Source organism: Adiantum capillus-veneris, chromosome 5, assembly GCF_014529385.1.
Source record: "Adiantum capillus-veneris isolate H3 chromosome 5, ASM1452938v2, whole genome shotgun sequence".
Classification (NCBI taxonomy): domain Eukaryota; kingdom Viridiplantae; phylum Streptophyta; class Polypodiopsida; order Polypodiales; family Pteridaceae; genus Adiantum; species Adiantum capillus-veneris.
The window spans coordinates 21525666-21597754 of NC_140935.1; the positions used below are offsets into that span (position 1 = coordinate 21525666).

A 72089-nucleotide genomic window follows, 5' to 3' on the forward strand; every position below is an offset into this window, starting at 1 on the left:
TGACCTGATTGTCGATGGCCATGTGGTCTTTGCTGTCATTTGGCTTCATCTCTTGCACTGCTTGTAACTTTGTCGAACCACAACAAGAACTATGATCCATTAGAGCGGACATCTATCATCATAACCGTTCATCTTTTGAGACCCTTTGATTACTTTTATGTCTGCTCTTCTTCATTGGGGACTTCTTTGTTCCTGTGCAATCATGTTGTTAGTGTTGTCTTCAACTTTGTCATTGTAGGCCATTCTTCGACTCGCCATTGAGGAGAAGTATGCTATGCTCTGAAATTGGTGCTCCAATTCATTTGTCAATTGATTTGAGTAGCATTTCCTTATTGTTGATGTAGAAGGAATATGTACAAGAGGATGGTGATAGGTGTCTTTAGATTAGGGTCTAAAACCTGGATGGCCAAAGGAAAAAAACCCGGTGGGAAAAATTGCCTTTGGTATACGCTCTTATTGGAGTTGAGCAGTTGAACGTGAAGTACATGTTCATGAAAGGTGAGTGCTTGGGTGAAACACGGAAAGAGTGCCTGATGCAAGTGCCAATTATGGGACACTCTATATGCATATGAGAAATTTGTCAACAAAAGCATGAAATGTGAAAGAAGGAGATGATGGGTGTTTCGAGGAATAAATGTGGCACATGTGACATCAAAAGATGTCTCAATAGCTTCCACCTTTCCAAGAAGGGTTTTCGATGTAGAAGTTTCTCCACTCGTATCTCACTGTGCTCAGTACGTGAGTGTCTTTTGGACCTTCTCCTTCACTTCACCAGACTTAAGTACTTAGACTTCGACACTTTTGCTCACCTATACCAGCATGAGCGACACAACGTAAATATGCTCAACTCTTCCAGCTTGAGCAGTACCTAGAATAGCTAAGACACTTAGAACACAGAGAATATTACTTGAATCTTTGGGACTAACACCTCACTCATTTTGTGGCTTAGCTACTCAACTCTGACTTGTATAACTTGTCGGTTGCATATTGACACTACTTTGTGACAAGTTCTTCGGCTGTTGTAGTGGCTGCTGAGACATACTTCGTGAAGTTTCATCGTTTTCCTGTACCTTCTTCTCTTTGTAGTCCTCAAGCCTCTCGTCAGTCTTTTCTTCATGTGGATTATGGATTTTTTTATTTTTTTCTTAATAATAAACAAAGAAAATCTTAAAACAACTCAACAAAAGAAAAATCATTCAAATAGAAATCTAAATGCTATGTACACTATACACATGTCCCTAGGGGCTCATATATGGATTTTGTCCCCATACGCCTCTGTAACACCACTAAGAGGGCATATACTCTAAATTTCGTCAAAAATTATCACAATAAAACGCAAAAATTCAATGCATCTCACAAAACATTGCCCTCTAATAGTCATAATGTTAGATCCGCATTCAGAATGCCTCCCCCCTTCCTATTTGGAGTCATCCTTTACGACAGGGTATCGCAAAGGGTATGTGTTGTGCTTGGGCAATTAAAAGTTGTGCCTATGCAGGCCTTGTAATGTAGCCCTATTATGCATACACAATCAATGCATGGAAAAGATTTATGTTGTGCAAGATGTGGGTATAAGCAATTTTCTTATTGGCATTTGTTGGCGAGGCTTCCTATTCTAAGCAATGTAATGGTCTTTGAAGCTCCTGTATCGTTGCTTGATTGAAGCGACTTGCTCTCTTCTAACTGTACTGTAATCGTAGGAAGAATTGTAAGAATTCAAGCGGCGATGCACTGACAGCAGTTTTGTTGTTCTTCTTTGGGACCCATTTCTTTGTGATTATTGGCTGTTTTGTTGCTGACTCTCATTTGGGAATCCATACTTGCCCGTGCTTTGTTTGTGTTTGAAGAGACTTCTTTGTGATCCACCTTTTTGTTGTGTGAGTCGACAATGGTATTTGCTTCAGCCCTTGTACGCTTGGTTGGGGACGGGATTTAGGCTTTGAAAGTTGATACTATGGTTGTTTTGGAATCCAAATGAATTCCTGACTTTTTTGTGCTTGAATCAACTTCTTTGGAACCCAAACCTGAGTTGTGAAAGCTTGCGACTTTGTGATATTTTTACCCGTTCGTGCACGCTTTCCTTGTTTTTGTTTTGGTGTTGGATCTTGTGATTTGTCATTAGAGATCTTTGTCTTCTTGATCCATATGTGTTTTTGGCCGATCTGGCTTTTTGGTATCCAGATTTGTCGAGCTTTTTGGCTTTGACTTGTTGTCCTATTCTTTTGACCTGTCATGGTTGTTGCTGAAGGGGTTGGTGATAGTGATGGCTTGAGTTGATGATAGGGGATGTAGTAAGATTCATCACTATCGCTACTATCCTCAGCAAGGTTGACTTCTTGTACTTTCCCTTGATTTTTTGGCTGGTAGTGGAAAGTTACTGTCTGTTTGCTCGTGGGTGGTAGTTTCTTGGAGGACTTTTCTAGCCCATTGATTAGAGCATTGTTAGCTCATTGCTCTGGTTGTATTCCTCCTAGATGAGTCTTTGCATCCTTATTAGTAGCCATGTATGAGGATGCTTGTAGTGGCTGTGTTTTCATCGAGGACTTTGGAATCCACTTTTGATGCACTTTACTTGTGTAGCGATGACATTGATTCCCGGGTCGTTGATCTTCTGAAAGCTCGAAGTGTTCTACAGAGTCATAGAACTCGTCGTCTTCTTCATATTTTGATTCTCCACATTTCTTTGTTTGCTCCTTATTTCGAGAGATTATTGATGTCTGGTTCTCTTCGTTTTTCTGGATTACACTCACTGCAAAATAAGGAACGACATCATACCCATTTTCATCACAAAACTTTGTTGTGGGAGCATCCTTCACGACGCACACGTCCAGAGTAGCCAAGATGTGTTCCCATCCAAAAGGCTCTAACTCTTCTTCAAGAAATGGTTCTGGGATATAGTCCATATCCTCTATAACCCGCTCTAGGATACATTCCTCACGTTTCAAGCTACCACATTGTGAAGCTCCACACATCCACAGGTCTTTAGGCTTTCCTAACCAAGCTGGAAGTTCTGATCCTGCTACTGTGGCGGAATCAAACTTCTCAACCGGTGTTCTCGGCATATCCCTATAGCTATGGTCACTCAAGTTTACCTTTGTTATGGTTTCCATATGTCTCAGGTATATATGGTCATAACCCCAATCTTGGACCATTTTCAATTGTCGCATGAATGGTCTTCCCAGAATGATGTCATAGTTGTTCTTCTTGCCAAAGTCAACAACAACAAAAGTGTGTTCATATTCAATGCCACAAGAAGTAACAAGTACTTTTTCTAACAGTCCTAGGGGCTTTTCCTTGTGTCCGTTTGCAAGCTGCAGGGTCATTCGTGTAGATATCAAGGCAGGACGTCCCCATTTTTTCCAAACCTCTTTGGTTGCAATGGCCACACCAGCTCCACTGTCAAGGATTGCCATGGTTTTTACATTATTGAATTCCATAGGAAGGGTGGTGTTTCCATCTTCTCCCTCATAATACTCGCCTACCTTGTTTAATGGCACTGGCCTAGTATTTAGTTGAGGCATTTCAAGCTCTTTGATGCCTTCCTCGATTCGAGTCATTGGGGTTTTTACACCAAATTTCTCTAGACATTTACCCACATTAGCCCACATGTTTGGTCTTATTCTGAGCAACTCGGCTAACATTATTGTACAGGTGACTGGGTAGATAGAATATCTACTAGCCCCTTTGAATCGATGGCCTTGTTGGGAGACAGTCTCTGTGATGGGACTGCAACCACATTTGACTTGGTCTCGTACTCTCCCATGTAGGACGGTAGTGTTCTTAGCGAATGGGGTTGACTATCTATAGATTGTACATATCCTTTGTCGCCCCAACACGATTGCATGTCTAGATTCTTTTGAGATCCAGTCTCAAATTCCTCTATTGGTGGTAGAAACACCTCGTTCATCACGAGTCTTGTCTACTCGTCTTCTTAGGTCATCGACTTCATTGGCCTCTCTGACTTGTTTCCACAATTCATCAAGACCATCTATCTCTTTACAATCCTCAGGTAGAGCTTGGTGAAATCCCTCGGAAGAGTTATCAGTGGTATTCAGTACTATCCTTGGTTCTAATGCTGGGTCTTTGAGGTTTGGTCTGTGCTCATGAATAGAATCTGGCTCTTTTAGTTCCTGGTTTGGTGGGATTACTTGTGTAGGCATGACATGGATCACATCCTCAGGTTTTGCAACTAGTGGTTCTAGTAAAGCTTGGGCTGTTTGAATCATTTTATGGCACATTTCAAATCTTTGCTTTTCTAGTTCCGCATCGGGATATGTCATCCACATGTGTTCTTGGGTTTGGTTGTTTTTGAGCCTCACATCATAGGCTTTCAAGAGGGTATCTAATGTCTCATTAACCTTCTCTGCCAACACAGATCCTCCTGAACTAGCATTTCTCGGTTTCTCATCGGTGGATGGTTCTTCTAAAGGTTTAACCATCTGTGTAAGAGAAGGTGCCTCCTTTTCCTCATGTTGTTTTATCTTCTCCTCAGCTTCGGTAAGCTTCTCAGCTAGGGATTTTTGCTCTCGTTTCCTGCGTGCTTTCATCCTAGTCTTTCTAGCTTTCCAACTATTTCATTTGATCTTGGATTTTTGACTAGGTGCGTCTGTCTTTGGTCCATCATCTGTCTTTGGATTCTCATCAGCTTTCTTTTGAGCTTGTGCTCTCGTAACCACTTGAACTGGTACGAAATTTTCATTTTCTGAGCTACTAGGTAGCTGAAAAATCCCTGATACATTTGTCGTGATTTTCCTGATTTGGTTTGGTTTTTTCGGGCAATCGGGGATCAAGTGAGTGATGCCACACTCAAGACAATAGGCATTTACTTCAGTGATCTCCGTATGAGGACATTGTTTGACCAAGTGGTTGTCACGACTTTTGTGACACTCTGTCTCTGGTTGAGGAGATTCTTTTAGCATTTCCTCTTGGCTATAAGCAAGACCTAGATAAGCCGCTATTTGCAATGAATCGCAATGTCTTTTTGTCCATTTCATACCTTCTTTCTTTTGACTGAAACCCAGGAGGTGGAGGTTGTACCGGCCTCACCACTCCATGTGTTTCTCTCACATTTTGTTGCTCCGAAGGGTAGTACCCACTTTGGTTGCTATACCACATTGTAGCTGGTACTGGCGTTGGTTTATTTGTTGCTTCCATCATTGGCATGTATCTCATGTTTACCTGCATTCTAGCACTTGGCAGCGGCGGTTGTTGTCCTAAGACAAGCTGTGGCCTTAAAACTCCTACTGGTCCTGGCGCATTCCCCGTAATGTATCTAGGTGGAGTAGGTGCTTCTGGAACAGGTTGTACATACCTCTCCCTAGCATTTTCCATGCTATAATAGCACTCTTCCCCCGTATGGCTCGTCCATTTTATCTCAATTTCACACCACTTCGGCTCTCCCGAATCAGACCTTACAAGAGGAATCAACCTCTTGACCAAGTCGTCGATAAGCTTTTCTTGATCAATAGGTGCCGTTGGCTTGGCAATGGACTCACTTATCTGTGAAACACTTTTCTGAGAGGATGTGTCATCTCCTTGACTCTTTAAGTCCTTTTCTTTGTATGCCTCACAGTTATCCACTAGATAAAGAGCTTCTTTGATCAACTCGTTTAGCGTCATCCTCCTCATCATATGCAGATCCTTCTGAAGGCCCTCATCTCTCATTCCCTGGATAAAGATCAACATCAGTCGTGCTTGCGTAGGTAATTCCGCTCTCGGACAAAGCTTAACATATCTCTTGAGCCGTAATGATGCTTTGCGTACTGATTCATTCTCTTTCTGTTTGAATCTATGGATTTGCGAGACCATGTTGTGAGCAATGCCTTTTGGCGAGAATTCTTCAATAAACTCCTCAAACAGCTCATCTAGGGTCTCAAAATCCCATATTTCCACCGAGTCGAACCATGTAGCTGCATCATCTTCTAGAGTCAATCCAAATCCCGCAAACTGTGTCGCAAAATTTGAAACTTCCTCTGCTCTAATCACTCTTATAAAAGCCGTTACGTGATCTCTCGGATCTTTATCTCCGGAGTATTTTCTATTTACCCATTTTTGGACTTGGGATGGTCTAACTCGTCGATTGTCTACAAGTCTAACCAGAGACTCTCCCAATCCTTCTCTCGTTATCGCTCTTGAAGGGAATCCTGGTGGCTCTGTTCTTGGAACTCCTATAGGAATTCTCGTGTTTGGTGGAGGCATTTGTGGTCCTTCATTGAACAAATATCCACCTCTTTCTAGTACAGTCTGTGGATTTGTGCTTTCTACAACTCTGTATTCTCGTCCATACTTGTCGACAACTATAGATCTCCATTGACAGTCGACTCCATATGTGTAAACATATAAGAGCTTGTAATCTGTTATCTCTTCTAGGTATGGATCTGAGCACCTATAAAGATTGACCTCATTGTCGTCAATGTATCTATATAGTCCTTCACTCTCATGATCAATCATCCAAACCCTCTCAACAAGATGGGTCTTTATCAATTGCAAGTTTGGAAGATCCATTGTGGGAGGATATTCCTCTATCGTCGGGATCTCCAAGCTTGTGTAAGCTGCATTTGAATCTAGGGTAGACATGATTTCTGGGCTTCAAAGATTTGGCTTGGTTCAAGTAGACTTAGTCCACTGTGTTCAAGTGCTTTGGTTAGGGAAAAATCAAAACTATGTCCAAAACCGCAACCGTTTCGTCACAATTCTCGCAAATTGTCTCTTTTAGACACCCCTAACTTGCGGATGAATTTTGAGGCCTTAAACGATGTTTTTTTCAAAGTTGAACTAAATGGTTGCCATTGGCTTACATTTAGTTCAAGTTTTGCTCTAAGATCTGTTGAGCCGCTCTCAGGCTACGTTTTGATATAAAAACTTTTCCGATCCGATACCGTTTATGAAAGTTATGGCCAAAACAATGAAATGCACTTTAGACTGGTCAAAATGAGTCCAAATTCAATTTTAAAAGAAGATTTGGGATCTCTGTGACACTGTGAACACTTCTGTATGGTCAAAATTACAGTTGGACCGTAAAACTGGCCTAGAGACATCCTACACGTAGTATGTTTATATGCTCAGAATTTAACAAAATTTGGTCCAGAGATTCCCTTTGAGTCCAGCAACACAATGGTATGCTCAGAATTTCATTTGGACCTAAAAATGGCCTTGAGACATCCTACGCGTAGGATGCGTTTTTGCTCAGAATGACTTGAAATTTTCACCCCAGCTTCTCCTTGATGTGCTGATCACAGTGGTGTGCTCATAAGTTGGTTTGAAGTCCTAAATCAAGCTGAAGACATCCTACGCGTAGGATGTCTTTTTGCTCTGTTTCAGCTCAAACTTGCACTGTAGATTCCCCTTGATGTGCTAAACTCACAACTATTTTTAGTTTTTGATTCTGACACCTATAGGTTGGTCAAATGATCAAGAATCTGTTCCAAAAGCCTGATGTCTGTTCTGATGAATTCCTGAGTCAAATCAACTCCACTAAATTTGTCTAGGAGGCTTGCCTAAGGCTATACAATAGCATGGTATGGTCACAGGAGAATTTTGGTCTCAGAATCATGCAATAGATATCCTATGCGTAGGATGTCTTTTTGCTCAGAATTGCCCCAAATTTGAACCGCAAACTCTCCTTAAGGTGCCAATCACTGTGGTATGCTCAAAATTAAGTTTGGAGTGAAAAATCACACATATGACATCCTACGTGTAGGATGTCTTTTTGGCCTGTTTGACCCCAGACTTGACCCAAAGCTTCCCCTTGATGTCAGCAACCCAGTGGTATGCTCAGATTTGAGTTTGGATGTCAAAAGACCCCAAAACTAGCTATTCTTGCCCTTTTCAGTCAAAAATGCTAAAGTCTGTTCAATCTTCCTTTCACTGACCCAAATGAGATGAAATTTATCACATGCACTCAATACAACATTTAGAACATGCCTTTGGAGTCATCCTATGGTTTGGTCTCAAAAATTATGCCTTGGCACAGTTTGGATAGGATGTCTGGCAATTTTCGTCTTTTGGTCTTGATTTGTCAAAATTTGGTCAAATTTCCACTTTCCAGGTGAAAATAGGGTAAAGCCTACCTTCTAAACACACTAGTCAACTCAGAATTTCAAAATTTTCACCAGATCACCCTGTAGACATCCTACGCGTAGTATGTCTTCTGCTGATTTTTTGAGATTGAAGTGTCCCTGATGCTTCCTAATGCTCTCAGAAAGTGCAAGTATGCTTTACAATTGCAAAAACATGCAAAAATCACTCAATTAAGCCTTTGCTGAAATTTACGTTTTCTGACTCTACCTTTTGGCTTTTGGTCAACAAAAATAGGGAAAATCACCCAAGTCAATATGTTACTAGGGTAAAACCTAGCCTCTGAATCCACTACTGCAGTCAGAAATTTCAAATTTGGTCTCCAGAACCCCCTTGAGACATCCTACGCGTAGGATGTCTATGTTTACAGAATTGCAGGTTTTCTTCACAGAACCCTTGCAAATGCTCTTTTATATGCACAGCATCAGTCAGTCATGCACAAATATCCACAAAAGCTTGTTTAATGCATTTTTACCCTCAAAAGCACACTTTTTCGTGATTTCAAATGCAATCAAGCACTTTAGCAAATAATTCAATGCTGAATAGCTCTAGATCAGAATCGGATCACTTACCTAAAGCTACTCCTACAAATCATATGGGGTTTTGCATCTATGAGTAGAAAAACGCTTCACTGCCACACACGGACTAGTAAATGCTTTTATCACCTCACAAATCACTCGACCACCAACAACTACTCTAATCCACAGATCCTAACTAAACCTATCTAGTCTTGCAGACCCTCGGCAAGACACACGCTTCCTGGCTATCCACTTGATCACGGAATATCCTCTTCCGGATCCACTTAAGAAAAACGCTTTCTTTAGCCAAAACTAAATCAAGCAACCATCACACGAGTGTTAGTAGGAAACCTACTTAGGTCCTTGTGTCCCTGGCAGCGGCGCCAATGTTGGACGGGAGCGACTCACACACCCATGAAGTGCATGCAAACACTACCTAGATCAACATAATGTCAATCGAGGACACAGATGACACGATAAGCACACGGAGGAAATCTCTTTAGCTTGTTAGGCTGAGATCATCCTACACATACAACACTCAGGAAGGCCAACTAAACCACAATCAAGAACCTCACTGCTCTCAACTACACCATCTAGCCACATACACACATACGGAAGGTAACTCACCAAATCATGCCAGATTCGTACGAAACTTAAGGAACACCATCCCCTCACTAGGATACACCTGTCCCTACGCTTCTACACTCAAAACCCTCACTCAAAACCCATCTGCGGAAAACGCGTAGGATGACAGAGCAGAATTTTGAAAGTGCCCGAAACTGAAATTGATGAGTACCTATGCGTAGCTTATGTCGCCACGATTCTATAGACTACTAGCACGCAGAAAACAGACATCGTTTGATACACTTACGGCCAGAAATAGCTCGTAGATGCGTCGGCGTGTTCGCTTCGTCTTGCGTGGAATGCTTGGCGTTGTCGCGTAGCTCTCCTCGAGCCTACAACAATGGTGCAGTCGGATCTCCAATTTGTTGAGCGAGCCGGGCGTAGCGAGAGGATGAAGCTCACGATCGCTCTCTTTCTCTCTCACACACAGTAGACGGCAACGCTAAAGTTTGATTATGATTAAAAAGTCTTCTTACAAAATGACCTAGGTACCTTATATACTAAGGCTACCTTAGGTTTAACCAAAAATGGGGTTGAAAGGGTCAAATGGATTTGTATTTACAATCTGGAAGTGCCATTGCACCCCGGCTTCTGAAACTAGAATAACTACTCATTACAAATGACGTTTATAGCCATAATCCGCAGCATTTCATAACTCGCAAAAGATAAGACTTTGGTACGAAACTTGAGTTATGTTGTGTTGTTGACCCAGCGGTCAACACTTGGAGAGTCAGTTCATGCAGCTTCCGCGGAAGCCACATTTGGATGGAGTACGACGCACACTTCGGTATGTGCAAGGGACTCTTGACTACGCATTGTTCTATGCAGCAGATGTGCCATTAGCATTGTATGGGTATACAGATGCAGATTGGGCAGGTAGCATTGTTGATAGGAGATCTACGAGTGGCTTCATGTTCTCTTTTGGGAGTGCTGCTATTACTTGGAGCAGCAAAAAGCAGCCTACGGTTGCTTTATCGAGCACGGAGGCCGAGTACAGAGGTGCAGCAGTTGCACGAGGTAGCTTGGCTACGCACATTACTTGAGGACTTGGGAGTGCAGGTGGACCAGTAGATTGTCATCCATTGTGACAACCTCAGCAGCATGCAGTTGGCTAGGAACCCAGTGTTCCATGCCAGGACCAAGCACATAGAGGTCCATTACCACTACGTTCCAGAGCGAGTGTTGGCAGGCGACATCGACTTGGTCTACGTCAGCACAGAGGAGCAGATAGCGGATATCTTTACCAAGGACCTCAGAGCTGAGAAGCTTCGACATTTCTGGACTATGCTTGGACTCTGCGACAGAGCTCGAGGGGGAGTGTTGAGATGTCGAGCTCTACATCTTGAGCTGGCATCCACTACGGGTCTTGGCCGCTTATGGCATTTACTCACTGACGCGTTAGGTGACCGACACGGAGGATCTCTGCGAGTGATTCTACAGCTGGACTACACTTATAGTGCCAGCCTAGTACGCTTCTAGCGAGTTCACACTTAGTGACCACATATGTGCTACTTTTCAGTTTTAGAACTTAGTCATTTTGTACTCTCTTTTCTGTGTGAAGAAGAAGAAGCTTTCCATCTCTGTGTGCTTTTGTGCTTGTCTTGTGTAGCTCTCTTGCATCCTCTTTCTTTACAATCCTGTAGGTATCTCTAGGCTTACGTGATATAAAGACGTTTTCACCAATGCTTGTCTCTCATGTGGTTCAGTTGGTTGAGTGTAGTTGACTACTACTCTACTATCATTCAAAAGATGTGGTTTTTGTCCTAGCATATATTGCAGTCTCTCAATGCCTGGCACAATCCTATTTTGACCCATTGGAAATCTTGGAGGTGTCAATTGATGCCTTGCTTGAGGTCCGTACATGGTTCTGGTTATAACAGCACTCACTCATCTCGTGGATTGGTCAAATATGTTGTCACCAATGCTTGGATCTCATGTGGTTCAGCTTATTGAGTGTAGTTGACTACTACTCTACTATCATTCAAAAGATGTGGTTTTTGTCCTAGCATATATTGCCGTCTCTCAATGCCTGGCACAATCCTATTTTGACCCATTGGAAATCTTGGAGGTGGCAATTGATGCCTTGCTTGAGGTCCGTACATGGTTTTGGTTATAATAGCACTCACTCATCTCGTGGATTGGTCCATTTATGCTCTATGGCACATCATTTGTATTCTGTGTTGACTAATGTTGGTTTCGGATATCTATTACATGAGTAGGATGGTCTCTCCCATACCTATCACACTTTGTCATTTGTGTCTGTCTCATGTTTATGTTTTGTCCAGAGTCTAGGATCGATTGTCATGCTACTTCTTCTCCTAGCTCATCTAGATTGGGCATTGGTTGAGGTTGAGCAACTTGTATCATGTTGGTTTCACTAGAATACGAGGAGATATTGCTTGTCATAGTTTTTGCATCCTTTGTAGTCTCACCATAAGCTTTACAATTGTCCACAAGGTACAAAATTTTGTGACTTACTCAAAGGTGGTACATCGTTTTAAGTGTAGATCTTTTTTGAGAGTTCCATTTTTTCAGTAAAGATAACTGACAATATTTCCTCTTGCAGTAACTCTTGTGTGGGACATCTATCAAGGTATTGTTTGAATCAAAGAATTGCTTCCTTCACATATTCCTTGTCCTTTTTCTTGAAAGCATAGATCTGTGACACTGTATTGTGCTTGATCCCCCTACTAGAGAGCTCCTTTGAAAATTCTTACATGAGTTGTTTAACATTTGAAAAAGCCTCTTTGTTCACTTGTGTGGGACATCTCTCAAGGTATTGTTTGAATCAAAGAACTGCTTCCTTCACATTTTCATTGTCCTTTTTCTTGAAAGCATAGATTTGTGACACTGTATTGTGCTTGATCCCCCTACTAGAGAACTCGTTTGAAATTCTTACAGGAGTTCTTTAAAATTTGAAAAAGCCTCTTTGTTCAATTGTTGGACCAAGTCAATGCTATCCCTTCCAAGGTTAAACCAAATCCCTCATATTGTGTATGAAAATCCGATACTTGTTTAGTCCTTAAACACTTGTTTAAATAGTGACACATGTGTGTATGGATCCCCTAACCCATTTGTACTTTGTCTTGAAACATTTGGCCACTTGAAATGGTCTCATTTTCCATGGTTCAGTCACCAATCTAACCAATTTGGGGTCTCTTGCAAAGACATCTCTTGCTCTCTCTTCTCGCCTTGGAGAAATTTTGGTGGAATCCACTTTGATATATGCTCTGGCATCATCTTTGGAAATCTATGTCCAAATTGTGGTCCTAATGACCCCATAACTTTAGTCTCTAAAACATGAGTATATTCAAAAGACTTGCTAAATCCCGTTCTTCCCATAGATTGAGTCTCAACTCCTTGTGGTTTGGTCTCAAAGATCTCTGGTGCACTCACACTCGACTGAAAGTACATTGAGATTGGAGTACCTTTGTATGTATATCTTTTTAGGTCAATTGGATCAACGAGTTTGTACTCTGATCCATACTTATCTACCATCAAAACTTGCACTCCTTGGGTATCCATATACGTGAATGCATAGAGGTCCTTATGGTCTATCAGCTCTCTAGCATTGGATTCTACACACTTGTAGAAGTTATGTTGATCCCCATTTGTAAACCTATACAAGACCTCATACACATAATCCTTTATAACTTTCATGGATTCATTGGTTGTTTTGATGATTCTTATGCTGGGTTTGTTGATCAGTGGTGGATGATTCTCCTCTAGGTCTTCATCAATTTTTGCTCTCGTATATTCAAGCACACGCATTTGAGTTGAGGTGAATAATGTCTAGTGTGGTTCTCAATGAATTTTATAATCATGTGGAAAGGGTCCATGAGCCATGCCTTGAGGTGTGGTGTTGTATGTTTGATACGTCTCCATGTTTTGTCTCAATCCCACTATGAAAGGTGTTGCAACATTTCTTGCGGTTTGTATATCTTTAAGTCAGGTAGAAAAACTTGGTAGTGGATGATTTGTCATGGTTAATGTTACTATATACATGTGGTAGTGATGTGTGTGAACACACTAGGACTGTCGGGGCATTTTTCCCTCTTTATGAGGTTTTCCCCCCCGAGCATTGTATATATGCCCATCACTCTAGGGCTATCTATCTTTCCATTGCATACTTAGTAACACACTCTCTATTGTGTTCCTTGAGCTTCCTTTGTCTTCTCCAAGCTGTGTGCATTTCTCTGCAACCCTAATTCCAACAATTGGTATCAGAGCAGGTTACGTCCTCCCGAGATTAGTCGCCAGCTGCTCCAGGACATTCCTGCTCACTTTCTCCGATTACAGTGAGGTTTGGCGAGCGTTCGCAGGTCGACAAATAATTCGGGCTCAGATTTTTGATTCGGGCTCATTTCGGCCTCCGTTTCCACAACAGGCAGGTTTGCACAGGCAATTTCGTCATTTTGTGCAGAATTTCAGTCAGTGCCGTTTCCTGCATAATAGGTGCCTTACAGTCTTCCACGGTTTGTGCTACATAACACGTGTTGTTCCTCCATTTCTCCTATTTTCGGGCAGTTTTCACATCAAGTGCAACATTTACCATGGCTGACAACAACACATATGTCTTCAAGATTTTGCTGCTGAGGATAGGTTGGATGGGGAAAATTACCCTATGTGGGCTTATATGATGCAACCACGTTCTTGTGTCAAAGGGCATCTGGAATATTGTGCAGGGCATTGATGTATGTCCTGGTTCTGAGTACGTAGGCGATGTTGAGGATGTTGCAGGTCTTGCTACAAGGATTGCTGCTATTAGAGTTGTTTTGCCAACGGTAGAACAAGCTCGTTGGGATGTAAAGGATGCGCATGCTCATGCATTGATTGCATTGTCTGTGAAGCGCACCATTGTTCTTCACATCCGTTCAACAAAATATGCAAAACAGGCTTGGGATATTTTGGCTGGTCTTTATGCAAGTCGCAATGAGGCTAAAATTGCTTTGCTTCGTAAAGAGCTGGAGTCAAAGATTTTCATAAGGAAGATGATATGGACACTTTTCTTGTTGGTGTCAAGGATATCAATGAGCAACTTATTTCTGCAGGTGAAGTCATTTTAGACAGTTCCCTTTTGCAGACTGTTCTTGATGCCTTACCAGATTCTTACCAGACTTTTGCTAGTACTTGGAGACTGATGACGCAAGGAAATCCAGAAGTTGTCAAGTTTGATGCATTATGCACATTGCTGTTGTAAGAGTCACTTTCCAGAAAAAACAGGACTAGATAGTGTGCAGTTGAACAGGATTTTATTGCTTGTCAAAGAAAGGGTGGTAACAGCAATGCAGCCAGTTCTTATGGTTCTGTTGCGAGTGGCAAAACTTCTGTTCCTAATGCTTTTGCTGATAGCACTTCGTCTAGCAATTCTGGTGATAAGGGCAAAAAGAAGATGCGTTGCTATTATTGTAAAGCTAATGATCACTTGATCAAGCAGTGTCCTAAGTTGAAGACCAAAGAGGCTAAGAAGAAAGAGGGTGGTTCCACTACAAATGTTGGTTCCACTACAAATGCAGCCATTGTTGAGTCTTCTGTGAAAGGAGACTGTGATGCTAATGTCGATGCAGAATGGGCTTTTAGTGCAGAGTGCACTTACAATCCTGCTCCATGATGCATGCTTGTCAGTTGCTGTGGATTCACATGTGTGGTATTTTGACAGTGGTGCTACAAAGCACATTACCTCACATCATGAATTGTTCACCTCTTTCGAGTCTGTCCCTCATGGGAATTCAATCACTTGTGCCAACAATGCCTCTTATCCGGTTCAGGGAGTTGGAAAGATTGTGCTTACTGCTGAAAATGGCAGTTCCTACACACTTGCTGATGCACTTTATGTACCTGGGATCAAGAAGAATCTCTTCGTTGTATCTGCACTTGCTAGACTTGGACATGTAGTCAAATTTGTGGATGACAGATGTACATTTCATGATCTCAGTTTTGGTGATGAAATTGTCATCTGGCCTTTTGTGCCATGGGCTGTATAAGCTTACTTTGTATGACAAGTGTGGATAAAATTTTGCAAATGCTGTTACAGATTCAAGGGCTATTTCAGATGCAAAACTTTGGCATGCACGTTTTGGTCATTTGAATTTTGCTACTTTGCTGCGTATGCAGAAATTTGATATGGTTGCTTCTTTGCCGCCTCTTGAAGCACCTATCAAACATGTTTGTGAAGGTTGTATTTTGGGTAAGATGCAGCGTTCTAAGTTTCCAAATGATGGTTCAGTTCGCGCAACATGCAGGTTGTAGCTTGTGCATAGTGATGTTTGTGGGCCCATGCAAACTCCGTCCTTGGGCAATTACCTGTACTTCGTGACTTTCATTGATGATTACTCCAGGCATGCATGGGCATTTCCGCTTAAACCGAAGTCCGAAGTTTTTATGTGCTTCAAACAATTTCTGGCTATGGCTGAAATGTCTCGAAATGTACTATGGGCACCCTTCGTTCCGATCGAGGGGGGGAGTATATGTCTCATGAATTCAATGCATTTCTGGCTAGTCATGGGATAAAACACCAATGTACAGTTCCTTATACACCTCAGCAAAATGGTGTTGCTGAGAGGAAAAACATGTTACTTACGGAAATGGCACAATGTATGGTCAAAATTCAAGCTTTGCCGCATTCCTTTTGGCTTGAGGCCACCATGTGTGCCACTTATGTATTAAACATGTGTCCTACGAAAGCTTTGCAGTCTATTACTCCATATGAATCATGGCATAATAGAAAGCCTTCTATTGAGCACATGCGTGTTTTTGGCTGTTTGGAATATGCTTTGGTGCCACAAACACAGCGCAGAAAATTGGATGATAAGGTTGTCAAATGTATTTTTGTTGGTTATAGTGTTGAAAGCAAAGGTTACAGGTTATATCATCCACAAACATAGCGTATTTTGGTTTCACGGGATGTAGTGTTTGTGGAAGATTCTGGTCAGCCCTTACTGTCATGTACTAGAGATAGTAATGTAAGATCACAGGACATTTATGACACTTTGTTGCTTTTCAGTGGTGGAAATCCAATGAGGCAAACGTACAGCCTATGGGGGTTTCTGAAAATGTTACAGATCAGCCTATTACTGATGCAGATGTACATGATGTACTTGATGAGGAAAGGGCTGAAAATGAGCAGGCTAGAGGTATGCCAAAATGGCTGGTGCACACTTTGCGTGACAGTAAATTGGATGCACCTTTGTCTAGTCATTTTCGTTCAGGCTCTTGCCATGCATCTTATGCATCAGATTGTTATGCTTTGGCTGTGTCTAGCTTACCTGATGTTGAGGAGCCTCTGTCTTTTGATGAAGCACAGAATTTAAAAAATTGGATGGCTGCCATGCAATCAGAATACGATGCACTTCTAGAAAATGACACATGGACTTTATGTGATTTGCCTCCTGTCAAAAAGGCCATTGGTACGAAGTGGGTTTACAAGTTGAAACACAAGCCAGATGGTGAGATCGATCGCCATAAGGCTCGACTTGTTGCAAAGGGTTATGCATAACAAAAATGCATAGATTATGAAGAGAATTTTTCTCCCACTTGTCGTATGACTACTGTGCGTTTTCTATGTGCATTGGCAGCTCATTTTGGTTGGGATGTACATCAATCAGACATTGTTACTGCTTTCTTGAATGGTGACATATTTGAGGTTTTGTCAAGAAACAACAAGAGAACAAAGTGTGCAAATGTAAGAAGGCTTTGTATGGGTTGAAGCAATCTCCTCGTGCTTGGTATGAGAAAGCTCACACTCATTTGGTTAAACGAGGCTTTCGTAACAGTCCAATAGAAAGCACATTGTATGTAAAGCGTGAGGGTGATGTACTTTTCATTGTGGTTCTTTATGTCGATTATTTGCTGATCACTGGACCAAGTGAGAGACATATTGCTGAATCTAAGACTGATTTGAATGCTACTTTCAAGATGAAAGATTTGGGGTTGTTGTATCATTATTTGGGCATACAGTTTAAGCAGTGTGATGGTGGTATTGCCTTGTGTCAGAAAAGTTACATAGAGACATTGCTATGTAAGTTTGGACTTGAGGATTGCAAACCTATTGCCACTCCCATGGAAACAGGTTTGAAGTTGAATCTACATGATGCTGGCGATCCTGCTGATGTCACTCTTTACCAAACTGTTGTTGCCTGCCTCATTTATGTATGCAACACGAGGCCGGATATTCAGTTTGCAGTCTCACAGGTCAATAGATTTATGCATAGCCCAGGGTCTAAGCATTGGCAGGCTGTCAAGAGGATTTTCCACTACCTTAGTGGCACTTTACATCTTGGCTTGTTTTATCCCAAGGGGGGGATCATTGCTGCCAGACTTACATGCTTTTTCGGACTCATATTAGGCTGGTTGTTTTGACATGCGAGTGTCCACAAGTGGTTTTTGTTTCATGCTTCGCAGTTCATGTATATCATGGTTGAGCAAGAAGCAACCTACTGTGGCCACTTCAAGTTGTGAGGCTGAGTACATGGCAGTCTTCATAGCTATGGTTGAGTGTGTATGGCTCAGACGCGTTATGGATGATTTGGGTGTTGGACAAGACACTGCCAACACTATCTACACTAACAGTCGGAGCGCATTGGCAGCTGCGAGGAACTCAGTTTTTCATGCTCGCACAAAACAAATTGAGGTGCATTATCACTATGTCAGGGAGAGGCTCTCAACAAGAGAGATCAACTTGGCTTATGTGCCAACACAGGACAACCTTGCAGATCGTTTCACAAAGGCATTGTCTCGTGAGAAGCTTGAAGCTTTGGGCTTACTCCCCTTTGTGGGCTTATAGATATGCCAGCTCTCGTTCACCACATCACTCCATGGGGGATTTGTTACCATATACATATGGTAGTGATGTGTGTGTGCGTTTCTCTGCAACCCTAATCTGAACAGTTAAGTCTCACTCAACACTCTCAAGATATTCTTTGACAATCTCACCTTGACTTAGTGCAATTTATCCCTTTTTTCCCTGGTTAGTAGGTCTCTCAATAGCCAGGTCTTTGTGACCCTTTGGTCTATGGAAACTATTTTTGGATACCCTAAAGTTTGGAATTAGGAGACCTATCAAATTTGGATTCTATTGCTCACAAGATATTATCTTGGATTTATAAAAATAAATCAGAGCATTTTTGGTGAGTTGCACTTGAAACAACACTCAAAACATTATCAAGACAAGGACACAAGTAGTTTTGCTTGTGTCTTGGTCTCCAGAGGGTATTTTTAGCTCAAACTTGAGATATAAGATGTAATGATCAAGTATATCTACAGGCTCTTCAAGTCAGATACCCCCACTATGAAGAGGTACATGGATCGTGATCCATGTCCCTATCAAATTTTGACAGTAGCTATACAAGATTATCTATAGGCTCTATACCAACTTTTACTAATTTTTGAGGTTGGGGAACATGGATTGGAATCCATGTTCCACAACATCTGAACATGATCTTTGGAGCGCTTGTTACACTGTGTCTACAACCTATATCTCAAATCTTTTTGAATTTGAGATTGTTTTGACATGTCAAATGCCAAACCCTAGGTCAGATGTACAATTTTCAGCATATCTTCTATTTTAATGCTTTTTGACCCAACTTTTGTTCCTTTTTTTTTTCGAAAATTGGACTTGGGGATATGTTTCTTTGTATATGCACTACATTTTGGAAAAATTACAAGTCAAGCTGTCACCATGGGATCGTGATCCATGTTTGGAGGCCAAATTTGATGAAACTTCACCCAAAGCTTGTCCTTGGTATGTTGATACCAGCTATATACATTTTTTGTGACTTGGACTAGTTTTGGTCAGTCAAAAGTGAAATCCTAGATGTGTTTTACCAATTTTTGTCTATCTTCTATTCTAGACCCTTTTGGTCAGTTTTCTCAACTCTTTTTGCAAATTTGACCTTAGAAATATATTTCTATATGTCTCTGCTACTCACTGTTTAGATGAGGTAAATGGATTGGAATCCATGTTCCACCTTTTGACATGGAACTTTGTGAGCTTGTTGTCTTTGCTATCTGAGGGATATTCCAAAAATCTTTTTGGATTTGGATAAGGAAAAGTAGAAAACTCCAAATTTCTGCCGAATAGATTTGTCACAATTTCCTTCTTTCGAGTGTGTTTTTTACTCTCAATTTGACCTTAAACTTTGGTTTCAATTGCTTGAAGTCAGTGTTTATTAGTTGGTCTCATTTTTGTGCTAGTTGTTTCTGAAGAACATGGATCATGATCCATGTTCTACCATAGAACCTGCTAAAAATTTTGAGATTTAGTTTTGAAGGGTTTTTTGAGATCCACCCTTTTTTGGTTTTAGGTCAACTTTCATGTCTCCATCAAATTTTCAAAATGCTAGTCTTTTTGGCTTGATCTTTTCAACTCAATTTGATGGTGATGGTTTCTACTTATGCTATGTCTATATACTCGAAAAGAAACTTGAAACAAAAATGAACAAAATAATGTAAATAAAAGTCATAACAAAAAATAAGAAGAATGAAATACTTTTGGCTTCTCACTCACAACTCTCTTTACCCTTCAAGGATAGATCTTGCCAGTCCCTCAACTCTAGACTCTATCATGCACTAAACCCTTGTCTAGCTGCTTTGCTGCAAATGTGAATGGAATAAAAAGACTAATCTTTGGACAACAAAACTCAAAATATGCACTAGGTCACTCACCCTAAGGATTATTCTCCAACAATGAGCCAATGTTAGAGAGTTGCCACGACGGACGTCTATAGCATAGCTATCTGGCACTAACATACTCATGTCAATACTCAAAAAAGTGACTAGGATGGGGCACGAAGACTCTTTAAGGGTGTTAACCTCAAGAAATGAAACTAACAAAAAAATGTATTAGTCTCTATAAGCAAATCGCCAACTCACTGATCAGAAAATTCTGCATATGTCCTTTCTCACCGCTCTAGGTCTATATTGTCTATATGGTTGTGTGAGAAAATACCGCAAACTTTGATGACCGACCTTGATCACAAAGTCTACTCCTAGAAGATAATGCTTGCAGGTAGATATCTCAGCTCGTGATATGCAACAACACCAACCGCCTTTGCACCCAATCACAGCCTCGTCATCGACAACCTCTACTTCTAATCTACAACAAATTTAAGCTCACAACCTATACACATGAACAAAGCCTCATTCACAGCTTCTGCTTGCGTCTTTTGCTGGTGCATAAAACTCCCACAGAAAGCGCAAATCCTACAGTAGGAAACGCCCACGATTGTGTTAAGTTGGGAAGGAAGGAAGGAAGGAAGGAAGCGGGGGGGGGGGGGGGAAGAGAGAGAGAGAGAGAGAGAGAGAGAGAGAGAGAGAGAGAGAGAGAGACGTGACTCTCTTTTTCTTCTTCTTTGTCGGTGGAAAATCATGTGCATGTCAATCTGCAAGCATAGCTTTCATTTTCGAAACTCTTGAGTTTTCAATTTTGAGTTCGTCCAACTCTCAACCTTTACTCTCTACCACCTTATAAAAGGATGTTTTCTTTTTCATAATCTTGCCGTAAATTTCAATATTTTGTTCATGATCAATTTTTCATCATTGCCTTAGTTCGCTTCTTTCTCTAATGAGTGATTAGTACCCCATTTAACCAATGAAAAATCTCCTTTCCATGATTTAGTCTTGTCTTAGCAATGAGTATTTCTGTATGCTCCAACCACTCAGAAAATTGTGCATGTTTAAAAATAACCTCCCCTTTCGAACCATATATGGTAGGCAAGGAACCGCCATGTGTTTGAAGGAGATCTTGACGTGGCAAGCTTCTCAAAGATTACACAAGAAAGCAAAGTGGTGATTTGTACGCTCGGACGCAAGCAAGGCTCAAATGATTGGTCTAGGGTTACCCATGCCTTGTTGTCAACCTGCGATAAGTAAAGCCTAGAAATATAATGCACCTACTTGTTAAGCCGATGATAATAAGCCTCGATGAGAGGTGGTTGACATCCACCTTGTAATCCTCAGCACCTCAAGGCTAGGCCTGAGCTTGAGGTCGTTTTGTAATTTTATGTTGTGCTTAATACAATTCACTCACAAGTTGTGAGTTTTGAAAAAAAAAAAAACCCCTTTCTCATTGGCAAAGAGAGGAGGCATAACGACAACCTGGCATGCCGCGTGGTCTCTACGTGGACAACCAGGTTCGAATCGAAGTTGGCCGAAGAGTTGAAAGGTGATGGAATTAGGCGTTGAAAGGGTAATTTGCGTTTGAATCAGGCGACGCTTGATCTCTCTCTCTCTCTCTCTCTCTCCCCTCTCTCTCTCTCTCTCTCTCTCTCTCTCTCTCTCTCTCCGCATACGTTAACGCTTCGTTGAAGTGCAGAAGGATCGGCATGGAGAAGAAAGTTGATGAGAAACCATGGGGCAGATTCCAATCCACCTACATGCGCGAGGCAAGGGCTCTCTCTCTCTCTCTCTCTCTCTCTCTCTCTCTCTCTCTCTCTCTCTGGATAGGTCTCTTGGTATTATTTTTGGGATTTTTGCATTCTGCTGCACAGCTATAGCTGCGGAGGAGCCGGGATTCGAACTCCTCACTCACTCACATTAACCAATTAGCCCCACGGTATTTCTGACCAAACTGTCTCTATGGCTAGATTCTGAGCCTCCAATGGAGCTTAACTCCAAGGTTGATTCCTTTCTGTTTTCCAAAAATACTTTCACAAGAAGATTTAGGAAAACAGAGTCTTTCTCAATGTTTTTCATACAATGCATAACATCATGGGCTTCTGCTCAAGAGGCACCGCATACCTAGCTAGGTACGATTGGGGGCAAAGGAACCCCCCCCCCCCCCCCCCCCCCCCCCCCCCCCGGTGGTCCCCTGCCCCCAATCGTACCTAGCTAAGTATGCGGCACCTCCCTCACAGAAGCTCATGATGTTGAGGTAATTAAGTCACAATGTGGGAAATATTATCATGATGTTGAGCTAAGTCACAATGTGGGAAATTTTGTTTATAATGGCTTACGGACGAATGCTTGAAACATTAATCGACTCTAGTCCAAAAAGCACTATAAAATTTGGAATATCAGATATTATCACCTTTGTTAAGCCATGCTGTGGAAAGCGTTTAGAGAAATAGAAGTTCAGCTTGATGGTTTTCTTGCAGGGCATAAAACATTCTTGTTATCTTGTTGAAGCTAAGATAAGCTATCACACGAAGATTTAGAAATTTGCTCATGTAGCAAAACAGAGTCTTTCTCAATGTTTTTCATACAATGCATAACATATTGGGCTTCTGCTCGAGAGGCACCTCATACCTAGCTAGGTATGCGGCACCTGAAGCTCATGATGTTGAGGTAAGTCACAATGTGGGAAATATTGTGAGAATTTGTCCAAAAGTTATTGTGTATGACTTCTGTTCAGATGAGTGCTCCTCTCAAGAAGGAGGACTACACATGTGCAACTAGGCATGGAGTAAGGGATGGACAAGCTAAAGCCAAATCGGATGTAACCACGAGATTTAAGTTCCCCACTGGTGTATCTGCCTATGAGTAAGCTTCACTATAAAATCACCTTTTCTTTTTTACCGTCATTTTTTCTATGTGTGTTTAAGCTGCAAAATTAAACATGGAAGGACTCGATAGTATTAAACTACAATTGATAGCTGCCGCACTTTTGACAAAGCGACTATGACACATGTATGTACTTGCATGCCTTTACTAATGAATGTATGCACAACTACATCAAAATGCACACATGCATGAGTTCGAAGGGTCAAAATAGTCACTCTGGATGACACAAATCGAGCAAACATGACGAAAATTTGAGAAAATATTGTCCTTTCTCTTCGCACTCTCTAATCTTCGTAAATTTTATCCTTCTAGCAACCTCTTCTTTGTTTACTTTAAGGTTTTAAAGGAGAACCATTACTTTCCATATGGCATACATAGTACATGCCACTGCATGAAGTGCTTGCCAAGGGGAGCGTCTTTGACTAGCATCACTATGTGGACGAAGCACCGCCCCAACTTAAATGCTATTATTATTAGCTAGTATAGCGCGTAATGCTACTCTAAGGGAATGTTGATGTGCTAGGATAACCTATCTACCACACTTGGGTAGAAAGGTCATTCTAGTTTTTTTCTTTGTACACACAGGCGCGCACACACACACACACGTCCCCAGAGAAGTTTTAGAGAGAGAGAGAGAGAGAGAGAGAGAGAGAGAGAGAGATTATGAGTGCAAAATTTGAGATCAACAAATCCCATTAAAAATTGATGACAAATGGTGTCCCTTCCAAAATTCTTAGATCCTAAAGGTTTTAAGCTTATTTTCACTTGTGCCTATTCTTTGAATGAAAAAAATGTTAAGCTTTCAAAGACAAGATAACTTCTCTTTTGGTGGGCATAGGTCTTCATGTCTTGAACCTTCAAGAAAAAAGGGGGGGCAAAACTTTCGCAAACATAGACATTCTTCTATATTGAGTTCAATCTTCCTTCAACAGGATAGGATAGTCAGAGAAGTTTGCTAAACAGTGCCTCTCCTGCATATGTATCTGCGTGCTTGCGTGCACTACACACATACATAATGACCTTGTGGTCTTGTATTTCAACATAAAGAGTTTTGCAGTGGTAAATGTACACATTATTGTTTGTATAGAATCGAGTATGGTCATGGAAAACCACCAGCACTTGAAGATTATGGAGATAGCAAGCAACCATCCAATGATCATAGCGTTGCATGCGCCTCGCTTGCAGGCTATAATACCACTTATCATGATCAAAGTTTTGTTCTTCAACACCAGAATGTAAGCAAGCATGCTTTTAAGATCATCAACACTTTGGAGTATATCACTTTCTATGCTTCAACAAAAAATTAGAAAATTGGGCATTAGTTTAACAAGTTAAAGCATGGGTCTTTGATTGAGTTTTCCATTGTGTGTGGTAGGAACCAGAGGAGAAGAGATATAGAAAAGATGATGAGAAACTTAACCATAAAGCTCACGAGGATGTGTCCAAGGAACAATCTCGGTACAATACTTTTGCGAATTTCGAAAGAAAATTCTCCATCATCTACTAAGACGAAACACAGAGTTTTGATGCTTCTTTAGGCACATATTTGGCCCATGGAATCACACCGGAACGAATGCCGAGGATATATTCATTCAAAGGGATAGAGTAAAGAGGTAAGATGATGGAGAACGTTTATAAAAGGCATTTCTAAGAAATTGGAAAGAGCCATTTTTGCACCACCTTTTTATGATGTTTGGGTGTTTAATAGGGCTCAAAAGGGCACATACTATCTCCCAGGATATATGGGTCATGAACCAATGCACAATCCACCCTCAACTACAGCCTTCGATAGACGAAGTCCAGAGAAGGAAAAGATGCTTTTGTATGACCTTGACCAGTATTCAAGAGAATTATGGCCACACTATAAAGGTCATAAACCGCAGGTAAAACTACATTCTTCATACAGACGTTGTCAGAAAGATGGGAAACTAGGTACAAATTGAGGAGTTTGAGGTACTAATAGTACTATCAAACAAAAGCTTTCATTCTTAGTTTGTTTTTCCTATAGACATAACATATTGAGAAGATAACCAAGCTATTTGCATTCTTCAAAAACTAGCATAATGTGATAAGTTTTCTTGTTTCTCCATGTCATGGGTGACGACCACGGGTCTATACCTTGCACTTTCCTTCAAGGGTGAATCTGGGATTATCCTTGATTCATCTAGGTATATATATATATATATATATATATATATGTGTGTGTGTGTGTGTGTGTGTGTGTGTGTGTTTGACAAAATCATGGGGGAATTCACTAGTGATAATAATGGGATGCAGCCTGTGTGTATCCACAAATGCCCCCTGATTACCCCTATATACAAGACTTTGCTTTATAAAACACACCTTTTATCTCTTATAAATCCCCCCTCCCTTAACACTCACATGTTATGATACGGCAACCCTCGATGAATCCCCCAAGGCCAAAGTGTAAAGACTCCTTCTATGATACTCTGTATAGATGCTTTAGAAACTAGCATACTTGTGTGTCCCATTAATTTTCCACAATAAGATGCAATTTGTGGTTTAAGTACGCATGTATGCCATTACTATGTATGTCTTTTCGTTGCATGCGACCAAGATAAGGAATCCTTCACTCTCTCTCTCTCTCTCTCTCTCTCTCTCTCTCTCTCTCTCTCTCTCTCTCTCTCTCTCTCTCTCTCTCTCTCTCTCTCTCTATTCTTGAATGCTTTGCACCATTTCTATTGTATGATTGCTCATGCTATTGAACACATACTCTCATTTGTAAGACTCTAGAGATAATGCTTCAAAGATGCTGAAATTGAAGCATGCCAAGATATTGTAGGCACTTGTAAATGTGAAGAATACCCCTTCACCAACAAAGCAGACTACTTACGGCTATACCAACTCTATGATGCAAAGACAACAAGACTGGGAAAGTGCCCATCGTCTTACAAAACCAAGAATTCCAAATCCACAAGTAAGTTATCATTTTGAGCATATATATATATGTGTGTGTGTGTGTGTGTGTGTGTATATATATATATATATATATATATATATATATATATATACAAAAATAGGTGGCGCATCATCACTCGCCTTAAAGAGAGAAATCTACAAATTACAAGGATTTTGTTTGTTTTGGATCATGGCATATATCTCTATAAACTAATCAATGTTTAGGAAAAATCATGTCTTTAGAACCTACTAATCAGTGCATATATAGACTAATCAATGTTTTGGATCATGTTAAACGTATATATAAAACTAATAATTATTGGCATGAACATAGGTGGCATAATAGGCATAACATCACCCCTTCAAAGAGGAAAATATATAATATAATTGATATATAATATATAATATATATAAAAATTTGTTACTTTAAAATAACAAATGTCTCTATAAAACAACAAATATTTACAAAAAAAAAAAAAAGAGGAGGAACAAAGCCCTTTTTGTTTGTTTTGGATAATGCCAATATATGTCTCTTTAAGATAATGAATATTTGCATATAATAGAAAAGAGGAGGAGTTTTGGATAATGGCGTGCATTTCTTTAAAATAATGAGTATTTGCGCATAACAGAAAAGAGGAGGAACAAAGACGTTTTTCACACAAGGAACTTCAGGCACCACATCTGCAAATGGAGTGGTAAGTCTATCAATCTTTGTTTACTCTACATATTTGTGTGCATGCATTGTGTAACCGTGTTCGAGGAAACCAACCTTTTGTGCATTTTTTTTGTCGACGAAATTCCAAGATCTTGGCTAGACTACAAGGTTGTCTTTGGTAAAACTAGCATGTTTTGACAAGCCAAAAGGATGTGAATTCTCTCCTTTTTCCATTTGTTGGATTTATGTTTTTTGTGTTATTTCTATTGAAAATTTCTATTTTTCATTTTGTGCAGTTGATGGCTGAAAAGTACTATTCCTTTGTCCGACCTCTTGAAGGAACATTGGTTTCTTTTGCTGCAGACAAAGCATTAGCCTCAAGATACTTGGAATGACTTTTAATGGATCCTCTACTTGATGGATGTAGTGCAGTTTCAAAGTTAAATTGAGAAATTTATTTCCATTTCAATGCTCTTTCAACGGCAAAAAGTGAGCATCTCTTCATCAATCACAAGAAGATTTAGAAATTTTCTCAAGTAGGAAAACGGAGTCTGTTACAATGTTTTTCATACAATGCACAACATCATGAGCTTCTGCTCGAGAGACACCGCATACCTAGCTAGGTACGATTGGGGGGGTAGGGGATGGCCGGCCCCCATGTAGGAAAACGGGGTCTGCTACAATGTTTTTCATACAATGCACAACATCATGAGCTTCTGCTCGAGAGGCACCGCATACCTAGCTAGGTACGATTGGGGGCAGGGGATCGCCGGCCCCCATGTAGGAAAACGGAGTCTGTTACAATGTTTTTCATACAATGCAGAACATCATGAGCTTCTGCTTGAGAGGCACCGCATACCTAGCTAGGTACGATTGGGGGCAGGGGACCGCTGGGCCCCCCCTCCGGGCCAGCGATCCCCTGCCCCCCATCGTACCTAGCTAGGTATGCGGTGCCTCCCTCACCGAAGCTCATGATGTTGAGGTAAAGTCACAATGTGGGAATTATTGCGAGAATTTGTCCAAAACTTCTTGTGAATGCGGCATAAGAGAAACTAGGTTGTAAGCTTAAAAACTCTTTTAATTTTGGGGTTTCCTAGAAAATTTCCCAGTTTTAGATGAAACAAGACGCTCCTAAAAGTATGACAAAAAGGCTAACGTATCCTTTTTTTTTGGTGTGTGTGTGTGTGTGTGTGGAAACTCCCACATTATCTGGGAAGGTAGAAAAACAAGAAAGATACAAGTAAGCTGATGCAAAGACATTTGCCATGGGAGCAAAGAGACAATCTTTTTTTTATCAAACTAGTGCTTGTGGACGATTTAGGAAGAGTGATAAGGTGTTGTAGGAGGTCGAGAGTAACCGCTAGAGTGGCTTCAACGATGACTTTGCACATCTGAGTCTCGAAGTACGACTACTCTTGCGAGTGTCCAACGTCAACAGCTCCCCAAGGGGGTAGAAGAGGATGGATTTTTGCTCCAATGGATCTACCCCCGTGTCCATTAGCTCATGAGATTTTCTTTTTGACATGTTTTGAGGTGTTGGCTGATAGATAGTATTCTTCTCCTCCCAATTTCCCAAGGAAAGTGGGTGGGTATCCTCATTTGTTCCATCCTCATTTGTCCCCATCGTCTTGCTTACTACCTCTGTAGATATGTTTAAACATTCATCCGGGGGACTCCTTAAGATCTCTTTCAGCTCGCCTCCACATACTTTTCACCACTGGCTTGTTGACAATCCCAACAGTTTCGAGCATAATGCCCAATTCAAAAACATTCACAAACGCTAGTTCTTTACAAAAGGCTCCAAAACTTCTCATGTTTAGGTCTACAAGCTTTGGAATGGGCACATCCATGCTCCAGAGAATGCATACCTTGATGTCTAAACCTAGTCTCATTCATTGCAGCTTGGGCATATAAACGAGCAGCCGACCCAACTTGGTGGCAATGGATTGAACGTGATCATGCAGCAAGATTGGGAGACTTTTAGAGGTGACCCACACCGTACACGAGCACATAATCTCTTCATCAGGCCATAACTCCAGGGTCCGCGACATGACGGGACATGACATGCGAAAGATGAAGCACCCCAAACTTCTCTTATGACTAGATCTTCAACTGCTTGCTTCGAGGCACACACAACAACATAGAATCTCTTTGCCTACTATTATAAAGTGTTGCACTTCAGACTTTATCCTTATTATGGAACATTGCAGAGCTGCCCAATCTCAGAGGCCTTGGGTGGTCATTTTCTTGCCCATGAAATAGAGCATGAAAGACTTTGCACAAGCCTTCAAACTTTGGAGAGCTTCAGTAGAATAGATGGAGAGAATTTTTATAACAAAAGGAGAACAAGAATACATCCGATGATACCACTTGCTTTGCCTGTTATAAACAACAACATTATTTCCCTTCAAAAAGAGCTCATTACCTTCTATCAGGAGGACTAACATTAGTGGTTATTACGAGCATTGCCTACCCCTTAGGACTAAAGAACACGGGGTCTTAAATGACCCCCTAACCATGGGATCCACGGAGGAGAAGTGCACGTAAAAAAATAGAGACGTGCGATGCCGTCAGGCTTTTGAAAAGTAAACTCAGACAAGCAGATAGTAAACTCAGACAAGCATTACTATATGTGAACACACCTATTTTTCAACGAAATGTTTATGCGTGTTGGGTTAGGGCATTGGGATGCCACAACACTCGTCTGAGTTTGAATCTATAACTGAGCATCCATTGCCAATTTTTTGATCACCGTGAGATATCCTCGAGATCCCCGCCCTCAACCATCTGCCATCGATCCCATGGCTGGGGGCTCATTTAAGACCCCGTGCCATTTAGTCACGCGGTTGCCTACCGCCAAGTCAATAACCCAATGAAGAAAATGACTCCAAAAGAATTCCGTAAAGCTTTATGGATTTTTTTTTTGAAAAAAAAAAAGGATTCTATAAAGCTATCAAGTAATTTTTTTATGGAGCCAATTTGAAAAGATTTATGCTCATTGCCCAACCATAAAGAAGAGATAGACAAGCACGAGTCTAACAACCTTTGTTATTCAAGAACTAATATTCCATCTTTTTCTCATCACATCCAGCACAGAAAACCATTTTTAGGCATTTCAAATTTGTTTTAATCTTTTTGGCATTTCAAATTGTTTTAATCTTTTTGGCATTTCAAATTGTTTTAATCTTTTTCATTTTTAAAGGACTCCAATTGCATAGTATGTGCTTTATTTTTGAGACGTTGATAAACAACTTCTGACATGTACATAGTAGTGTGTACATGCATGTGCGTTTGTACATATAAATGTAAATACATGCATTTTTGGAAGCTTTGCCAACTTGATATTAGGTTTGAAATATGGTAGACAATGTACACATCGTAAATAGTCATGTTTGCATGTCGATAATCGCACACATGTACATACTTGGACATGATGTTGAAGCCGTGGATGTGTTGCCAATTGGCTTCTTTTGGATCAGTGGTGTGATTTCAAGCTTTTTGAATGTGAATAATACAAGTGAGAAGTGTGGGGATGCTCATCTCACCTCAAAAGTTTGACACGTGTGATAATTGTCTATTTGCGGCTTTTGGTATACACTCATGCATGAATTGCCTTAAAAGTGATCAAAAATAAAAATTTGGTATGCGACCATGAATATTGAGTATTAAAAAGCATACCTACAAATTTTTGAGACATTTGGAGTCCATTTGGCATTTTTCCCACAAAAAAATGCATGTCAGGGATCAAAACTAGCAAAAAATGTCCCTAAAGCGGATCTAAATAATGTGAAAATGTTTATTTTTTCCACATCACTCATGGTGGCATGAGTTTTTAAACTGGGGGATGCTTTCTTGACCAAATATCAGCACTTTCTCCTCTTTATGTGGAAGGAGTAAAGTTTCTATAGGCGATCCTGTGCAATCCCGACTTGTTAAGTTCTTGTTAATGAGTGCGTGGAGTGAATTTGGGTTTCTTCTCTTAAGTTTTGCCCTTGGGAGAGTATATGGAATGAGGTTTCCATGGATTTGTGCATGCAAGAATTTGAGGGAAGAAGGTACGGCTTTCTGCAAGACAATCTGATCCTATATCATAACAACAATATGCATGCAAGTAGTAGTGCAGATGAGCAAGCCGTAGAGATATCCCTACTCACTCTTAGTGCAAAAAAAGTGGAGGGCCAAGAGCCCCCCATTGTCTGCATACCGTGCGGACGATGGGAGGGCTCTTGGCCCTCCTATTTTTTTAACCAAAAGTTAAATGTTTTTATTTTTCTAAATTCTGTTTTCCCATTGTGCCACCGATGCTTTTGCTCCTCCATGGGTCTACTCGCTTCGTTGTCATCATATTTCTCTCTCACTCTATCAAAGAATCATGACTATCCTAGCACAGCATGGGAGACATCCAATACAACTATTTATAGAGGTGGACGATGCTTTTTAGTGACCGATGCAATACTTTCTTGGACAACACCCAATTCCAAGAATCCTCAAAAATTGATGATGATGATGATTTTAGTTTTTAACTTTACTTCATTTTTATTTTTATTCTGTACCTAGATATTGTATTAGATCCACCAAGATTGTATCAATTTGGTCTCATAGGTCATTCTGGCCTTTTGAATACATTTAATATAACATTTCATCTCTCTCTCTCTCTCTCTCTCTCTCTCTCTCTCTCTCTCTCTCTCTCTCTCTCTCTCTCTCTCTCTCTCTCTCTCTGCGTGCAAAAGAAGGGCATGCCCAAGAGCCCTTCCATCATCCGCCTGCACATGGATGATGGGAGGGCTTTTGGCCCTTACCTTTTTTCAACATAAAGCAAGTGTAAAATTTTGGCCTTTCAAACCTTGTAGAGATATTGGCGGGTGGGTGGGGGGAGAGAGAGAGAGAGAGAGAGAGTAGAGACTTTTTGGATTTTTATCAAAAAAAAGGGGGGAGCTAGAGTCCCCCCATCATCCGCGTGCATGTGGATGATGGGGAGGCTCTGGCTCCCCCCCTTTTTCTCTGATGCAAAAGCTCCATTGAGACCCATTGGAAGGTATGAGTCCATATTTTGTAAAACAAAAAAGAATTCACAAGCTCTATTGAGGTCCGGTAGGAAAGTATAAATCCCAAATTTTGGGGAAAAAATTGGGGACAGAAGCCACCTGATCATCTACGTGCACACGGATGATCAAGGAGCTCCCGTCCCTATTGCTTTCTTAAAATCTTTGGATATTCTTATTGTTTACGTACCCAAAAATAGTTTTTGAAGATACTTAAATCTATATGTTAAAACTTTGTTAAGTTAGCTAATTTACTAATTCTTTTTGTCAAAACTAGCTAGTCAAAACAAATTGTGAAGACATTTTGATTTCTCATTTATGTATTAATTAAGAGACTCTATCTACATTCAAATATAGTGTGACCTATATTGTCCGCACAAGAGGGGGTGGTATGGGGTTTGTGTAGGGTCTTGCTCCGTACACAAGTAAAAAAAGTGTGATGAAGGTCAAAAGCACAAGAACTAAAGCTGAATGCTAGCGGTAAATCGTCAAAAGCACAAGAAGTTCTTACAAGGCTTTCTATCTGGAACGTCTTCACTTGGAACATGTTGATTGCAAGATTCACATGGCTATGGCAAGGTGTTACCATATACATGTGGTAGTGATGTGTGTGAACACACTAGGACCGCCGGGGCATTTTTTCCCTCTTTAGGAGGTTTTTTCCCCCGTGCATTGTATATACGCCCATCACTCTAGGGCTATCTATCTTTCCATTGCACACTAAGTAACACACTCTCTATTGTGTGCCTTGAGCTTCCTTCGTCTTCTCCAAGCTGTGTGTGTTTCTCTGCAAACCCTAATTCCAACAATTGGTATCAGAGCAGGTCACATCCTCCCTGGCTTAGTCGCCAGCTGCTCCTGCACACGCCTGCTCACTTTCTCCGATTTCAGTGAGCTTTGGTGAGCGTTCGCAGAATTTTGATTTGGTCTCATTTCGGCCTCTGTTTCCACTACAGGCAGTACTGCACAGGCTATTTCGTCATTTTGTGCAGAATTTTTGTCAGTGCCGTTTTCTGCATAACAGGTGCCTTATAGTCTTCTACGGTTTGTGCTATATAGCACAGGTTGTTCCCGCTCCGTTTCTCCTATTTTCGGGCAGTTTTCACATCAGGTGCAACATTTACCATGGCTGACAACAACAACACAGATGTGTTCAAGATGTTTGCTGCTGAGGACAGGTTGGATGGGGACAACTAGTCTATGTGGGCTTATATGATGCAACATGTTCTTGTGTCAAAAGGTGTCTGGAACATTGTGCAGGGCATTGATGTACGTCCTGGTTCTGAGGATGTAGGCGATGTTGAGGATGTTGCAGGTCTTGCTGCAAGGATTGCAGCTGTTAGAGTTGTTTTGCCTACGGCAGAACAAGCTCGTTGGGATGTTAAGGATGCGCAGGCTCATGCATTGATTGCGTTGTCTGTGAAGCGCACCATTATTCCTCACATCCGTTCAGCAAAATCTGCAAAACAGGCTTGGGATATTCTAGCAGGTCTTCATGCAAGCCGCAATGAGGCTAAAATTGCTTTGCTGCGTAAAAAGCTGGAGTCGAAGATTATGCATGAGGAAGATGATATGGACACTTTCCTTGCTAGTGTCAAGGATATCAATGAGCAGCTTATTTCTGCAGGTGAAGTCATTTCAGACAGTTCCCTTGTGCAGAGTGTTCTTGATGCCTTACCAGATTCCTACCAGACTTTTGCTAGTACTTGGAGACTGATGACGCAAGGAAATCTTGAAGTTGTCAAATTTGATGCATTATGCACATTGCTATTGCAAGAGTCACTTTCTAGAAAAAACAGGACTAGGCAGCGTGCAGTTGAACAGGCTTTTATTTCTTCTCAAAGAAAGGGTGGTAACAGTAATGCAGCCACTTCTTATGGTTCTGCTGCGAGTGACAAAAATTCTGTTCCTAATGCTTCTGGTGGCAGCACTTCGTCTGGCAATTCTGGTGATAAGGGCAAAAAGAAGATGCGTTGCCATTATTGTAAAGCCAATGATCACTTGATCAAGTCGTGTCCTAAGTTGAAGGCCAAAGAGACTAAGAAGAAAGAGGGTGGTTCCACTGTAAATGCTGGTTCCACTACAAATGCAGCCATTGTTGAGTCTTCTATGAAAGGAGACTGTGATGCTGATGTTGATGCAGAATGGGCTTTTAGCGCAGAGTGCACTTACAATCCTGTTGTCCATGATGCATGCTTGTCAGTTGCTGCAGATTCACATGTGTGGTATTTCGACAGTGGTGCTACAAAGCACATGACCTCACATCGTGAATTGTTTACCTCTGTCAAGTCAGTCCCTCATGGGAATTCAGTCACTTGTGCCAACAACGCCTCTTATTCAGTTCAGGGAGTTGGAAAGATTGTGCTCACTGCTGCTAATGGCAGTTCCTTCACACTTGTTGATGCACTTTATGTACCTGGGATCAAGAAGAATCTCTTGTCTGTATCCGCACTTGCTAGACTTGGACTTGTAGTCAAATTTATGGATGACAAATGTACAGTTCATGATCTCAGTTTTGGTGATGAAATTGTTGCATCTGGGCTTTTGTGCCGTGGGCTGTATAAGCTCACTTTGTATGACAAGTGTGGACAAGATTTTGCAAATGTTGTTGCAGATTCAAGGGCTATTTCAGATGCAAAACTTTGGCATGCACGTTTTGGTCATCTGAATTTTGTCAGTTTGCTGCGTTTGCAGAAATCTAATATGGTTGCTTCTTTGCCACCTCTTTAAGCACCTGTCAAACATGTTTGTGAAGGCTGTATTCTAAGTAAAATGCAGCATTCTAAGTTTCCAAAGGATGGTTCAGTTAGGGCCACATGCAGGTTGCAGCTTGTGCATAGTGATGTTTGTGGGCCCATGCAAACTCTGTCCTTGGGAAACTACCTGTACTTCGTGACTTTTATTGATGATTACTCCAGGCATGCATGGGTATTTCCGCTTAAAGCGAAGTCCAAAGGTTTTATGTGCTTCAAACAATTTCTGGCTATGGCTGAAAATGTCTCAAAATGTACTATGGGCACCCTCCGTTCCGATCGAGGGGGGGAGTATATGTCTCATGAATTTAATGCATTTTTGGCTAGTCGTGGGATAAAACACCAATGTACAGTGCCTTATACACCTCAGCAAAATGGTGTTGCTGAGAGGAAAAACAGGTCACTAACGGAAATGGCACGATGTATGGTCAAAAGTCAAGCTTTGCCGCATTCTTTTTGGCTTGAGGCCATCATGTGTTCCACTTATGTACTTAATAGGTGTCCTACGAAAGCTTTGCAGTCTATTACTCCATATGAAGCATGGCATGATAGAAAGCTTCTATTGAGCGCATGCGTGTTTCTGGCTGTTTGGCATATGCTTTGGTGACACAAGTGCAGCACAGAAAATTGGATGATAAGGCTGTCAAATGTATTTTTGTTGGTTATAGTGCTGAAAGAAAAGGTTACAGGTTGTATCATCCACAAACAAAACGTATTCTGGTTTCTCGGGATGTAGTGTTTGTGGAAGATTCTGTTCAGCCCTTGTTGTCATGTACTAGAGACAGTAATGTAAGCTCACAGGATATTTATGACACTTTGTTGCCTCTTTTCAGTGGTGGAAATACGAATGTAAGTTCCAATGAGGCAAATGTACAACCTATGGGGGTTTCTGAAAATGTTTTAGAACAGACTATTACTGATGCAAATGTACATGATGTACTTGATGAGGAAAGGGCTGAAAATGAGCAGGCTAGAGGTATGCCAAAATGGCTGGTGCACACTTTGCGTGACAGTAAATTGGATGCACCTTTGTCTAGTCGTACTCGTTCAGGCTCTTGCCATGCATCTTATGCATCAGATTGTTATGCTTTGGCTGTGTCTAGTTTACATGATGTTGAGGAGCCTCTTTCTTTTGATGAAGCACAGAATTTAGAAAATTGGATGGCTGCCATGCAATCAGAATATGATGCACTTATAGAGAATGACACCTGGACTTTATGTGAATTGCCTCCTGTCAAAAAGGCCATTGGTACGAAGTGGGTTTACAAGTTGAAACGCAAGCCGGATGGTGAGATCGATCGCCATAAGGCTCGACTTGTTGCAAAGGGTTATGCACAACAAAAAGGCATAGATTATGAAGAGACTTTTGCTCCCACTTGTCGTATGAATACTGTGCGTTTTCTATGTGCATTGGCAGCTCATTTTGGTTGGGATGTACATCAATCAGACATTGTTACTGCTTTCTTGAATGGTGACGTATTTGATGAAGTTTATGTAACGCAGCCTCGCGGTTTTGTCATAAAAGGACAAGAGGACAAAGTGTGCAGATGTAAGAAGGCTTTGTATGGGTTGAAGCAATCTCCTCGTGCTTGGTATGAGAAAGCTGACACTCATTTGGTTAAACAAGGCTTTTGTAACAGTCCAACAGAAATCATATTGTATGTAAAGCGTGAGGATGATGTATTTCTCATTGTGGTTCTTTATGTTGATGATTTGCTGATCACTGGACCAAATGAGAGACATATTGCTGAATTTAAGGCTGATTTGAATGCTACTTTCAAGATGAAAGATTTGGGGCTGTTGCATCATTACTTGGGTATACAGTTTAAGCAGTGTGATGGTGGTATTGCCTTGTGTCAGAAAAGTTATATAGAGACATTGCTATGTAAGTTTGGACTTGAGGATTGCAAACCTATTGCCACTCCCATGGAAACATGTTTGAAGTTGAGTCTACATGATGCTGGCGATCCTGCTGATGTCACTCTTTACCAAACTGCTGTTGGCTGCCTCATTTATGTATGCAACACGAGGCCGGATATTCAGTTTGCAGTCTCACACGTCAGCAGATTTATGCATAGCCCAGGGTCTAAGCATTGGCAGGATGTCAAGAGGATTTTCCGCTACCTTAGTGGCACTTTGCATCTTGGCATGTTTTATCCCAAGGGGGGATCATTGCCGCCAGACTTACATGCTTTTTCGGACTCAGATTGGGCTGGTTGTTTTGACACGCGAGTGTCCACAAGTGGTTTTTGTTTCATGCTTGGCAGTTCATGTATATCATGGTTGAGCAAGAAGCAACCTACTGTGGCCACTTCGAGTTGTGAGGCTGAGTACAGGGCAGTCCTCACAGCTATGGTTGAGTGTGTATGGCTCAGATGCCTTATGGCTGATTTGGGTGTTGGACAGGACACTGCCAACACTATCTACACTGACAGTCAGAGCGCATTGGCAGTTGCGAGGAACCCAGTTTTTCATGCTCGCACAAAGCACATTGAGGTGCATTACCACTATGTCAGGGAGAGGCTCTCAGCAGGAGAGATCAGCTTGGCTTATGTGCCAACACAGGACAACCTTGCAGATCTTTTCACAAAGGCACTGTCTCGTGAGAAGCTTGAAGCTTTCCGCAAAGCTTTGGGCTTACTCCCCTTTGTGGACTGATCCTGTCCTTAGAGCATGGCACTTCCCTTTACTCATGTGCCAGCTCTCGTTCACCGCATCACTCCAGGGGGGATTTGTTACCATATACATGTGGTAGTGATGTGTGTGAACACACTAGGACCGCCGGGGCATTTTTTCCCTCTTTAGGAGGTTTTTTCCCCCGTGCATTGTATATACGCCCATCACTGTAGGGCTATTTATCTTTCCATTGCACACTAAGTAACACACTCTCTATTGTGTGCCTTGAGCTTCCTTCGTCTTCTCCAAGCTGTGTGTGTTTCTCTGCAACCCTAATTCCAACACAAGGAAGCTTTGGGCTATGCTTGGCATGGCTGTTTTAACCGGATGCAAAGGTATTCCCTTACTCCTAATGCTTTCGTATCCTACACCCTCTTCTCATGTCTCTCGGACGAGTTTCATCAATGGTGTGGACACTAACTTGCATTAGCAACCCGTTCACAAGAAATCGGGGAGGTGGGAGCACCCTTATAGTTTATGCACCCACAAACGAGTGGGGTCATCCTACTCCCTTTTCTTTTTTACTTGGTTGGCATATTAATCAATTCTTATCATCACTTGTTTGGCCTACCAATATGGAACTATAGGTTCAAAATATTTTTGAGGCAAGAGCCATGTGAGGATGAGGACCCTCTCCTGTTTTACTTAGTTTTCTGTCAAGTGCGTCAAAAATTTGTTGGAATTAGGGTTGCAGAGAAACGCACACAGCTTGGAGAAGACGAAGGAAGCTCAAGCACACAATAGAGAGTGTATTACTTAGTGTGCAATGGAAAGATAGATAGCCCTGGAGAGAGAGCGAAGTCAGGATCAGGACCTGGTCTCACCTCATCGTGAGTCAACTACTAGTTGCACGTGCTATGGCGAAAGCAGTGATTTTATCAACCAGCCTGTAGCTAGCGGCGAGCGCATGAATGCTAACAAACAGCGAGGCTACATGCGAGAGACCGAGTGAAAGAGAGACAGTGACGTCTAGATTATCATTTTTCAAGAGAAAATCTTGAATCAAACCTCTTTGTAGCTGCCCACGCCGGCGTGGACTACTATAGAGAGAGAGAGAGAGAGAGAGAGAGAGAGAGAGAGAGAGAGAGAGAGAGAGAGAGAGAGAGAGAAGAAGAAGAAGAAGGGAGTGTTAAGGTCGTAGGAAACTATCTTAAATCAAAACTCTTTGTAGCTGCCCGTGCCAGCGTGGACTGCTAGAGAGAGAGAGATCTAGCCTAAAAGTTTTAGTGTAAAAAAAAACCAGGTCCAGTGTTGAATTTACGATTAGCAAAAAATGTAGAAATATACACAAGTTTAGGCTTCAACTTTTGACCTAAAAAACCAAGAGAATTTCAAGTTTGACCTGATTTTCTTATGTTGGGGAAAATGTATTTTTCTAGCCCTGATCTTATTATGGGGTAGGGAATGGTCACTTGCTGACCATTCCTCGAAATCCGTGCTACTGCATGGCAAACGATGGAGGTCGGGAGCCGTGTGGGAGCGTGGATTTCTGGGTGAATGGTTATCAAGTGACCATTCCCAATCGTCAAGGTCCAGGTGAGGGGGGCCATGATCGCAGATTCTACACGCTGATTTGTCAGCTACACAACAATCCCGCTATTCATAAGCTTTTATGTATTCTGCATTCTAACATGTCAACACCATAGTAGCTCTGCCATTGCTGTTAGCTGTTGCTTAGATATTCTCTATGATGATTTGACAGAGTCTCACCTGTTGTGTGGTTACTCAAATTCCATGCACTGACTTGTCAACAATCTGGCGGCGCTGCCCTTTCTGAACGTTGAGTTGTCTCAGATCCAACAATGCATTATTGACTTTCCTCTCAGGAATGTACAGTAGATGAGCGGCCTAGATTGGCTGCCCCCGACCGTGGACCTTGACGGATAGGTCCTCGCTTAAAGTGTGCATTGTGGGGCTTCTATTCCAAATTTCCAATGTATGGACTATTGAAATTTCAATGGGTCACAAGAGGAGTGAGTCTTGAGAGAAGAGAAGGATGTTGACAACAATTGAAACTTCAAAAATCCAAACCCTTTCCATGATTGGCATTCAAGGGTTTCCAGTGAACTCGGCTACCTAAAACAGGCACCCTCATTGTTTTGAGGTTTACCTGTACGATGTTACTTAATAGTGATTCGGGAGTTCATATTGAATGTTGTATCTTTATTGCCAAGGATTCCTTCCCAGGGGATAAGAAATGGGTCTGAGATATTCACAAAGTGCAGGGGTTTCCCTAGTTACTTCTCTTCTTCCAATTCCGACAGTTCAGAAGACAGGCCGGAAGTGGAGTCCTCCTATCATCAGGGCCGGCAAAACACTAGAAAAGGCTCAACTCCGTCAAAATATTTATCTTTTCCTCCTCCTCCATCATCTTCGGGGCACCGTTATGGGAAGAGGAGTTTGGAGGGGACACTCGTGAAATCAAGGATGACAACTCCACTCCAGAAGGGGACAAGTCCAGGCGTGAGTTAGGTTTTAACGACATGGTGGACCCCTTCTATAGGGGACCAAAACTGGAGAAAGACAATCCTTCTGAATGTAAAGGGAATGGTCAGGATACTTGGTCGGGCGAAAATGAGCCTGGAGAAAAGGAAGGACTAGGAGGGGTTTCCTAGCTTTGCCCCTTCCTGCTTCCCAAAAAAGAGAATGGCAAGTATGAACCCGAGGATGAGAAAAGGAGCAGCAGTAGGTATTGGAAATGTATTTAGTCCTTTGATAAGCCCTCTTGCATGATATCTATGATTATACAAACAATTATTCGGTTCTATTACTCCAGGCTTCGCCTTAACAAAATCTATTGCCTAGTTTTCTATGACGATGACCTTTTTGATATTATTTGTATCTCAAGGAAATCCACTTTTGATAAATATAGACAACTAACGGTTACTTCAGGGTGGAATTCGCTTTGGTCACCCCCCAACTAGGTAACATAATGTTAATGTGTTAGACTCACAGTCCTAGAATGATGGTTCGACTCAATCCCCATCTCTTTAAAAGTACGCCCACTGTGGCATGATGATACATGACAAGGGATCCTAGCTTAGAATGCAATGGATGTATGTGGGTGTGTCCCCATCTACCTACTCCTTTTGCTAGGGATTTGGACACGCAAGGAGAAGGGTCTGTTGCTAGCCCTTATTGACATAGAGCTACTGCCTTGGCAAGAGTTGTTGTCTTCGCTTTGTCAACCAGATAAAAATGTAAAGGAGAAAATATTGAATATAATAAAATTTGATCCTCACTCAAAAACTTGCAAGGGGCATAGTGGGTATATGCGCACACACACACAAACACACACACAAAGAGATGGCACACAACTAGGATTGAGGTGGATGTGCTAGTGGTAGAAATTGTAACTAAAACATGTAGGCTACCCTCATTCTAAAACATGTAGGCTACCCTCATTCTGCTTTTTTGAACAAGCCCAACAAGATTGCATGGTGACAATTCGTGTTCCATACCATGTGACCTCTTGGGCTTGAAAGTTTATGAGGGTAACTAAAATTGTAGGCTACCCTCATTCTGCTTTGTTGAACAAGCCCAACAAGTAGAAATTGTAACTAAAACATGTAGGCTACCCTCATTCTGCTTTGTTGAACAAGCCCAACAAGATTGCATGGTGACAATTCGTGTTCCATACCATGTGACTTCTTGGGCTTGAAAGTTTATGAGGGCCCTTACTCTAGTAAGCTTGTCCCTTGTGTTCTAAATAGGTCTTGCTTCTATGAGCTGCATTATACACACTCATCCCTTTGTCACTGCATTTTGACACAAGAAATATCAGCCACATTAATACTAAAGAGAAGTTCCTAATGGTACATAAGTTGAATACTTTGTCTCCTTTGCATGTGCTACGACTGCGTATTTTCAACTTAATATCCACCACCTCCATCTATGCTTAGATAGAGTGTAAGAACTAAATAAAAACACATATGTGAATGATTATTGAAATACGTAGAAGTACCTTGACTAGTTTGGGATTTTTGATATAGTAAATTGCTAGTTTTTGCTCGGTTTAGTTATCGCTCGAAAAAACTTGCTCGGGATTGGGGATTCCTCAAAGACTCTATGCATGATTACAAACATCTTTTGTGAAGGCTCATAGAGTTTGAATCACAAAATAGACCATAAACTTGATAAAAATTGAAATCTGTATTGATTGTTGAGACATTGAGTTTGACTTGATGAATCTTATTTAAATTTGAAACTTGACTTAGAGGCTTAAAACATGTCATAAAAGGACTGACCAATGAAAAAATTGCAAAAAATTGTTCATCTTATCATTTTACGTCAAAAGTAAATAATCATTTTTTTTTTTGGCTCAAAATGGATCAAGGTTGATACCAAAGATTTTAGGCATGATTACAAACATCTTTTGTGAAGGCTCATAGAGTTTGGATCACAAAATAGACCAAAAACTTGATAAAAGCTAAAATCTGTACTGATTGTTAAGAAATTGAGTTTGACTTGATGAATCTTATTCAAATTCTATGAAACTTGACTCAGAGGCTTCAAACATGTCACAAAAAGACTAAGTATTGAAAAAAGTGCAAAAAATGCTCATTTTAGGTCAAAAGTAAATAATTGCATTTTTTGCTTTTGGCTCAAAATGCATCAAGGTTGATACCAAAGACTCTATGCATGATTACAAATGTCTTTTGTGAAGGCTCATAGAGTTTGGATCACAAAACATATCAAAAACTTGGTAAAAACTAAAATCTGTAGTGATTCTCGAGAAATTGAGTTTGACTTGATAAATCTTGTTCAAATTAGGTGAAACTTGACTCAAAGGCTTAGTTTAGGGTGAGGAACATGTGTGTATGCTCAGGTGACCAAAAATATGACAAAGTTTACCAGAAGTAAATAATCACGATTATTTACTTTTGTCGAATTTTCAAACTTTTTTGGCCAACCAAGCATACCACAAGTTCTATCGTGTTGTATTGAGCACTCACATCAAATTTGCTAAAATCTGGACCTGTAAAGTGAAAATTGTGGCCAATTTTATAAAGGTAGTCTGCAGACACAAAATTGTTGACAAACTGAGTAGGATTTATCCAAACTTGGTGAAACTTTTCTAGGGAGCTTAAATTGAGTTGCTTTATCTGTTTCTATCAACATCTTGAAAACTTTTTACAAAAAAATCCAGAATTATTATTTACAACTGCTCCAGATTTGAGATCTTTTGCACAACTGAGTATACCACAAGGTCAAGCACATCAAGTAGTCTACTCATATTAAGTTTGGTGAAATTTGGATCGCAAAAGTGAGACTTAAGCCAGATTCTTGAAAACTAAGTCTACGGACACTAAACAGATGATAACTTGGACAAATCTTGTTCAAATTCAGTGAAACTTGTCCAGAGATTATAAAAATATGTTTATATGGAAAAACAAGCCTTAAAAGTGAGAAAAATAAATAATCAATTATTTACTTTTGAGCCCCAAAGACAAGATTTTGGACTTGTTTGAGCTTGTACAGCATTAGAACAACAAAATACAAGGTCACCGGTCAAGTTTGGGTTCCATCAGATCAAAATTATTACATGATAACTCAGTTTCCAGGTTGCAAATTAGTCCTTTAGCTCTTTACAATGATAGAATTTGGAAATCTCAAATGTTGACTCACATAGCCCAGATTTGGAAGTTGGAACACAGTGCAGTCAAATCACATAGAAGAACTTGAAGGATTGCACAATCCAAAAATCAGCAAGTGCAAGCTAGTGCATTGTAGACTCGGTCAAGAATCAGATGAACAGGGGTACAAAATCACATTGGATTACAGATTAGGCTATTCAAAGCCCAAATTTTCATCATTTCAAAGCCTGCAATCAATTCTGACACTTTCAAGCTAGAGTTAGTCAACTCTTGTGAGTCCGAGCAGTAAACTGTAAAAGTGATTTGACAAAAGAAGTCTTATCAAACTTGAGCAAGAGTAATTTTGCTAATCAACTGTTATAGAATTGACATTTTATTATTTATTGCAGCTGACAGGTGGAAAAGGCTTGACAGAGCTAGGCTATTGCAAAGGATATCATATTTTATGTACATTTTATTATTCAAGTGCTCCTTATGAGCTTTAGCCATTCATGACCGGCCGGCCAGTTTGTAACCAATTTGACCATTCAAGAAATCTATATAACAAATACGTGCAAGAGGGAAATGGTCACTCTTGCACGGGGGGAGATTGCACCCAGTGCTTGTGTTGTTCTTCTCTCCTCTTCTCTCTTCTCTCTCGACGTGCCGACGTAGTACTCCGCTCTAGGAGGTGCGCCAGCACGTGCGCTGTCTTGCTCTTTGTCTCTCCCTGTTCGTGTACAACTTGGATTATGCGTTGTGTGATTCGAGGTATGTAGATTTTTTTGTTTCATGGCTTGTAGTACATTGTTTTTTCTATTTTGCAGGGCTTGCGACGTTTCCGTCTGTAGCATCAACACCAGGATTTTCTAAGAGATACTTCTTACAAACCAAGACAACATGGAGTCAAATCGAGCCGAGAGTTCAAATGCATGAGAACCAAAGCTAACCAGTAGCTGTAGAAACACATGCACAATTGCAACATAGCGAATTTTACAGCTATATGGCTACATTAAAGATAAGGTTTTGTATATAAATCCGGAAGGCCATAGGTATCTTATGAGTGGCAAAGCAGCATAGGAGACACGATCCTATAGATTAGAGTAAAGCCAGATTCAAAGAACTCCCAGATGTTCATAGACTTTAGTGGAGCTAGGTATTGCAAGCTCAAAGACAAGGTGCAGATAGAAGTGCAAAAGATGGATCCAAGTGGTTATCCAGAAAACCTGCACGAGCCCACAAAGCATCCATTTAGTGCATACGCAATCAGGATTGTTGTACATGGATAACATTGGTCAGATCTATAGTCGAGAACCATAAAGGGAAGATCCAAAATTCAACCAATAGAGGACAATCTAATTGGAGAACCAAGCCAAAGATGATACAAAGGTCAAGATGGAGCAGTCTAGAGCTTGCTGCTCAGTGTTCTAAAAGAAGCCAATCTAATTGGAGAACTAAGCCAAAGATGGTACAAAGGTCAAGATGGAGCAGTCTAGAGCCTGATACTCAGTGCTCTAAAAGAAGAAGTTGACAACTTGGCAAGCACAAAAATAAAAGCTCCTCTGCAAGAGCTTGACATGGCAGAGCCAATTGAAATACCACCAGTCATGGAATATTGCTCAGATTGGGAAAAAAGGTGGACATTTTTCTAAAGATTGTTCAAGAAATCTAGACAGTAGGGACACATAAATTGCCAAGCAAGGTACATAGCAATTTGGACATGCGGATCTCGATGTAAGTGCATTTAACTTGTCACTTTTAATGCAAGTAGATGATTTTGCATTACTGTTAGAAGCACCAGTAAAAGCACTACAAGTTCAAAATCAGCATAAAGATGCACAGACACCTGAAAAGATTAAAATTGATTCTTTCAACAACAAACTCCTATGTGAATTTGGTTGAGGTGTCCAAATATCATTGAATGTTGAAAAAACTGTTAGGTTAATCCTTTTTGTACAATTGCCCTTTTTGGTCTACATAGTGTGCAATCATTCATGAGTCTAAGGGACACATCAAACAGAATTCTGTTAGAATTTTATGGCACCCATAATTCCTATGCACACTATGTAGACCAAAAAGGGCAATTGTACAAAAAGGATTAACCAGTGTTTGAACGACCCACATCCCAACTCATAGAAGTGCGTCCAGTGATAAAGTATGGTTCATTTCAGAGGATAGAAACTAGTATAGCTCATCCTCTCTAGAGTTAAAGGATATTAACCGAGTGAACCCAGAAATCTGTTCAGAGCCACACTCTCCTCGATAAAAAATCAAGCGTCAATGTTGTGACCAAATGAGCATATACTTTGACCAAAACAGTCATAGATATAGATGAGAGTCTAAGATCTATGATGACTTGGGTCCTGAAACCATAGAAGCTCATATCATAGTAGACCCATGGGATAGACAATATCAGGGCAAAGATAATACTATCTACATCTTGACTTGGGGAATAATTTGTCATGTGTCATGGCGATACCTAGGAAACTATACAGAAAGTTTACTGATACCAAATATCAACACTGCTGCTCAAAGTGTGCCTTCACAATACCAAAAGGTGAGACTAAACCAGAATCAAACAATTTTTAGATCTCACAATGGAGCAAGTGATAGTAACTACCCTAGGAAGAGGGGAGCTGCAAATCCATCAAGCGTAGCTCTAGTACCAGAAAATGCTACACCAATTAGAAGCCCAAGAACTTCTAGCTAGTAAACCCCTTCAAAGAAAAAACCATTGGAAGATCATATGGTTGTTGGAATTTTTCCTTTGACTCAAATCCGATCAAAATCTGCAGAAAAATTCTTTTACGAAGATCATTAGGGACAAAAGTTTCAGTTGATTTTTACAAGTCAAAGCCGAAAGCCGACAAATCCCATATTGTTCGAGCAAGTGCATGCGACCAAACTCACATATGCATATGGAGATGCAGATGGCAATGAATACCAGCAAGTTCATGACCTTGTACAAGCCCCTACGAATGTTAAACTTGAAGTCAAAAACTATCTGCAAATGATGAAAAGCCTCAAGCTGCCAGAATAGGTGACAAAAAAGTCAAAGTCAATGGAAGATAAAACCCAAAAAACTACACAAAGGTCACCGCCAAAATCTCCTTCAAAGAGACAGATACTTCCAAAAAGTACAGTGAATCTTCTAAAATCAAAGGTTACTCAGATGCCGGCTCGTAATGCTCAATAGTTGCAAGAAAAAGCTGCAGTATCATAGTCATACGAGTCAACATCAATGAAAGCAGGTGATCAAGACAAAGCCAATGTAGAAAAAGCTCAATCCAAGGATACTGCCACAACAAAAACAATCAATACAGAAAGAAATTCTGAGAAGATCAAGTAAAACATCACAAGTGAGAATGAAGTAAAGCTGTTAAGTGAAGTATAGCTAGATTTTTAGTTAGACAAGAACCTCATGTCTTTTTGCACTTGGAAAAAATGTGGCCAACCACAACTGGAAGATGCTCCTAAATTTGTGAGAATATATGGAAACAAACGAGCAAAATGTTAGGGAATCATCTCCACCGCCATTCACGTAGGTCCATAGATCATCACGCCCAGTTCCATGTAATGACAAAAAAGGATATACCAGACGACATCATAGCGGGAATGCCAATGTCCCACAAGATGTTAGATTCAAAGTTCAAACATGACAGAGTCATCACATGCAACAAAGAATGAAGACCAAGATTGATCACCTTCAAACAACAGCACAAAGTCCTCAAGAACAGTTAAAATGGAGACTGATATCAAAGTAGATCTTATTGAAGATGATTCATCTCCATCAAATAGAATTTTAGAAGAGCTTAAATCAAGTCAGGTAATAGAAAGTGTAGATCAAATAGAGCAAAGGGAAACCATGAAAGCTATTGAGCAGAGAATGCCACCAAAGCAAGAAGTTAAGAAGAACAGGGGTGCAGACAACCAACAATCTTTCGGAAGTCCACAAATCCAGACATTTCCAGCTAAATCAGCTGATAAAAGTTAAATTGGAAAACAGAGTCTCAAGACACCCTCCATAGAGACACAATTAGATCAAGATGAGACCATGGCAAAACTATGACAAAAGATCTTCAATAGAACCAAAAATGAGAATAGCTATAATCCTCAATAATACAATTGGAGCAAGTCTCAGATTCAATGCTCTACTCGATAAAGAAGCAAAGTGCAATATGGTTGCAGACAACATCCTTAGCATTATAGAGATTACTTAGGGAAATCCAGATAATAGAGAAATCATGGGTAAGGCTACAAGCCAAAAATAAATGGTTGCTACTCTTAGCATCCAATAGCATGAAGAGCAAGTAAAGTTTCAGGTGAAGCCTTCAAAGGAAATGCTTCCAGATGTCATCCTTGGACACCAGTGGTTAGACCAACATAAGGCCTACAAAGAAGTTATACTGCTAATACTCTCTTTTCCAAGAGGTAGTCCATGGGCCGCAACATTTAGAGGTAACGTTAATGCTGGATTCAAAGTTGCAAGTCACAAGAATTAAAGAAAAATCTTGTAGACAAAGATAAAGCTAAAGTGGAACTTCCACCGACTAGTAAAGAAGATGTGAAAGCATATGCTGCTATATCAAAGAACGCTCATGGATCAGATACTTCTAGCAAGTCACGCTTTCAAAACTTCAAGTCAATTTCTGACCCAACTGAAACCTCTAAGGAGACAGACACGTAGAAAAGCAAAGGTATTTCAGTCAAAGTACTCAAGAAATCAAAAGATAGCCAATCAAGTGTTTGTTTCGAGCAGTTGAATCACAGTCAATGATCCGGTTTGGATTAATTTAAAGACGTGAACTCAACACAAAAAACAAAAACATGGGATGGATAGCATCACAATGAAGCTTAAAAGAACAAGAATACTATAGAGGTAATAGACATATATGGGTACCAAAACCGCAGGTTAGAGCATATGAAGTACCGTCAAGTCCCTCCCAAGAAATAAGGCCCACAAGGTATCAACCTTGACAATATCCTAGGATACCTAAGAAGCAGGTATACAACAGAACAACATCGAAAGATGCTGAAGTCTACCACAACTCTCAAGAGGATATAGAATAGAGACAAATTTCAAAGGATCTTCCTCTTAGACAAGGATTCTACACAGGTTATACAAATATTTGGCTACCAGTCAATGACAAGCCAACTGCAACTACACCAGACTTGCATCAAGATCTCAAGAACTCAACAAAACCTAGAGTGAAGCAGAGTCAACAAAGGAGATACAAAGGTCTCCAATGCTCCCAGTCAAAATCCAAATGCCGACAGTGAACAAAGGCCTACAAAAACATCAAAGACTCCTATCAACACGCCTAATTGGAGAATCAAATAGATAATGGAGTCTTCACAGTCAAAGCAAGACAACCCAACCAACGTGAATGCAGATTTAAAGAAGATAAAATAGGTATGGAAAAAAAAACCTTCAATGCCAACTTGGTCCTTCACTAATCCTCTTTTTGAGGATTCAAGCTTACTTTTACCTGAAGAAACGTTTGTAGTAAGTACAAGAATGTAAAAAAGTCACCAGGGTGCAAAAAGGACTCTTTGGCATAGTCAAAGTCGGCAGGCTGCTAACCCATAAAATGAGCAAAGCATTAGTTCCAAAGCTTCAAGTCATAATAAAATATGAGCTAAGAGTCGTACTTATCAAACTTACTCTCAATCTAGAAAGAGTTGAGAATATCTAAGTTGTATCGCTCATGCTAGATGAGATTAGCATAAGAGTCGAAGTCTATTAAGTTACAATTGGGGGAGTGTTGTAGAGTCCAACACTCATGCACAATGCACAATAAGATGAGAGGACATATCCTTGACAATGAAAACCATCCTTAAAGGGGTGCAAGCTTGCAAAGCCATGTCATATGCTTTTATAGCTACACCATCTTTTTGAAGAACCCCTCAAAACCTTTCTTGCACAACATATTGTTTCCCATGCATTTCTATGTATGTATATAGCATGTCCCACTATTGGACATATGCATTAGACACTCTTTTTTGCTTCCACCTAAGCACCTTGAGTGGACTATAATAGGAAAACCAAGGTTCCATCATGCTACTCTCTCATATTTTCTTTAATTCCATATCTATCAACAAATAATCCCTTGAGTACTTTATTAATATCTCCATGCTAATAAGTACTCCAATAATGCACGTATCCCAAAGACACTTTTTTTCCACTTAGTTTTTCTTCCTTTGGTCATCCAGGTATTAGAACCAAATCTAGAACCTCATCATTCCACTTTCCTTGCACATACTTTTCATAAATAAACAGTAGCCTCATCATTATGCTATTACAAGGGACAAATGTAACATCATCTCTCACATCAAACAACTTTAAAACAATGAAGATGTTGCAGAAAACTGAACCTCTTCAACAAATTCAATGACAAATGAAGACAATCAGTCCATAAACAACTAATCAAAACCTTCCATTGCCTCCACGGACACTTCTCAACAATGCCCGATGACAAGCACTAAAATCAGAAGGGGGAAACGTTAACTAGAACCCATAGTAGTTAACAAGAGCTGCTAAAGATCGAAGACTTATGAATGCACATCAAAGATGAATATGAAGAAGAAGTAAAGATTGGAGTTACACATTTTTCACATTTTTTTTCAAAATGGCCATGTATTGTAATTTTCCAATTTATTTAGCCATTGTGATAATTGTAATGTGTTACGGGATCAATAAGAGTTCCAAGATGTAAATAATAGGTCAATTAGCATACCTAGGTTGCAGATACAATAAGTTGTGGAGCCTCAAAGGTCTTGGGTGCCATACATTGCATATTTTAGATCTTGGCTAAGGTATAAAAGCAAACTTTATAAATATTTTATTAAGTTTTTGGATAAGAAATACACAGTGTGAGTTAACGGAGCTCACTTCTCTCCTTCTCATGTTTCCTACTCCCTTGTCGATTGTCACATTGCAGTGTCGTCTATTGCGTTGCAACGACAACTAAGAGCTCTACGCATTGACGTAAACATATCATGGTAAACTGTAGCTTTTGGGGTCGCTAACCCGTGGCCTAATTTCATCATAAATAGGAATTTAAGCTAAAAAACTACAAAGTAAGCATAGGTGGAGTATTGGGGCATCATTGCTAAGTATTTAGATGCTTGGGGTCAAAAACGACTAGGTCAAAAACTCACGGTTGTTAATAATTGTGATTTTTGCACTTCATCAAAAGTGAGATTTGAGACCATAAGCATCTGTGCGTAGGTCTTATATACATGTCCTAGAAGTTCCATAACATTTAGATGTCATTTGATGCTATAATGATCATGTTTTGTTTGCCAATTAGCGATTAGCTTTTGATGGCTTTGGTCATTTGAGTGTAGCTTGTGTTAGATGCAAGTTGTCTATTGTTTTCCAAGAGATTGGCACCCTCTTTTTAGCCTCTATGCACTAGTCAAGTCAGCTTCGTCCCATGGATTGACAATTATGTGCGTGGTTCTCGCTATGTTGCAATAAGACAGGAGTGAGGTTAGAAACCCATCCCACATCAACTTTGATTTGATTGATGTGGCTAATCTCATGTTTTTGTGTTATGTGGACTTCATAAATTTGTCAAAAAGGGTTAGTGGAATATATTGGTGAAATCTGGTGCCCTATGGTGGCTCTGAGTGCCCGTAGTAGGTCAAAGTGTTCTTGTACGCTCTAGGTCACAACATCAAAGCTTTCACTCTCTCTAGATCTAGCAAGTGGAAATGAGGTATGATTTTCCCTAATTGTCTACAAGTGCGCGACTAACCCGGAGTCTCAAGTGTACACTTAACTTCTTTACGTTGATTGCTCATGGCATATCACTTCTGTCTCAAACGGCTCATCATTTTGACATTCAATCGCTGATTGTCCTTGATTTTGCGAACTTGATATATTATAAGTTGCTCAAAAATTTAACTTGTACCAAATCTTTCTAAATTTGACATGCTTGAAGCTCTTTCTTTGTTAATCCAATGTTTGCTTTCAAAACTCAATTTTGGATCTCTTGGTTTTTTTTTTTAATGCTTACTAGTAAAAAATTAAAGACAATTATAAAAAAATAATATTATTTGGCAAAAATAGAAAAAAATATTACACACTCATCTATACATACTCTCACTCTAAGTGTCATGATTGTCAAAAAATTGTCAATATGGCTCATTATTATGCTTGATAGAATAAAACTAGATAAAAAGAAAAATTCATGCAAAAAATAAATTTTATACACTATACATACAAATTCTTATTATCTTGTAGCTGATGGTCTTGTAATAGGCTACTATGACTATTGTCACTCCCTCCTTTCCATTATAAGTGGTCTCGATCAAAGGTTAGTGTAATGCGCAAGGGCGGGAACAATGTATCTATGCAAGTTCGTGTAATGTGGCCCTATTATGCCAATGGAAAAGATGCATGGGGTAACAATATGTTGTGCAAAATCCAAAACTTCTTGGTCAGTGCACATCTAGGGAGCACCTAGGATGATTGCTTTGTTAAGATTGGTATCTGCTCACGACATGACATTGATGTAAGCATTAACAGTTGTGGATGTTGATTGGTAGATTTACTTGACCTACATTGACCATCTTTCCACAGTTTGCAGATTTAAGCTCTATCTGAGTTATTGTTAATGGTACATCTCACATCTGCATGTATGTGTAGTTCTTGATTGCATTTTCTCAAGTTCTAGTGTCTACAAGTATGCGCTCCACCGATCCATCTGGAAGCTATATCCAGATGCATACATCCATACCTCCAATATAATTTTCCTCTGTCTGAATTGATTTGATTTGAGGAGGTGCTATTGCAAGTTGTGGTAGAATTTATACGGTGTGTTGACATTCCTTGTGCTTTGAAATCAGCAACTTAGCTTCCTCCTAAGCCTATGCTTGATTATCTTGTGCTTGCATCCTTCTTGATGTGGCATCATGGATCTTATCCATCATCTCCATGGTTAGTGTTAAATGGAACTTTTTAACCTACAACCACTAATCCAGTTGGGCATCTCTTCTCTCTTGAATGTTGCAAGCTTTATGGCTCCACTTCATCATATAAATCATGAATCACAAATGGGACATTTCTTTGATTTTTTAACTTTTGAGAGTGTTGTTTTAAGGTGTAAGACTAGCACATAATTACCCTTTTTAAACTCCTTGTTGATTACATGTTTATCATGAAACTCCTTCATGCATCATTTTTGTGCATATATATTTGCAATAGCTCATAATCCTATTTTATCCAGCTTCTTGAGAACATCTATCCTTTCTGATAGCTCATGGCCTACCCATTCTAAGTCCTTGGCTCCTCAAAGCGAGAGAATCAAGAATTCTATGGAAAAGTGTACTTTTGAATCAGCTAAAGGATAACCCAACAGTAGCCACACTACAAGGCACATATGCTTCCTATCAAACAATGGAGCAGAATGTTAAGGACTTAGAGATGGAGATAAAGCTTGAGTAGATGCAAAGAAGGGAATTTTCAATCAACTTCATGTAGTGAGAAGACAACTACCAACAACATATTGCTCAACTTAACAAGGAGTTAAGCAAGGCTAAAGAAGCTGCCATGGCACATGCAACCATGTTGAGAGATGAGCAAATCACTACCGCAATGCAAAATAAGGATACCCTTCAGTTCATGGATCTGGAAGTTCCAACAACAGAAGAGGCCAATCTTCCAGACATTGAAATTTCTCAAGCAGAAGCGGAACCTTCCACTACTCCAAAAAGCCTGATTGCTAAGGAGGAGGCTATTTTGAAGAGGCAGAGAGAAGAGGAAATGTAGACCATTTGGAAGAAGGCACTACAATGGGAAGAATGGATTATACACTCAATCAATGTCAATCTACTCACGCACTCCATAGTCAATGAAATGTGGCATCAACAAGATCTCCCCTTATCCTCTCATTAAATTTGAATATCCTCCAAATAAAAGAAAGATTGCTCAAGGATCTCCATGAAAATCCTTCACTCTACAACACTCCAAATGGTGCAAGATATGGCTTAATCGGCATCCCAAGTATCTCAATTTTTCCACAAATGCATCATTACTAATCAAACAGGATCTTGTGCAGTGCTCAGTACCGAGAGCTAGAAATTCGCAACAACACTTTATCCTCCAACAAAAAAGATTAAAGTGATTTAATTACCCCCAATTTCCACCACCTCCAAATAACCAACCAACAAAGTCATACATGGTGGAGACACTATCTTCATCCACACAACTATTTTGGGGCATCCCAGATTTGGCATGCATTATGCTAGTAAAGATTGCAAAGATGCTCCTAACTTGTTTGCAAACATTTCATAGGGTAGAACAAACAGATGCCGCATGGGTGTCCTTCCTCAAAGGTACACAAGGTCTATGCTAACCATCTAAAGAAGTCCATTGATTCTATGCAAGGGCCATGCTTCTCCCATCATATTATATGCAGACATTTGAAGAAGCATTCTACACGGGTTTTTTCACGTATCAATCAAAGATCTTCGTCCCTATCATCACAAACTTGCGGGCTTGGTTTGTCAGATATTCAACAATGAAGTGGAAGAATGCAATCAACATGCAATTCATGTCCACTAAAGACAAGAGATGCGTATCAAGTACCAACAAGGTCTTGACCATCAAGCAAAGAGAACGGCGATGCAAAAGCCCGACCACTACTTAGCACCCTAAGGAGTTGTGTCGTGAATGACACATGAAGGAGGGGCGTAATGTTAGCTGCTCAGCTACCAAGAGCAAAAGAAGAGCATCAAGAAGAACTCCACACATTTTTTCAATCCTAATGATTGTAATCAAACCCATTTTGTTATTGAAAAATCTCGCAAGTCCAAAACCTTTGTAATGCTATTGAGAACCAGTGAGTCTAAAGGGGCCAATGGCTTCCACGTTTGTAATTCTATGGAGTCTGTTAACCTTATAATGAGCCCCAACAAGCTAGGAATCCATTTTGTATTCCAAACCACAAGCTAAACAACCAAAATGGTGTGCGATTGAACAAAAATGGACAAACCATGGGACGGAGGAGTGTTATTATAACAAGGGATATGTGAGAGGATGACCATATGCTCCGCAAGCTCAGACGACATCTCCTCAAGTCCCACCGATGCCTAGATATCAAATAGGCAACCTACTAGGACCTGTAGGCGTAGAAAGACCACAACTAGTGTTGGGACAACAACCACCTCTACCAGGATTATGACCAGTCGGCATAAGATACACACCCACAATAACTGAGTCGGATGAGAAGGCTTTGGTACCTATGCATGCATACTACGACGAGCCCAATGGATATGCGACGAACTCTGTCTATTATCCACCAGACAAACCCTCTACACCAGAAACATGGAGCATGATAGGAAATACAGGACCATCAACTGCTGCACAGGCAGCGGGAGAAGGACGATATAGCCTGGATGAAAGAACACTGTTGTTCATAGCCAACGGAGGCATGAGCAGGCAAAGAATTGCACACCAACAAAGAGGAGCTCCAGGAGCACCTCAACAGCCTAAAGGACCATGCTACAAGTGTAGAGGAGACCATTGGCTGAGGGACTGCCCTCATGACAAAATCATTAAGGTCAACGCATATTGCATGGAGTGTGGAATTACTCACTTAATCCCTGATTGCCCTAAAAACCCGAGCAAAGGAGAAAAAACTACCTTGAATATGCTGGGAGCGCTACCATCCAGTGGAGGGTCAGAAAACAAAACTCCAATTTTTGTTAAGGTCTTGACGAGAGCCCAAGCAAGGAAAAATGACAATCAGCCCAAGAGTAACGATGAAAATCAAGAAGAAATCAAGACTGACAAGTCCAGCGTCATTCGTGATAATCCTTGGAAAGAACGAAGAGCAAAAATGAAAGCTAGACGTGAGCGAAAACAAAAAGATGTAGAAGTTGAGCTGACGATAGCTCGAGAGCAACTTAAACAGCAAAGAGAGTCCGACTCTCTAAAATCAACGGAAGGACCAAAGAGTGCAAGCTCAGGAGGATCGGTATTGGTAGATAAGATCAATGAACCCTTAGATGCAATCTTGCAAGCATATGAAGCAAGATTGAAGAACAGACAGACCCTAGAGCAAAGGTGGATGACATATCCATATCCAGAGATAGAAAAACAGAGACTAGAGATGTGCAAACAACTGATTGAAACTACACAAGATTTACTGGAGCCTCCACCTATGGAAGCAAGAGATAGAGTAATCAAACCACCAAACAATGAAACACCTCACAAAACCGAACAAAGGATACCCGACAAGATAGAAAACATTAAATCCTTGTCGAATGTAGAGGATGCAAAAGACGTACCTAATAGCACTGATGAATCACTGAAAAATTTTCCACCATATTCCCCTATTGTGGAAGAAAATTGTTCTGAAGAGCTATGGGAAACGGTGCGAAAAGCTCAAGAAAAATATGAGACAAAAACAGTCGAGTCAGCACCTTTCTCGGAGCTGAACTTGAATAAGACTCCATTGATCTGGACGTTAAATCATTTCAAGGGGATAATGGTTCAGTTGCATCCGAAGATAGCAGACCACAATCTCTTAGAACTTTGCCATCATATATGGGGGACTATGAGGCAAGGTCAGAAATTTGAAGAGTACCTTCTCAGAGAATAGGCGGTTCAAATCAATTGGACACTAAAATCCTGACAGACTTGTTGACCACTCCGGTCAAGTGTACAATCACATTGGCAGAATTGTTAAAAATTAGGCCAAGCATGTGGACGGAAGTGGGCAAATGTCTTGAAAAATTTGGCATAAGGACGCCTCTTAAGTTCTTCGAAACCGAGCTTAATGACACAGAACCGAAGAAAGTCAACACTAGACCAGTGCCACTCAACAAGGTAGGAGAGTATTGTGAGGGTGAAGACGGAAACACAACCCTACCAGTTGAGTATAATGGCATAGAGACTAAGGCAATACGTGATAGTGGAGCTGGCATTGCCATTGCGACCAAATTGCTATGGGAAAAATGGGAAAAACCAGCAATACGAACAACTAAAATGAAATTGCAACTGGCGGATGGGCACATAGAAAGGCCTATAGGATTGCTTGAGGCAATTGTGGTATCTTCCTGTGGCATAGAGTACGAACATACCTTTGCCATAATAGATTTCGGCAAGAAGAACAACTATGAAATTATCCTTGGTAGGCCGTTCATGAGGCAACTCAAAATGGTACAGGACTGGGGGTATGATTATTTGTATCTAAGACATGCTGAAACTACTACACGTGTAAACATGAAAAATCATAGCTACCATGATGTCACTAGAACCCCGGTGGAAGAATTTGACTCAGCCACCATTAGTGGATCAGAAGTTCCAGCGTGGCTTTGTAAGAAAAAAGAGATATGGATGTGTGGGGCATCTCAATGTAGTGAATTTGACCACGATGAAAGGACACTAGAGAGGGTCTTGGAAGACGATGCCTATATACGAGAACCTTTTCCTAAAGAGAATCTCGAACCCCTAGAATGGTCTCAAATTTTGGCTACATTGGATTCATGCGTCAATGAAGTCACTCCCACTAAATTTTGTGATGAGAATGGCTACGATATCATACCATACTACATGTTAAGCAAAATTGTGGAGGAGGACGAGGACGAGGACAAGGACGAGGTAGATATTGAGAATATGAGGATCCATAAAACAGAAACGAAACTTGAGATTAAGATAGTGGGCTATGTGGACATCCACACTAAAGAAATCAAGCAGGAAGGAGAAAAATTTTATGATTCTTCTGATCAAAGTGAAAACAGGGATACCGCAGATGACGAGAAGTCAGAAAATATAGAGGGAGACGACAATCAAGATCAAGACAATGACGTCTTCTACAATTTCCCAAACCAAAGGGAGAGATGCCAAAAAAGATACAAGAGTAAACGACACCACATCAGTACACCAACCAGGTTGAGACCCATGCCGGAGTTTGAGGGTAAGACACATTTCCTTATGAACATTCATGTTGTTGAGTGTGCTAAGGATAAGGTGTCAGGAAGATTTCTTAAGGTGGCTGAAGACTCAAGATTTAAGTCCAGACTGTTGAAACCTAAGAAAATCAGCAAACCAAAAAAAGGAGTTGCAACAGAAAAACTGAATGTCTGTGGTAGTCCAATTATGACGAAAATTGAACGGAAAACGAGATACAATGAGTTGAAACAAAAGATAAAAAATGTATGGACAATTGAAATGGAAAGTAGCGATGGAACGAACGCTAGTGATGGGAGTAAAAGGATAGATGTACCTCCTCACTATTGTAAGTACACCATTCAAGAAAGAAGATTGGTGGTTCAGTAGCCAATGAGGGAGCCTAAATCAAACGAGTCCTACGATGGGCTAGAGAACGCCAAGAAAATAGACTTAGCAGAGCCAGGAAAAAATCCTCGACCTGCTTATATTGCCACAGATCTAGGTCGAGAAGAAGAGGACTTACTGATCAAAACACTTAAGGAATTTCGAGATGTACTTGCATGGTCGTACAAAGATTTGAAGGGGGTGGATCTTAACATTTGTGAACATTCAATCCCTTTGAAGTCTGATGCAAAGCCAAGCAAACAACGTCGATACACGTATAATGAGACATTTTCCAAAAGGATAAAAGAGTAGATAGACAAACTTATGGAGGCTGAATTTATTTATGAGATAGAACACACGGACTGGGTGTCCCCGATAGTGGTGGTACCTAAGAAAAACGGGAAATTACGAGTGTGTGTAAATCTCAAGAAGGTAAACGCAGCAACAATAAGAGACAACTACCCTCTTCCTATCACTGAACACGTCCTGGAACGAGTGGCGGGCAAGAAATCCTATAGCTTTATGGACGGATTCTCGGGTTATAACCAATTGGGGGTCAAACTAGAAGATCAATACAAAACAGCATTTGCAACAGAATGGGGCATATATGCGTTTAGGGTAATGCCATTTGGCTTGACCAATGCTCCAGCCACATTTCAGAGATTAATGACACACGCTTTTAAAGAATACTTGCGAAAATTCTTGGATATTTACATGCACAACTTGTGTGTCTATTCTCTATTGAGAGAAGACCATATAGATCATCTGAGAAAGGGATTTGAAAAATGCAGAACGTATAGGATTTGCCTCAACCTAGAAAAATGCGTATTCATGGTACGACAAGGTAAAATCATAGGCCACATAGTGTCGGCTAATGGAATTACCACTGATGAAGACAAGGTGAAGGTGATCATAGAATTGCCAAGACCAAACACTGTATGAGAGGTACAATCATTTATGGGACACTGTGGATACTACCGACGTTTTATCTACATGTACGTTGTAATAGCAAAACCCTTGTATAGTCTAATCACGCTCTTCATTTGGACAAATGAATGTGAGGAGTCATTCCAGAAATTAAAAGATGCATTGGTATTGAAGCGGTCCGGGGCGGGCAACAAGAAGAGCAACCTCTAGACACCCTTCTAGGCTCCCGTGCTGCTCAATGGGGCTGGGGCACAACACAACACAAACCAAAACAACAAACCCCCAGACAAATCCCAACTACACAAGGGGCACCACCTAGTTTAAGAGCGAACTAGGATGCAAAAGAGGAGAATCGTTACAGCAACCCACAAACAAGCAAGGAATTTACACTAACCCTAACACCAATGGAACACTCTCACACACTAAAACACGAGAGAGAGAGAGAGAGAGAGAGAGAGAGAGGGAGAGAGAGAGAGAGAGAGGGTGCTCGGGCTGCTTTGAAGTGTATCGTTAATGATCAAGCAAACATAAATATATATATGTAAGAAAGAGAGAGAAGGGGGAAGGGGGGTGCTTGTTGCACTAATGCCTTCTTACAAATCTGTCATGACCAATCAAAGTGAGATTAGTATTTGTTCAACATAGCCCGAGTAAATTACACCACAACACATCACAAGAAAAAAAGCCACCCCAATCACTGTCTTAAGGCCAGGGGAGTCCTCTCCACCCTGTCGCCCTCTTACAGCATGTGGGATTTATGGCTAAATTGATAACAATACCCGGAGACAAGCTATCAAGAACTTAAATAAAACACCAAGACACTTACACATCATTATTGTCCATGATTTCACGTTGGAAGGGAGACAAGGTATCCATGCTTAGTCCAAATTCACCCTCCTTGATTCAGCAAATGTTGGGCTTACTCTAGTAGGAGAAATGATAGATTTCCTACTCTCAATTTAATGATCACTCTCTCTTACAATGGCATAGAGTTCCCTTGCTAATCACCCCTAATACAACACATACATATGCCTAATGCCAATGAGATTCCACTCAAGAGCTCCTTCTCAAGAGGTTGAGCTTGGCTTCTCAAGCTATAGCATAGTGCTCTTTCTTCTCCCCCCTTTTTGTGCTAGCTATACCCTCCTTTTATAGCAATTTTGAAGGCTAGGGTTACTCCTCTAACCATGGTTGGGTTAGATTTTCAGCAATTTATCTAATTTCTTTTGCTTGGAATTATCAAGAAGTTGGTGGGGAAAGAGAGAGGAGAGAAATGGAGGTGATAGGACTTTTCATAGTGGGTTAGTGTTAGTAGAGTTAGTATTAATTTACAAATGGAATTGGATATTTACAATGGGAGTATCCATGTAGGATACAAATAAGGAAGAAAAACTCTTAAGAGGTAAGAAAAGGTGGATTTCTTACAAGGTTGATGCTCCAAGTGTCTTGAGTAGGGCCAATTTTGACGCTTGTTGACGGTCCACTAGCTTTGACGGTACATTTTTTCTCCACTCTTGACCTTCCTTGAGAGACAAGGTAATTGAAGCTGAGTAATCAACCACCATGATGCTATCTTTTAAGAGAAGAGGCTGAATTTTGTGGTTTTTTTGGATAGATATGGGTAATTTGGAGGAGGAAAAAGGAGACTAGGTGGTCAATTTTGGAATGGAATTGTGTGTGGGAGGTATGAGTTCACCATGGTTTCTCTTATTCTTCAAGGTTGAGGAGAAGGTGAGTAGGGTGCAGAGAGGAGTGGTGAGAGAGGTGGGGATGATGAGTGGAGAAGTGTGTGTGAAAGAGGAAAATGATAAAGTGGAAGAGAGAGTGTGGCTGCATAGCATGGGAAAACTAGGGTCCACTAATAAAATCATAGCTCATAGTTCGTAGCTCAAAAAAATATGAAAAAATTTGAGGCAAAATTTCAGCCCACGAGCTACAACTTTTGTTTGTATCACCTTTTCAAATTTGGAGAGCAAGTGAACTTTAAAAATTCAACAAAACCGACCGTTTTTTTCCACTGCACAAGGTCCTTGTGGGGTCCTTCTTTGGATGATTCTTTTGAATACCTCTAAGAGTGAGCCCTCTATAGTGCATGTATGCATGCCACCTACCCTTGACCTTATTTGGTAGGTCTATAATTGAAGATATTGTTGAGATCATGATATAAGTGAATAGTACAACTAAGAAAATCAAATATTGAGGGGTCTAAAAAATATGTACATGTCAAATATAAATAATATAAGTGGAAAAAATATAAAAGGGTCAAAAGAAATCTCTCTCATTATGAGGCTACCATAAAAAGATAAATATTTTTGGTGTTCTAATTTTTTTTGAAAAAAAACAAAATAGATGTAGGAAGGGAAAAATCACAATAGTGAAAAAATATACACATAAATAAAACTAGTTTTTTTGGATTTTTGTTGGGGTGGAGTTACACCAAATATAAGAGAAGCTTACATGAAAATATTTCTATATGGAATAAAGAGTATGAAAAATGGTAAGAAAAATTGTGGTAATGGTGAGGCAATGTACAGAGCATAAATAACACACACCTAGGTAGAAATATTTAAATAAATACCAAAATAATTATGAAAAAATCTTTTATTTAGGCCCTATATACAAAGAAATATTTACATACGCATGGGCCATAATATAATTATATTTTTTATTTTTTTTATTTTTTTGGCTCAACTAGCCCAATGACTAGCTAATTGAGGGTTTTTTATTTCAGTAAGGAGATATGGGAAAAGTCCCCTAACTCACACGCACCTATATACAGTGAAAGGGTGGGGGTAACCACAGTGTTTGAGTGATTTGATACGGTGAGATAACTCACTATGGCAATTACAGAGAGCCGAAAAACGGCTATCATTAGCCCTCCCCCAGGATGATGGTATATTCATGTACCATCATAAAGAATCTTTTCCAAAGAGAGTGCTTCAGAGTCCTTGACAAGAGCTTCATTGTTTGGCCCCTTGGAATTTTGGTTTGTGTTACACTCATGCTTCATGGAACAATACTTACATGGGATAGTTGCCTTTTGCTCTGGTAGATCCTTTGGTAGAAGGCGACTCAAGTAAGGCTTCAAGCGATAGCCGTTTACCTTCCTGGAGTGCTCTTTCCCATTCAAGTCCATAAGTTGATAGTAACTTGAATTGAAAGCCTTCTTGACTATGTATGGCCCTTGCCATCTTTTTTCAAATTTGGCGTCAAAACGATTATCGAGTCGATTGTCATACCTTAGCACAAGATCTCCTTCATTGATGCCTTTGTCCTTCAGTTTCTTGTCAAGCTTCTCCTTTGTCTATGTGTCTTTCCTCTTATAGCACTCGTATGCTGCTTCTCTTTTCCACTCAAGCTCAGCTAAGGTAAGAAGTCGATCCATCCATGCTTCTTGATCATCTTGTGCTGATTTGCCATGAAGTCGCATTGTTGGAATGTTTAGTTCAATTGGCTGTAAAGCCTCTTGACCATTGACCAAGTGAAATGGTGTGAACTCCGTGGCTTCCCTATATGTGGTTCGATACGCCCACAAGGCACCATCCAAGAAGTCATCCCACAACTTTCTCTTGTTTTTCACCATCTTTCTAATGATTCCTGCAATGACACCATTAGCTTTTTCTACCAAACCATTTGATTGGGGATAGTAGGGTGTACTGTGACGATGTAGAATGCGAAGTTCTTCACAGACTTCTGTGAGCAATCCCTTTCTAAAACCTGGACCATTATCAGAAACAATCTCCAAAGGTGTGCCAAATCTACAACAAATGTGAGTGTAGACAAATTTGCTCACTGTCCTCTCATTTACCTTTGCCACACTTTGTGCTTCCACCCACCTAGTCATATAGTCTACAGCCACTAGAATGTAGAGTTTACCATTTTTTGTCCTAGGCAGAGGACCCATAGCATCAATGCCCCACTTTTCAAAGGGTCCATTTGCAAGCACGATTTGCCTTGGACCATAAATCAATCTTCTATTCCCATTTACCTGACAATTGTGACAACTTTTACACCAATGTTGGACATCCACATGCAGACTTGGCCAAACATACCCCGCAAGCAAAATCTTCTTCACAGTTAATTCTTGGTAAAAATGACCACCACATGCCTCTTCATGCAAACCTTTTAGAATGGCTGGAATTTCCGCGATAGTTGGTACTCTTCTGCACACTTTATCCTTCCCTCTTTGATAGAGGGAGCCTTCTAGGAAGAGATACATGCTTGCCTTCTTCATGAGTCTCCTCTTCTGATCTTTTGTGAAGTCTGGTGGAAACTCACCCTCCAAAATGTAGCCAATGATGGGAGCCAATGACTCCAATCCCTGGTACCTCGGTTGCTTCACAGCAGCCGCCACCATGATGACCTGCACTTCTTTGTTTACACATGCAACGGCTTGTTGTGCAAGTAAATCAGCATCTTCATTTTGTTTCCTAGGAATATGATATAATTGCACCTCCTCAAATTGATTAAATAGCCTACAGATGGTATGAACTTTGGCCCTTAGTCTTTCATTTTTGTATGCCCAAATGCCTAAAATCTGCTTCACAATGAGAAGTGCATCCCCTTTTACCATGAGACGTTGTATACCATGGCCAATGCATATTTTTAAACCATGAAGTAGTGTGTCATATTCTGCTTCATTGTTGCTAGCTGAACTTGGTAGATTGAACTTCTCTTTCATGATCACCTCTCCACTTGGGTTGAGCAACACTAGCCCTCCCCCTGCTTTTCCTGTGGCTCGACGAAAAGCTCCATCAAAGAACAAGGTAAAAGCATTAGGAATACTTTTTGGTGGTGGCAATGGTAGGGTCTTTACTTCAGGCACCTTAATCTCCTTTTCATGCACCCTATAAGTGAGAATCCCTGCCAATTGTGCACGCACACTATCTTCTACCTTGAAAGAGTATTGAAACTCTTGCAACTCCATAATCCACTTTGAGATCCTAGTACTAAGATTCATTTGAGATGACACCCAAGGGAACAAATTCTCTGCGGTGAGGATTATAAAAGGTTTTGGGAGCAAGTAGGATCTAAACTTCCTTATCGCAAACATGAGAGAAAGCATCATGAGTTCTGCCTCCGTGTAGCCTCTCTCTAAAAATTCATGACCCTACTAGCAAAGTAGATGGTCCGCATCCTGGTACTATAGGGATCTTGTTGTAGCAAAACTACACCAATTGTTTCTTTCCCAACACTAGAGCTAACAAAGAATGTGTACTCCCAACAAGGAGGCATGAGTGTTGGTAGCTCTGATAAAATGGCTTTAATGTTACAAAAGTACTCTTCAAGCTCATCAGACCATGCAAATTCTACTTGTTGTGTCAACTTTTGCAAAGGGTGAAGTAACTCCGAGGCTAAGTGAATGAAGCGGGACATATACTTCACCTTTTGAATGAATGAGATGACCTCCTTAAGACTCTTGGGTGATGGTAGCTCAATAAGAGCCTTTGTCTTTGAAGGATCCACTTCAATGCCTTTGTAAGAAACTTTATGACGAAGCAAGATTACTTCATCCTCACCTATATGGCACTTTTCGGGGTTGAGTTGACCACCCATGTCGTAGAGCTTCTTTAAACCTTCTTCTACCCTTTGTAGATGCAATGATTTTGAGCTATAAATACAGAAATCATCAATGAACACCCTAATTGACTTTCCAAAGAATGCTTGAAACACCATATTCATGAAACGTTGGAATGTTGCAGGAGCATTTGTCAGACCAAATGGCATGACTCTAAAAGCATAACAACCCCAAGGAGTGATAAAGGTTGTTTTCAATTGATCCTCCAATGCAATCCCTATTTGAAAGTAACCTGAGTAACCATCTCACACAGTGTACTTCTCATGACCAACTACCTCATTTAGTATCTCATCCTGGAATGGGAGGGGAAAGTGATCTCTTTTTGTTGCCTCATTGAGGGGACGGTAATCCACACACACCCTCCACTTGCCATTTTTCTTAGGAGTGACAACAACAGGAGAGACCCACTCTGAATTCTCAACTAGATAAATGAAACCTTCTGCTAGAAGCTTTCTTACCTCCTTGAGTAGAGCCTGCTCCTTTATAACTCCTAGCCTTCATAGCTTCTGAGCTTTAGGTGTGGCCTCAGGCTTTAACTCAATCTTGTGTTGAACAACATCTACCCCACGCACGTCGGTGTAGTCTTTAGCAAAAAGCCTAGGAAACTTCCTTAGCACACATTTGAACTCCTCTCTTTCATCCTTTGTAAGTGTTGTTGATAGCATACCTTCCAGCATCCCTTCATCTTGAACACCTTCGTTCTCTTGAGGACCTACCTCCTCCAAGCCTTGACAAGAGGTCTCTTGGTTGCTTGGCTTAAATCTTACCCCCATGACTTCGATGGAAGACTCCTCTTCAGTAATGCTGCCGCTACTTTCTTCTTCTGAAGTGCTATCGGTCCAACCTTCTTCCGTCTCACTTTGAGATGATTCTTCATGGAGCTCCTCTTGGCGTTGCTCCTTCATGTCAAAGACAACCTTCATGTCGTTTCTGCAAATTAGCTTTCCACTCTCCCAATCCTGCAAAGCTCGCATTTTCATTAGCCATGGTCTCCCTAGGATAAATGGGTAACCATTTCCTTTGGTAGACATGACATAGAAATCCACTGCCTTCTTAATGCCAAAGGCCTCCACAAAAACATTTTTACAAATGCCTACGCACCTAGCCTTGCTATTGTTTGCCATCTTGACCTTAATTTCAGGTGTCTCATGGATGTGCATGCCTAGTTTTTGCATGAGTCCCTCTGTCATGATGCAAATTTGTGCACCCCCATCCACTAGACCTTTCCTAACCAATCTCCCTTTTATGTAACAATCTAGCACAGGTGTAATGTCCTCATTCATTTCAGCTTGTGCAATTTTTACAACAGGCACACTCTCTTTCACCTTTCTCCTAGTGCTAATTGCCCTTGTTAAATCCCTCCTAACTTGTGGACATAATGCAAGAAATTGAGGCCATGAGATATCAGGACCCTTACCTCTCATGTCTTCCAACAGGTTGTATGGAGCCATTCCATGTCCAAGAGGGAAGTCTTGGAGGTTGATACGACGTCGAGTCCTCTTAGCCTCCTTGGTCTCCTTTGCCTTCTTTTCTCGTCCATGGTCACTTTGTGATGTAACTCCTTCTTTCTCCTTACCTTTCCCTCGGCCACGCTTAATGCCATTTGCTTCCATATCAACCTCTCTTGAATTTGTCACCTCTACCACATGCACGTTTGGGTCTGGCAAAGGTGGAACTCCTTCCACTCCTTGTGGAGGTGGTCTTGCTCCATTTGTCCTTTGTATAAGCCGTGGTTGCTGACTAGTTCCTTCACCTGCATTCATCACTGGGTAATTCAAGTTAGGTCTCCCTGGCTCTCCACGGGGCCAAGGACAATTATACATCCCATGTCCAGACTCTCCGCAATTCCAACATTGCAAGACTCTCCTAGTTCGTGGCTCTCTCTCTTCTGACTTCTTTGCTTGTCCCTTTGGACCTACAGCTTGTGCAAGGTGAATTGAAAGGCTGCTTAAAGATTCATTTAAATTCTCAATCACTTCAGCCGTTACCTCAGGAAGCTCCCTAGATGTTGATGCTTGTGACTTACCTTTGGGTCTAAGACCTTCTATTGGAACCTCTCCCCTTAAGCACTTGAGTTTCCTATACTTCTCAGCAGCCCTAGTTTCAGCTGCATCAAAGGTAGCAGGTGCACCCGCCTCAACTTTTACCTTAAGGTCAGGAAAGAGTCCGGCTATGAACCTCTCCTTCTTTAGAAATTCTGCACCATCACCAGGGTTAGCAACATTTCGTATCCATAGAGCCCAAAGACGTAGAAACTCTTGCTTGTACAAGTAGTAGTCATCTAAGTCTTTTTGCTTATGAGAAACAATGTCTTGCCATAGTTTTTGAGTGTTTTGGGGATCAAAGAAGTATCTCTTAAAACGATTCAAAACTTCTGTGTAATTCCCCTTAACTTCCTCAGGCAAAGAGTCAAACCAAGTACTAGCATCTTTCCTAAGGACCACCTCAAACATTTCTACACGTTCTTGATCGGTTACTATCCTCTTGATACGGCAAGACATCTTGAAATTTTCTAAAAATAATTCTGTATCCTCTCCAGGCTCTCCAAAGAAAAGAGGATATCCAGACATTTGGCGTTGGCTCTCCATTATTATGAAAGATTACAACACGAGTTACAATAAGGGATACAATAGAGATCTAGAACCACTCGCCTGCAAATGAAGAAGTAAGAAAATACCACTCTAGGTTTTCTTCTTCAGCTATCCAAGCTTCAATGAGGTCTCGATTTGTTTGATCAAAAAAAAAAGGTAGACTATTGATGAGCTCTAAGAAGGGTTGAAATTCTTCAAAGCTAAGGCAATAAACAGAAATCTCTAGAACTTCATTTTCTGGATCCAAAAGAGCAACCACGTCCCAAGTGATAAATTGCACTTGCTCTACGATTCCCAACGCACAAGCGGTTTGTATAAAAACTAGATCTTCATGCTCATCGAAGGCCGTGAGAAAGTAGCAATTGACTAGGAGCTCCTTTCCTTCGAGTTCCACACAGTCGGAGTAAAGCAACCTTCTCACAATTTCATAAAGAACATCCTCATCAAGTCCAATCAAGTTTGCAAGATTTAAAGACTCCACTTGTGCTACAAAATTCCTGGACAAAAACTCCTTAGGATTATGGTTAAATCATTCAAAATCATAAAGAGATTTACAATGTCTCTATGAACAAAGTGTCATAGAAAGTAGCGAAGGATGAGAATTTATACAAATTTGCAATCTTCTCTATGCTCTCTTTATTAAGACAAGCTCTGAATAGCTCCCTATCTCCTTTGTTGAAAGCGAAAGGAAGACTATTAATAAGACGCAAATGAGGGAAAAATTCACCAAATGTGAGTCTATGAAGCATGAACTCTGGCCGCAAGTTTCCTGAAGAGTCTTCCTCAATGGTGAAATGCACTCGCCAAACGCCAAATTTCACTCTATTTACCAATCTTAGGGCACACACTAGTTGGATGAATGCGCGGTCTTCCTTAGTGCCCAACAACAAGAGGAAAATGGAATCCACACGTAGGACCTTTCGTCTTAACTTCACCACCCTCTTGTTATGAGGGAGACGCCTTACTACTTGCTCCTGCAACTCAATTGGTAATAGAGCTAGATCTCTAAGGATTGAACTTTCACTGCACACACATTCCCTGTTAGAACAAATGATCGTTTTTTGTTTCTTGTAACAACTTGGACAAAGAAAAAACAAACATACACACTATTTTGCCGGGCTGCACTTCATTTTAAAATAAAATGAACACATGTACATCAAAAGAAGTGTGGTAGTTGATGAGAGGTAGAATGACAGGGTTTGGTGATGCAAGAATTTCTCCTACTCTTTGGGCACCAAACATGAACACCATTCGTTGTTGAAAATGGATCTTTCTACTAATTGCAACGTTTATTCTAATGTGTGGAGTAAAATGAAAGGGAAAAACCTCTATTCCTGGGCCATTATCCATGGCCTATGCATGTCCTAATGCTTAAAATAACACAAAAATATAGACGTCCAAGCTAATATCGTACATAATGAGAGGCAAAATAAAAGGATTTACCGAAGTGTTTATCTCGGCTAACCTAAGAGGACCTAAAATCCTACGAATTACCCGTTGAAATTGCAACTTAGTACTAACAATTATGTGTATCTTTTGCCTTGCAATGGGAATGAAAGGATCATACAAACTCTCGTGATTCATGCAAACTACTTGACTATGCTAAAAGTTGATCCTACACAAAAACATACACGAGTTGTTTTCCTCAGTGGGGGCACCAATTTGATGCGGTCCGGGGCGGGCAACAAGAAGAGCAACCTCTAGATACCCTTCAAGGCTCCCGTGCTGCTCAATGGGGCTGGGGCAAAACACGACACAAACCAAAACAACAAACCCCCATCCAAATCCCAACTACACAAGGGGCACCACCTAGTTTAAGAGCGAACTAGGACGCAAAAGAGGAGAATCGTTAGAGCAACCCACAAACAAGCAAGGAATTTACACTAACCCTAACACCAATGGAACACTCTCACACACTAAAACACGAGAGAGAGAGAGAGAGAGAGAGAGAGAGAGAGAGAGGGAGAGAGAGAGAGAGATGGTGCTCGGGCTGCTTTGAAGTGTATCGTTAATGATCAAGCAAACATAAATATATATATGTAAGAAAGAGAGAGAAGGGGGAAGGGGGGTGCTTGTTGCACTAATGCCTTCTTACAAATCTGTCATGACCAATCAAAGTGAGATTAGTATTTGTTCAACATAGCCCGAGTAAATTACACCACAACACATCACAAGAAAAAAAGCCACCCCAATCATTGTCTTAAGGCCAGGGGAGTCCTCTCCACCCTGTCGCCCTCTTACAGCATGTGGGATTTATGGCTAAATTGATAACAATACCCGGAGACAAGCTATCAAGAACTTAAATAAAACACCAAGACACTTACACATCATTATTGTCCATGATTTCACGTTGGAAGGGAGACAAGGTATCCATGCTTAGTCCAAATTCACCCTCCTTGATTCAGCAAATGTTGGGCTTACTCTAGTAGGAGAAATGATAGATTTCCTACTCTCAATTTAATGATCACTCTCTCTTACAATGGCATAGAGTTCCCTTGCTAATCACCCCTAATACAACACATACATATGCCTAATGCCAATGAGATTCCACTCAAGAGCTCCTTCTCAAGAGGTTGAGCTTGGCTTCTCAAGCTATAGCATAGTGCTCTTTCTTCTCCCCCCTTTTTGTGCTAGCTATACCCTCCTTTTATAGCAATTTTGAAGGCTAGGGTTACTCCTCTAACCATGGTTGGGTTAGATTTTCAGCAATTTATCTAATTTCTTTTGCTTGGAATTATCAAGAAGTTGGTGGGGAAAGAGAGAGGAGAGAAATGGAGGTGATAGGACTTTTCATAGTGGGTTAGTGTTAGTAGAGTTAGTATTAATTTACAAATGGAATTGGATATTTACAATGGGAGTATCCATGTAGGATACAAATAAGGAAGAAAAACTCTTAAGAGGTAAGAAAAGGTGGATTTCTTACAAGGTTGATGCTCCAAGTGTCTTGAGTAGGGCCAATTTTGACGCTTGTTGACGGTCCACTAGCTTTGACGGTACATTTTTTCTCCACTCTTGACCTTCCTTGAGAGACAAGGTAATTGAAGCTGAGTAATCAACCACCATGATGCTATCTTTTAAGAGAAGAGGCTGAATTTTGTGGTTTTTTTGGATAGATATGGGTAATTTGGAGGAGGAAAAAGGAGACTAGGTGGTCAATTTTGGAATGGAATTGTGTGTGGGAGGTATGAGTTCACCATGGTTTCTCTTATTCTTCAAGGTTGAGGAGAAGGTGAGTAGGGTGCAGAGAGGAGTGGTGAGAGAGGTGGGGATGATGAGTGGAGAAGTGTGTGTGAAAGAGGAAAATGATAAAGTGGAAGAGAGAGTGTGGCTGCATAGCATGGAAAAACTAGGGTCCACTAATAAAATCATAGCTCACAGTTCGTAGCTCAAAAAAATATGAAAAAATTTGAGGCAAAAGTTCAGCCCACGAGCTACAACTTTTGTTTGTATCACCTTTTCAAATTTGGAGAGCAAGTGAACTTTAAAAATTCAACAAAACCGACCGTTTTTTTCCACTGCACAAGGTCCTTGTGGGGTCCTTCTTTGGATGATTCTTTTGAATACCTCTAAGAGTGAGCCCTCTATAGTGCATGTATGCATGCCACCTACCCTTGACCTTATTTGGTAGGTCTATAATTGAAGATATTGTTGAGATCATGATATAAGTGAGTAGTACAACTAAGAAAATCAAATATTGAGGGGTCTAAAAAATATGTACATGTCAAATATAAATAATATAAGTGGAAAAAATATAAAGGGGTCAAAAGAAATCTCTCTCATTATGAGGCTACCATAAAAAGATAAATATTTTTGGTGTTCTAATGTTTTTTGAAAAAAAACAAAATAGATGTAGGAAGGGAAAAATCACAATAGTGAAAAAATATACACATAAATAAAACTAGTTTTTTTGGATTTTTGTTGGGGTGGAGTTACACCAAATATAAGAGAAGCTTACATGAAAATATTTCTATATGGAATAAAGAGTATGAAAAATGGTAAGAAAAATTGTGGTAATGGTGAGGCAATGTACAGAGCATAAATAACACACACCTAGGTAGAAATATTTAAATAAATACCAAAATAATTATGAAAAAATCTTTTATTTAGGCCCTATATACAAAGAAATATTTACATACGCATGGGCCATAATATAATTATATTTTTTATTTTTTTTATTTTTTTTGGCTCAACTAGCCCAATGACTAGCTAATTGAGGGTTTTTTATTTCAGTAAGGAGATATGAGAAAAGTACCCTAACTCACACGCACCTATATACAGTGAAAGGGTGGGGGTAACCACAGTGTTTGAGTGATTTGATAGGGTGAGATAACTCACTATGGCAATTACAGAGAGCCAAAAAATGGCTATCAGTATCTGTACCAATTCTAAAAGCACCAGATTGGTCAAAGATCTTCCATGTACATGTAGATGCTTCGGAATTTGCAATAGGCTGTATATTGGCACAACCAGATGAGGGAAAGACAGATTTTCCAATCAGTTATGCTAGTAGACAACTCAACAGTGCAGAAAACAATTATACTACCACTGAAAGAGAAGGATTGGGTATGATATATGCTGTAAAGAAATTTCGGCATTACTTACTCGCGAACCAATTCACATTCTTTGTGGATTATCAGGCACTCTTGTACTTAGTAAACAAACCTTGCAACATGGGACAAATTGTAAGATGGTTCATTGTGTTGCTAGAGTTTGATTTTACGGTAGTAGTTAAGCAAGGAAAAACTCATCAAAGAGCAAACCACCTTTCTCGATTACTACATGGCGAAAAAGCTACCGGAGTAGATGATGATCTCCCAAACGCATACCTGTTTAATATAGAGATGGTACCGAAATGGTCAGAGCAAATTATTCCGTTGCTGACATATGGAATGAATCTTGACGACAAACACACGGTGGAAGACATTAGACAAGCACGAAATTACACAATGCTTGCGGGAAGAATGTACCATCATGGAAACGATGGGATTCTAAGATTGTGTATAGGCCCAGAGGAGTACGAAGCGTATCTAGAGGAGACCCACACACAAACAGGGGGATTCCATAGAGGAAATCAAATGATGTATGTACAATTAAGAAGACTTGGAGTGTATTGTCCAAGAATGGCAGGTGATGTAGCAAATTACATCAAGAAATGCGACTTTTGCACATCCAATACCACTGTGGATTATGCCACATTATACCAAGTGACAGTAGCACCCGCATGGAGTCATGCTATTATGGGTTATTTGACTAATAAGGAGCTGCCAGGAGATTGTTCTAAAGCCAGACAAAAGGCTTTACAAATCAAAGAGAATAGGTATACCCTCATTAGTGACCAATTGTACAAAAGAGGAACTGATGACCAGCTGAGGTTAGTCCCTCATGAAAATGACTACTTTCCATTATTGGAACAGGCTCATGCAGGCATAGCAGGTGGTCATTTTTCAGCAGAGAGAACCGTAAAAATCATTATGGTTGCACGTATATGGTGGCCGACCATGATTCAAGATGCAACAGAATTCGTGAAAAGGTGTGATGAATGTCAACGAACTAAGGTACCAGTTAAAAGAGACAAAATGCCTTTAAGACCAATGATGAGTGCTCGAGCATTCGCTAAATGGGGATTGGACTTTGTTGGTCCTATCACTCCACCAACGTATTGTTCACAAGCACAATATATCATAGTGGCCACGGACTACATGACCAAATGGGTGGAAGCAAAATCCACAACGAAAGAAGACGTTAGAACCACGACACAATTCTTATATGAATATGTGTTTACACGTTATGGCCTTCCAATCGAGTTGGTGAGTGATAGAGGGACACACTTTGTAAATGAAGTTATCCAACATCTCTTAAATGAGTTTATGGTAATTCATCGCAAATATGCACCCTATCATCCACAAGCCAATGGCCAAGCGGAAGCGACCAACAAAATATTGTGCACGGTTCTTACGAAACTGGTTAGTGAAAGAAGAACAGATTGGGATCAGATGCTCTATTTGGCATTGTGGGCTTATCGAGTTGCATATAAAACAACACTCAATGCTACACCATTTAATATGGTATATGGGTTAAATGCAATATTGCCTATTGACTTTTTGATCCCCACACTAAGGGTAGCCAAACAATTGGACTGGACGGGGCATGAACTTTCAGAACGGTTAGAGGACCTTGAAAAATTAGATGAGGTACGACTCAATGCTGTAGCGGCCATCTATGCAAAAAAAAGACAACAGAAAAAGTTTTTTGACAAATATGTCAAGAACAAGGACTTTAAAACGGGCGACTATGTCTTAGTATACACCCTTAAACATCATGCCAAAAAGCTAAAGAAAAGGGGCATGGGGCCTTATTTGATCCAAGA

At 40.5% G+C, this 72089-nt stretch overlaps 1 protein-coding gene across 1 annotated transcript; it reads left to right on the top strand.

Moving 5' to 3' along the window:
* Positions 1-21316: 21316 nt before the first annotated feature.
* On the top strand, positions 21317-26721 carry LOC147456987 (uncharacterized). The gene is made up of 9 exons (XM_086513258.1): positions 21317-21346; positions 22567-22694; positions 23803-23950; positions 24091-24173; positions 24254-24328; positions 24424-24598; positions 25519-25653; positions 26264-26329; positions 26586-26721. The coding sequence occupies exons 1-9, from the start codon at positions 21317-21319 to the stop codon at positions 26682-26684; spliced, it is 939 nt and encodes a 312-aa protein (XP_086369384.1). The 3' UTR covers positions 26685-26721.
* The last annotated feature ends 45368 nt before the right edge of the window (positions 26722-72089 follow it).

Bases quoted from the DNA above. Each gene is read 5' to 3' on its own strand.
- LOC147456987 (XM_086513258.1), top strand. From the start codon at position 21,317: ATGCCGCGTGGTCTCTACGTGGACAACCAG. The intron at 21,347-22,566 runs GTTCGAATCGAA...ACTTCTGTTCAG, and splicing joins GTCTCTACGTGGACAACCAG to ATGAGTGCTCCTCTCAAGAA. The intron at 24,329-24,423 runs GTAAGATGATGG...GGTGTTTAATAG, and splicing joins CAAAGGGATAGAGTAAAGAG to GGCTCAAAAGGGCACATACT.